General features: G+C 36.5%; 2 protein-coding genes across 3 annotated transcripts; one reads left to right on the top strand and one right to left on the bottom strand.

The window, feature by feature from the left end:
* Positions 1-11,887: 11,887 nt before the first annotated feature.
* LOC135154559 (uncharacterized) lies at positions 11,888-15,606 on the bottom strand. Of its 2 annotated transcripts, none has more exons than XR_010293940.1 (4): positions 15,415-15,603; positions 14,668-14,850; positions 13,907-14,021; positions 11,888-12,224 (listed from the first exon to the last, which is right to left on the bottom strand). XR_010293940.1 is itself a non-coding variant. In XM_064101185.1 (4 exons), the coding sequence occupies exons 2-4, from the start codon at positions 14,796-14,798 to the stop codon at positions 12,147-12,149; spliced, it is 315 nt and encodes a 104-aa protein (XP_063957255.1). In that variant the 5' UTR covers positions 14,799-14,850; positions 15,415-15,606; the 3' UTR covers positions 11,888-12,146. The 2 variants fall into 2 exon arrangements, 1 of the variants encoding a protein (XP_063957255.1); XM_064101185.1 differs by having other exon boundaries at positions 14,677-14,850; positions 15,415-15,606.
* A 4,641-nt stretch (positions 15,607-20,247) lies between these two features.
* LOC129263144 (UDP-N-acetylhexosamine pyrophosphorylase-like) lies at positions 20,248-54,025 on the top strand. The gene is made up of 12 exons (XM_064101186.1): positions 20,248-21,823; positions 22,304-23,583; positions 24,611-24,815; positions 26,404-26,579; positions 27,582-27,754; positions 28,927-29,120; positions 30,760-30,900; positions 32,256-32,441; positions 35,057-35,092; positions 40,634-40,723; positions 47,163-47,235; positions 49,642-54,025. Exons 2-12 carry the CDS (start codon positions 23,307-23,309, stop codon positions 49,741-49,743), a joined length of 1,653 nt encoding a protein of 550 aa, XP_063957256.1. The 5' UTR covers positions 20,248-21,823; positions 22,304-23,306; the 3' UTR covers positions 49,744-54,025.
* The last annotated feature ends 13,044 nt before the right edge of the window (positions 54,026-67,069 follow it).

The following is a 67,069-nucleotide window of genomic DNA, read 5'->3' on the forward strand; positions in this document are numbered from 1 at the left end:
TTGTTGTGATATATCTATAGTTTGTGAACATGAACATCGGAACAAATAGAGGAATGAAGTAGTGTAGGAAAGGGATGTCTAATCATTTCTATTGCAGCAAACCAGCGCAATCTTCCAAAGAATTGAGAAAGACTGAGAATTTCAAGTAGGTCATCTGGCATTCACTCTAAACACAGGATGGTGCGTTTCAAAATTTTGTTAGACTGATACAATCGCTGTATGAAGTGTAACTTCTACACCGTAGAGGACATCAATATATCAATACACATCAAAGTGTTCAATAAAAATAGTTTAATTGAAAATTTCTCATTGAGCATAAAGATAAAGTAATTTTTCGAAAAAAAATAAATAGAATTAAAAATCTATAAAATTAAGTAAAGAAATATTAAATGATGCAATGGGTATTATGTGATCCCTTGTTAAATTTGGAACAACTAAATTGCTTTCAAGGATTTTTTTTCGTATTAAGAAGTTTTTATTTGTCAACAACTTCAATTCATACATGTGATATACAAAATAAAATACATACGTCAATACAATATATCTTTACAAATTAATATATGAATACATTGTAAACTCATATAGTTAACACTTTACATTTTCTCTTTTTTCCTTTAGTGTTACTATAAAACCTAATAAAACTCAACGTACTCAATTTTTTTTCTAGTGTCAAAATATTCACAACATAACAAATTTTCCAAATACACAAAGCCAATCATTAATACAACCTAGTCGAATTGAAGCCATTAACAAGGATTTTCCATACCCCCCCCCCCCCCTCCCCACCTTGGCCTCATTTCATATCCTCTAACAACATCAGCATCTGGCCCTGAAACCTACCTACCTACCACCCCCCCCCCCCCCCCCGACCCTACGTTGTTTACATAAAGGAGTTTGAAAATAGCCAAGAGGCAAAACAAAAAGAAAAAAGAAAAAAAGGAAATAAAAAACACGGAAGCAAAACATTACCAACCCCCTTCCAACCCAAGGATAATGCGTATGATCGATTCTCAAGTTTTATTTTATTCGTCTACTGTTCTATTGGGTATCAACAGTGAAGCGTTTTGAGCAGTCGTCTATTGATAAAGCGTAATTTGAAAGCAAATTATTATTTTTTAATATTGAGTTAGTTTAACATAAATGAAATTAATATGATCAAGTATTTCTTAATCATTCGAAAAAAAATCATAATATTTCTATTACATTATGCTAGGTCAAGTATTGTATTGTACTCTTCATAATATGTATGAGTGAAAATAGAAGTATTATAGAATACAGTCTTAGGATTGAATTTTTGAGAGTTTTAAGATTATTATAACCACTAAATCCTTTTCGTCATCACCATGTTGCAATTCCTACCTTTTAAGAAAAACCTAATAAGAGAATATATTATACGGAAAGAGCGCAAAGAGTAGCAAGTTATAACAAGGTGTGTCATAAAAAAGTTACTTTCTGTAAAAAAAGTTACTTTCTGATTTGTGTTATAACGTGTAATATAGTTTTAATGCCATTTTTACCTTACAAATTTTTCTTCTCAAGGGGGGAGGGCACGGGCCGACAGTGCCCCCCCCCCCCCCCCGTATCCACCAGTGAGAAAGGGTACTCATACCACATACATAATGGTATCAACTAATTTGGGAAAACACACTCTTTCAGGCCATTATGTATTCATGACGCATAAAGTGGGTGTATCTTTTTTTTTACACACGCGGTAGAGTTATTGGCCCATATTCTGAAGTCAGTTTTAACTAAGACCATGGTCCAGCTCTGTGTTAAAATTATGGGAAGCCAAAAGTGTCAAAATTTCTATTAAGTTGTACGTTTCTTATATGTACTGTGCTCTTTCCTGATTCATCGATGGTGAAGACAATCATCTTTTTTATACTTCCTAGACAATTATGAATGGTTTGAGAGTCAAATGAGCTGAAATATGATATCTCTACCGTTAGTGATTTATGTAACAATTGGCTATCCATACCTAAACCACAACTTTAAACCTGAGTTTAAGTTAAACCCAACTTGTGAATACGGGCCATTGGGTTGGTTGTCTGCGTCAGGGGAGAACTTTAAGATCAGATGAAAAAATATCTGAGCAGGTGCTGCAACTTCTTATAGACATGTTGTTGATTCTTTTTAATCTTTTTAACATGATTGCAGTGTCGTACCTAGGATTTTCCAAAGGGGGGGGGGGGCAAATTCCTCCGCCAAAAAATTTGACAAGCAAAAAAAAGAAAGAAAAAAAGGTCTCCAAACACAAGGATTTCGTACCAGAAAAAAATTTGACAAGCAAAAAAAAAAGGTCTTCAAATTCAAGGGAGCCACTTGTGGCTCGTCAGGGATCAGTTGTAACTCGTCAGGGGGGGCAGGGATACGTCCCTTGCATGGTTTGTGACTCGTCAGGGGGGCAGTCTGCCCCTCTGCCCCCCCCCCCCCCCCCCCCCCCCCGTCCGTAGGTACGCTAGTGCATGACTGTGATCAACACTGGATATTCTTTGTAAATTAGTGTGATTGGAAAGTAAAATTGAAACTTCTTGAATAAGTTTGTCAGCAACACAGGGGCTTGTCCAATGAATGAATTAAAAACAATCTTATAATATTAGTATGAATTTTAGTCATCATTGATATTGCACCACCGATCATAGCGGGGGAAACGCACATTTCTTTTATCATGATTTTCTTTGTATTTCATAAGAACTGAATATAAAGGTTTTTTTTTTTCTTTTTTGGTATGCATCACCAGCGACCTATTCCACCACGATCATCATCATCATCGTCACCACCATCTTCACCATCACCATCATCATCACCATCATCATCATCAGCAGCATCATCATCACCATCATCATCATCACCATCATCATCACCATCATCACCATCATCATCATCATCTTCACCATCATCATCTTCACCATCATCATCATCAGCATCATCATCACCATCATCATCATCACCATCATCATCATCAGCAGCATCATCATCACCACCATCTTCACCATCATCATCATTATTATCACCATCATCATCATTATTATCACAATCACCATCATCACTCACTATAATTAGATTCAGATATTCTAATTATTCATAATGCAATCAGGTACAAATGGATATTCAATTCAATTAAATTTACTTTACATTCTTCAACATAATACAATAAATACAAGACAAATCAATACAATTTAAAATAAAAGTATGAACAAAATTAAACATTGAATAAAATGATATGATATACATATTTAATAAGTAATTTATCATGAACACAAAATATTACATGATACACGTGACGGATCCGGGGGGGGGGGCACATCCTGCCCATAAACAAAATTGTAATGTAAATATGCCGTTCTTACACAAGTGTGCCCCCCCCCCCCTTGGAAGTCACAGCATGTTGACTGAATGACCGTCACGTTTGGTTGAAAACTTTTGTTTGTATTGGTTGTTTGTCTTTTTTTTTGGGGGGGGGAATGTGCTCCCCCTTTAAAAAATCCGCCTTGATTATACATTTTCGTAAACATTATACAAATTATCAAATATAATCATTATCATCATCATCATTATCGCCATCATTATTGGGGGCGTTTTATAATTTATCAAAACTATATGTTTGTCTCATTAAAAAGAAATCTCTTCTCATTGATATTATTTATCTTTATTTATATCATCATTATTATCATTTTGGTTTTTATGCCAGAGCTCCTCTTCATAATGAGGTACTGTATGTCTTTGAACACACACAAAAAATGTTGTTAGAGAAATAGCGCCCTCTCGTGATCGTAATGGTACATGTGTACGTGTCACGCCTTCTTTCTGGGTTGTGAACTTGTGTTGTTGAGGAAGCCGGGTTCATTAGAAACACCAACACTGCTCAGATTTAAGGAGTTCTTTGGCAACATTTGTTTGATTGATCTACAGGGTACGTATGATATGATATGCCGTAATCTGTGATGTATTGTGATTTATCAAAAGATTTGCATTTGAGAATTTAGAGGATCGGTAGCAGCCATAGCGCGCAGCGGTGATACTTTAGCGTAATTTGTAAGCCGAAACTGCTGGGGTGGGTGGGCTACCACAGGCACAGCCAGCGTGATGCGTTTTGACGGTGTGTTTCTGATGATCGTCTATTGTACATATGCACTGTACATGCGAATAATGACCGAGTCAGTGCACTCGTCATCCCCGACCATTTGCCATACAGCAAAAGGTAGGGGATGGGACTAGAGGTATGTGAGGCGTACTCAGTCATAGACAAAATTTGTTATAAAAATGTAAAAGTAAGAGAGTTTGACTTAATACCAGTCTCCCCCGAACCAAACGTTGATCTTCCTTCCGTTGCTGTAATTTATCTTGGAATCAACGATATATTGTCATTTGAAGATTCTTCGAGAAATCGTCGGAATGTGTGATGAAATTTGTCATGATCCTCAGCAGCGCATAGACTTCTACGTAGAGGATGTAACGCGCCCTCTTGTGCTCAATTAAAGAAAGCTAACGGAAGCGACCACACCACTGACCTCTACAGAGCTGTATAAAAATGCTTCTCACCACAGTGCACAGATACCTGTTTCCGGTGATGCTTCTATTTCGGATCTCCGAGATCCAGCGATAGTAGTCTCTTTCTCCCCTGACACAATATTTTTTTAAATTATTTTATACACAAAAATAATTGTTGTAGCACCATCAGCTTAGTCTATTCTATAATGAACTGTATCTTGTCGTATGGTGAAAGGAAATATGATGCCTTTTTTGGGGGGAGGGGGGGTTATTGCTTCTTCTCTCGATCCCCCGATCCCTCTCTTGATGAGTACTATCATTGTAAGGGTTAATCATTAATATTATTTTGGTTTTCTATTATTTTTCATATTGTTGTTGAATATTCATTTTCATCATCATATCACTTTTGTAAGCCCACATTTTGTACCATCCTGGAATTAATATGGGTAAAGGGTGAAATGTGAAAAGAATGAAAGGGGCAAGGAACTCAAAACAAAGTGATAAAACAGAACATAATTACGTTCCATTTTTTTAAATGAGTTTCTTTTATTTATCCAGGATGGGGAGCACATCAGGCTCGTGCCCACCCTCTCGAAAGCCATAGAACAGATTTATTTTGCATCCATTTTGTTTGATAAATTTGATAAATTGTTAATTTCATTTGATTGTAATCCTTTATGTTGTTTGGATTTGAAATCAATTAAATTAACTTGAAACTTAATTTCCTGCCCTCCCCCTTGAAAATTTTGATCTGCCCCTAAATAGGCCTTTGTGGTAAGAGATTTTTTATTTCATTTATTTTTTAATGAAAATCCTTTAGGTTTGGATTTTAAATCAATGAAAACAAGCTCGGGAAATTAAATGATTTTGACTTTGTATCAATACGAAACAAAATTGAAAATTTGTCTTGATTGAGGCTAACAAGACTTCCTTACCAGAATGCATTACGAGCAAAGTTTCATCGAAACCTCAACGGTCAGTGGTGCAAACGGGTTGATGAGCCTCTATGGTTTCGTGAGATCTTTTTTCTTTTTCGATTTGTCACTGTTGAACACCATAGACGTAATGGAGGCAGTTGGATGAGGTTCACATAGAGAAATCGGTGATTTTTTATATTATATTTATTAATTTAAAGTCATTTCCGTCAAAATAACAGTTTTTAACAATGGAGCAGTTCAAGTATGAACTGATTCGCGGGGGGAAAATGAGCAATGTATATTTTGACAATTGAGAGGTATACAGCCAAAAAAGAGGTTATATTATATAACCTCGTTCGTAGGATGAGTGAGTCAGTGAGTGATGAAAGCGCCTAACCGAGTGCAGTGCGAGCGTTTAGATCAATAAATTGTACATCGAGGCCGATTTTAGTTAAATTTGCCAGTATTGACATTTATGTGAGGGTGTGTTTGTGTTCTATTTTCAGCATTGAAAATGAGAGAATGTTAAACTAAAAGTAAAGCGGCCAAATCGTGGTTTCGGGAACCAGCTCGTCAAATTGCATGTACGCGCACTTGTGTACAAAGTGAATGGAGGTGGAAATAGGGAACCGTGCGTGTGAATGAATAAAGCGCTGCTGTATGAAGTGAACGGTGGTTTCTAATATCACGATATATAATGCCAGTAATAAAGCAGAAGATTGTGAAAATAAATTATAGCATTAAAATATATTGATGAAGCCAGGTTTGAAAAAGTTCGAGAAAAATCCAGATGAAGATTAAGATAGTCAGAAAATCTATTGGAATTTTAAAGGTCAAGTCCACCCCAGGAAAATGCTGACTTGAATAAATAAAGAAAAATCAAACTAGCATAGTGCTGAAAATTTCATCAAAATAGGATGTAAAATAAGAAAGTTATGACATTTTAAAGTTTCGCTTATTTTTCACAAAACAGTGATATGCACATCTAGGTGAGTCAGTCGATGATGTCCATCACTATTTCTTTTGTTTTTTATTGTTTGAATTATACAATATTTCATTTTTTTGAGATTTGACAATAAGGACCAACTTGACTGAAACATATAGTATTAAACAATGCTAATGCCACATGTTCAAGGAGGAATTAATCGTTGTATCACTTGCCAATGAGGAGAAAATTAGAATATTTCATATTTGACATAATGAAATACAAAAGAAAGAGTGAGTGGATGACGTCATAGTCTCCTCATTTGCATACCAGCCAGGATGTGCATATAACTGTTTTGTGAAATTCAGCGAAACTTTAAAATGTCATAACTTCCTTATTTCACATCCGATTTTGCTGAAATTTTCAGTGTTATGTTTGTTGGATTTTTCTCTTTTTATTCAAATCAACTTTTTATTGGGGTGGACTTGTCCTTTAAGTTTTTGAATTGTCACATATCTTTTATTAGTCTACGAGCAACTGGCCCATTAATTCTTTATTTTTTAATTGTTCATGTCATCACAACTAAAAAATTTCTCCTTTTTGGAGCGGGTGTGAAATGAATTGTCTGTTGATAAAGCCAAGGTAGAACTCTAGATCTAGATTGGATTTGCCGAACTCATTTTTTTTTTGTCTCACCTGCATAGCAGAGTGAGACTATAGGCGCCGCTTTTCCGACGGCGGCGGCGGCGTCAACACCAAATCTTAACCTGAGGTTAAGTTTTTGAAATGACAGCATAACTTAGAAAGTATATGGACCTAGTTCATGAAACTTGGCCATAAGGTTAATCAAGTATTACTGAAGATACTGCCTGAGTTTCATGTCACATGACCAAGGTCAAAGGTCATTTAGGGTCAATGAACTTAGACCATGTTGTGGGAATCAACATCAAAATCTTAACCTAAGGTTAAGTTTTTGAAATGTCATCATAACTTAGAAAATATATGGACCTAGTTCATGAAACTTATACATAAGGTTAATCAAGTATCACTGAACATCCTGCATGAGTTTCACGTCACATGACCAAGGTCAAAGGTCATTTAGGGTCAATTAACTTTGGACGAATTGGGGGGTATCTGTTGAATTACCATCATAACTTTGAAAGTTTATGGATCTGATTCATGAAACTTGGACATAATAGTAATCAAGTATTACTGAACATCCTGTGCAAGTTTCAGGTCACATGATCAAGGTCAAAGGTCATTTAGGGTCAATGAACTTTGGCCAAATTGGGGTATTGTTGAATTACAGCCATAAATTTGAAAGTGTGTTGGTCTAGTTCATAAAACGTGGAAATAAGAGTAACCAAGTATCACTGAACATCTTGTGCGAGTTATAGTAGTTTTCAAAATCAGCACTGCTGCTATATTGAATCGCGTGATGCAGGTGAGACGGCCAGAGGCATTCCACTTGTTTGTTTTTTTGAAAATGATATTTCAAAGGTAATCCTGCTTACCTTGGTTGTTGAGAGACATCACCGATGTCCGACGACTGAGTTCATGTTGCTCACAATCTCTGGTATAAAACTATAATCTCACTCTGGTTTCTGGTATGGTCTCTGGTATAAAATGGTCTCTACCGTGGCCCGGCGTGGCAGCTCTTTAATACGTGGCTGCCGGGCCTACGGTTGACTGCGCAGCAAGGGCTGTTGATCGGGGGAAACCAGGGGAATCAGGGGCAGGGTCTCCTGCCTTACATTGTAATCTCACCGATTACTATATTTCATTATTTTTAAAAATTGAATTCATGATATAGATCTACATGTGAAGCTGCTTGCATGTGATGTGACAAATGAAAAATTTGAATTCTAATAACGTATTAAAACTTTGAATGGGTTTTCCTCAAACCTTCACCAATATTTCAAATTATTTGTTTACAATAAAGGTTTGTCAGGGTTAAATTTCCCTTTTTATTGAGTTTTGTTGAATCATGATCACCCCACCCCCAAGCCTAATGTTAGTCTTGAGATGCATGGATGGATAGAGTAAAAAAATCAGTTTGATCTTTAGTGTAACTAATTCTAACTAAATAATGGCAAGTAAAGTAGAACCTATTTAAAAAAGAAAAATGAAATAAAAACAGGGTCACCAAAATTTTGCAAGAAATTCAGAAAATTGTGGTTTTAAATGTTGATTTTTCATAGCTCTCTTCATGTTCTTGCAAGAGACAAGGATTTTATCATGAAAATAACAAATAAAAAAAGCAGGCGAGGGAAATAATCAACCTCATTGAATTCCTGTGTAAATCCACTCAGGAAACATGTCAACATAACCAGATTTAAAAACTTTGATTGAATTGAAATATTGTTTTGTGAAAAGAAACACTTGTTTAGAATAAAAAAATTGCAGAAAAGTTCAGATTATACCTTGGGCATTTTACTAAAGGGGCATGTTGCATAAAAGAAACACTCTGAAAATATTTTGTAATTAATGTCATTGGCATAATTTTGTTTGCCAGAATACATGGCAAAGCTTTAATTGTTTAGGCATAACGTCTAGTCAAAGACAAGAAAGGTCCTACAATGTACAATGTGCATGTATCATGAAAATGGAATCCTGAGTATTCAAATTTGATATTTTGGCTACCTCTTCATCTCTTTACATTTCGTTATTCTTCCCTCTTTCTCTCTCCTCTCTTCCCTCCGCTCCTATTTTCTTTACTTCATCTATGTTTAATTCTTGGTTTCTAGTTGATTTTATTAAAGAATATATTTTCTGTTCGATGTTATGCTCTACCATTCCAGTTAGCGTTCTTTAGACAGTAGATTGCACTTGACCACTCGGAGCCGGAACAATGAAATGGTCAAGTTACTTCATTGTTCTGGCCCTGAGTGTTTGGTCGGGTGGGTTGCTGTCATAGATCGCTGACTTTCAATGTAACTTCCAATTATACTTTGTTTAAAATCTTGACAATTTTCTCATCATGAACAAATCTATTTCTGCTGTTTTACAGTAGGTTATTTTCTCAATTTTTAAATGAAATCAATCATACAGTGTATCCCAATATTTTTCTTCGGTCATTCTACATACATGTATTTTGCCTTTATTTACCCCCCTTATATTTCTGTAATGTGTATGAAGCTCAAGTGCATAATTTAACTCTTATGTTCTTTATATTTGATTATCTTTGTTAATCCGTAGGTATATAATTTCATGTATTTTCCCTTTTTTTCTGTTAATTTTGTATGTAGTTAATAGTCTTTGGACTGTTTTTACATTGTATTCATATATTAAACCGAATTGAATCGAAAAAACAATTGAAATTGACAAGAAAAATTAAATGTACAGTACATGTAGATCAGAGGGTGTTTTACGATTGAGTTTGTGTGGCTTCAAATGCTTATTATGCTGATGGGCACATGATGTAGCGTGCAAATTATAGTTTTTAAATACCAGTTTGATAACATCCTCAAAATGAGTTCGAAAAGAATCCGATGAAGTTACCACCCAAGTATTATGTATTTAAATAAAAAATATGTGCCAAATGACTCTTGAAAAAAATGTGTAATTGTTGAGAAATGAGTAAAATAAGCACGGAATTCCGTCAAATGTTGGGTATATTTCCCAAGCAATATTAATACACTGTCCCACGACCCACATGTACACGATGTACTTATGCTTATTACGTGTAAGTCAAAATGGTCATCAGAATGATCAGTTTCGGGGCAAAAATTATTTTCATGATTACACAAAGATAAGTTTACACTGTATCAGATCTAAATCTATGGTGACAATGATTAAAGATGTCCATTTTATACCGCAAAAAACTGGGAATTTAATGTCAATAAGTGTGACTTTAACCGCCGTTTCACATGGTAAAAAAATGTAGTTTGAATGATGATTCCAGTGAAAAATAACGCTAATGAAAATATTAAGCACGTGTGAAACCAAACTAGAACGTGATTAGTATCACGAACGCTAATCACAATTAGATTACAATCAAAATCATTATATTACAATGATGATTCTAGATTCATGTGTGAAAAGGCCCTTAGTCACACTTAAATCTTTGTGAAACACCCCCAGGATATTAAACAAAATTGAGTGCAGAGGAGCATTTCATTCACATTTTCCATCTGACGAGCTCTCTTGGTTTTGATTGGCTGTGAAGCATGGTTTCTATGGCAACTGTCGGATAAATTGAACTCGTTGGAAAAAAAATGTCCAACAAGTCCTTTTATGATAAGGCAGTGGTAATAACAAGTCCACCCCAACAAAAAGTTGATTTGAATAAAAGAGAAAAATCCAACAATTATAACACTCAACATTTCTTCAAAATTGAATGTAAAATTTAAGAAAGTTATGACATTTTAAAGTTTTGTGTACATTTAATTTTACATATATATGCACATCCTGGATAGTATGCAAATGAGAAGACTGATCTGATGTCATCCACTCACTATTTCTTTTGTTCATGTACATGTATTTTCTCCTCATTGTCAAAGTGAAACAACGTTTAATTCCTCCCTGAACATGTACAGTATTGGTTTCCCAGGTCAAAAAACCAGTTAAGGACCAGTTCATCCAACTGGTACTGGTACCAGTTGATTCCAGTTAGCGAACTGGATTCAATATGGAAATTGGAATACTGGAATCAACTGGATTCCAGTTGATTCCAATACTGGAATCAACTGGAATCCAGTTGACAAATTGTAACTGGTACCAGTTGGAAATACCAGTTGGCAACTGGTCCTAACTGGTACCAGTTAGCAACTGGTACCAGTTGACAACTGGTCCTAACTGGTACCAGTTAGGACCAGTTGGAAACATGAGTTGTCAACTGGTGCCAGTTAAAACCAGTTGGAAACAAAAATTGTCAACTGGTGCCAGTTAGGACCAGTTGGAAACATGAGGTGTCAACTGGTGCCAGTTAAAACCAGTTGGAAACACCAATTGTCAACTGGTGCCAGTTAGGACCAGTTGGAAACATGAGTTGTCAACTGGTGCCAGTTAAAACCAGTTGGAAACACCAGTTGTCAACTGGTGCCAGTTAGAACAAGTTGGAAGCACCAGTTAGGACCAGTTGGAAACATAAATTGTCAAGTGGTACCAGTTAGAAACACCCTGCAATGTATAGCATAAACAAAAATGAATCATGTGGATATGTACATTCCCGATCTTTTACTCTTCTCATATAATTACTCCTTCGTTTTCCTTGCGCACACACACATTAGAATATTGGTACCAACACCCCCCCCCCCCCTCTCAGGCGGTTATTTCAATTATAAATTATCTTCAATTATCTTTACATTGAATGTCCACTCCTGTTATAACAATGTGCATGGACAAGTGAAATAATTATCCTTGCACATAGGACTGATGAAATGAATCAAGGTAAATTTGTAGCATTGTATTGAAACCTTGTTAATTTCCACATGCACAATATAACAGGATTGGACTGTAAACTTGCTCTGGTAAATCAATCCCTCAGTCTCTTGAAATCTGTACCAAAAAACATCAGAGAATGACAAAAGTCACAAAAAACATCTATATGGTATTTAAACTAGGAATTTAATGAAAGAAAATTATGTTACAAACTGTAACATGCTGTGTATAATTCTTGTATTATGTGTCAACAAAGATCATTAACTTACACAGTAAATATGTAGTCAATCCAATTTTTACATGCTAGCTTGGAGACAAAATTTGAATATAATGCATCTAAGCATTTACCTTCAATAAATAATATGTACTATTTTTAAAGGAATGATAAAGGAGTCTTTTTTTAATGATTATTTATTGAGATCTTGGGGCCCTCACTGGCTCTGAAGAGGAAACGTGAAACAGGTACCTTCCTTTCCTGTAGTGGCACTTTGCTGGTAGATGCGATGTATCTGAAGATTAGAAAAAAAAAACCAATGGAATGAAAAATAATAAGTACAGTGAATACCGTAATACAAAATTTCAGTGGTGTAAAATTATATCTGCACATAAAGAAAATACATGGGATAGTGAAACTTCTCTAAGTTCCATATTTCAATGATTCAATTATAAATGATAGACAGCACATCATCATTTTTATTACAACATGTATAGTAAGTTCACATGGTCTTGGGAATACTTCTGAAATTGACATCGCAGAGATGAAATTGCCTCAACCTTATACCTATACATTTATTTTAATAATAAAGACTTAGACTATGTATGTTTGCATATATGTATCTAGGAGTCTATGTTGCACATTATCTGCTAACATCTGATGGGTATTTCATGATTGTCAGTGCCGACTATTTCAGTGAAATCATTGCTTTTGATTGGCTGAGAAGCACTGGCCTCTGACTGTTACTATGGTAACTGTCGGAAAAAGACAACTTGTTGATGCTGACAACTTTCAAAAAGCAGTTCCCAGAACATGTTTAAAAACGCAAGACAAAGCAAAAAAAAAAATGAAATACAAAATTTTATCCGAGGATGGTCATGGCCGAAAATATTTACATCTAAATAATACTTGAGTAAAATTCACAGAGCAAAATGATGAAAATTTCATCAAAATAGGATAACAAGAAGTTATTGAATTTTAAAGTTTATCAATATTTTGTGAAAACAGTTGTATGCACTTCGTCATGAATATTCATTAGGTGGGCTGATGTCACATCTCCACTTTCCTTTTTTTTATGTTACTAGATGAAATCATAAATGTTTGATTTTTTCATACATGTGTAAATGATGCGTCTCCATTGTAATGAAATAAGTTGCGTCAATAACTAATGCACCTAATCAGTTGTCAATCCAATTGTCAATAGTTCTTGGTTAAAAATATCTTCATAAACCTAATCTCATATAATAAAATACAAAAGGGCAATTGGGATATGACATCATCAGCCAACCTAATGAATATTCATAAAGACATGCCTAGAACTATTTCACCGGAATAATGCAAATCTTTAAAATTCAAAACCTTAATTAATTATCAAATTTTGATCAAGTTTTCAGCATTTTGCTTTGTGAATTTTACTCTATTTATTGAGATATGTTTCCAGCCTGGACCATCCCTTTAATTCTACTTCTACGGTACCCCCACACATACTGGTAAGTCAGAGGTAAAAAACAACGAGAACCAATTTAATTTCAAAGATAAAAAAATACTCCAGCCTCCAGATTTAAGAAAAAATTCAGGAAATGTTATTTTAGTTCAGACTAATTGTGCACGTTTCATTTCGGAGGTCAATCTGAAATTATACTTCCAGTTCCAAATTCACGCCATTTGGTTATGCAAAAGCATGAATTAAAATTGATGGGCATGGGCCCATGTCACTGGCTAGCCTAGAGGACTCCATGAAGATAATTTTATCATTTTTACATTGTATTTTCATCACGGAGCCTAGACAAGCCTCCTATAAGGTTGCTCGTACAACTGTGTAAACAAAGATAGATTTCCCTCGGAAATCCACCTTTCCCATAATGATTTTTGGGCAAACATTAAATTTTTACATTTTGTAAGCCTTGATACTCTAAATGTGTACAAAGGCTTAAAAAAAAAATAATTGTAAAATGTACAAATTGGAAATTTTCTTACAAAAAGGATCACTTGCTTGCAGATCTTGTCCTCACTGCCTCTGAAGAGTTCACGTGCGACAGGTACATTCCTTCCCTGTACTGGCACACGTTCTTTGCTGGTAGATGCGATGTATCTGAATAACAATGGAGAGAAAAATAATCAGTACAGTGAACAGTGAATAAAAATACGTCTATATTACAGTGAATAGCAATACATGTCTACACCTAAGGCGGGCAAGGGTTACTACAGAGTGTTGTAAAATTCCATTTGAACATTAAGAAAAATACATGGGATTGTGAATCAATGATTCAACTATAATGATAAACAGCACATCATCATATTTATTTTAAAAAATGAGTAAGTTCACTTGGTCTTGGGAATACTTCTGAAATCGATGTCGCAGAGATCAGTCCTTCATGTTTATAATTCCATGGAGCTCAATAAATGGCTCTCCTTATGCCTCCGAATTTGCTTTCCTAGACACACTCAATTTTATAAAATGCTCAATTGTTGTAGATTGTTATTAAAATTGTAAATGCAACAGCTGTGTAGCTATTAATTAATCTGTGGTGAAACTAGGCTTGGGTCATGTACAAAAATATCGCGCTCCTCAAAAAAAAAATTATAAGTAGGGTGTCCGAACTCATATTAGGCCTAAAAAAAGTGCTAGAATTTCATATTTTACATCTTTAAAACCATTAAATCACCATCTCTTTTCCATAATTCTCATAATAGAAGATACACAAAGACCCCAAAAGAAAACTTGACATCTGAATTACCTAACTTACAGCCTCCTCATATGGAGGGCAGCAACGAAGTATTCGGATCTCCACTCCTGAGTCCTGGCGGTTCTGAGCTGGGCCTTCTTCTGGAAACTACCGGTACCCCAGGTCATGTTCACTGACTTCATCTCCTCCTCGAGGCTCAGTATGACTCCAGGTGGTTTTGGGTCTCCCTCTCTCCTGAAATACACAGTCAAAAAGTGATAAACAGCTATTCATGAAAAAATCAGACTCTTAAAATGGTGGAAAAAATAATGAATTTCGATTTTCGGCATTTCAAAATCTCATCAAAATCCTCAAATCGTGTGTAAAGTGATTGGTGCGCAGACACGAGGCGCTGGCCACTATCATAATGTTAAATCTGAAATTGAAAATCATAACTGGCTGAGTCTCAGATTTTTTCCAAGACCAAGAAAATCAGTTTCACATTCGATCACATATCTCTCTCATTTACTTATAACAATATATGGAACAATATCAACTGAAAGATTTTGTGAAATAAAAAGAAATTCATGTTAAATCTTAACACAAATCGTAAGGTCAATATGATGTATGTGCGCAGACTTGAACCGGCATGGCAGCCACACATCCACGCCCGGCTAGTCCCGGCCGGCAGGCAGCGCTGAGGGGCAGTAACAGGATGTCCTGACGAACAGCTAACGTTACAGCTAGCCCCGCAGCTAGCTGCGAGCCGCGCCATTTAACAAACTACGAAAAGAAAATCATAGAAAATTGTTAACTTACCTGTAGAGCCTACTGCGAATGTCTTAGCTTTCAAGTCATTGTCCAAATCTGGTCCGTGTGATTTCAGTGGTTGAATTATTATTAAAACGGCCTTCTTTACCCTTCTTTATCGCACTAGCACTCGATAAAAGTGCGGTGCAAATTAACGGCGCGGCGAAGATGGCTCTTTCAAATTCAAATTAGATTGGCGGTTTGCGTTTTGGCGGCGCTGGTTAATTTGCATAATTATACGGACGATAGCGATCAGTGGCACTCAGTGCGCATGCGCAGGCCCGCCCGCGCCCGGTGATTGAAGGAAGATCTGCTGAGTCAGGAATAACGAAGGGGGGGGGGGTCTAAAGCAAGAAAGAAGTTTTAAAATAGAAATACGAACTTCTTAACATACAAATTTCTTCTTGTTTGGTTTTGGTTGGCAACCAGTCAAGAAATGACGATTTTTGCCTCTGCTTTTGGAGCTTTTTTTTTTCTTTGAAAGTTTAAGAATGAATTAGCTTAATATTTGTTCTTTATTTCTATTTTATTTATTTTCTTTTTATTTGAAAGATAAAGATAGCCTTGCTTAACATGGCAAGGTTGTAAACTAGCAATAAATATGCGCGATATAAATAGAAAAAAAATAGCTATTCTATTCACCTTCAAAAATATTTTTAAAATATCAGTGAGTTAAAAAAAGAAAAATACATTAATTTTTATGTGATTTGTAAAAATAGTGTAAAATAGTCCTCTTTAACTTAAATTAAAAAAAAGGGATTAAATAGGAAGAATTTTTTTTTCTCGCAACAAATATCTAGGATAACAATTTTTTTAATGTAAACTAGAAAATTTCACTGAGAATAACATGTTTCGATTTAAGTTATATGGTAATATCGAACCACATACTTTAATGAAATTTTTCAAGGTGGAAATATTAAAATTAACATAAAGAATAATTAAGTTAGTTATTATGTAGATATTTTTTTCCTCTTATCCTCAATCGAGCTGTGTATAGGATGGATAAATGCATGGCATTTATTGTGGTAAAAGGCTGAATTACATGAATTTGTACAGAGCAAAATTTCAGTAAACAAATAAGCAAAAAAAAAATAACAAAGTAAACTAATGTATAATATTGGAAAGGGGATACAAAAAGAAAAGTATACAGGGAGGGGGGGGGGAGTAATGTCAAAAGCAGGAACGGGCAAAGGTTGGGAGTAGGCTAAATGTATATACCTTTAACATAATGAACATTTTCACATAAATATATATTTAACCAATGTTGAATGAATAACAATACATGTAGATTAAAGAAAAGATTGTATGAAATAATACTTGCTTTTTTTTAAGAAAAGTAACGCTTTGTTGATGGTAACAATAATAATAGTTATAGGAAACACATTCATGAATGATAATCATAAAGAATTATCTCAAAAGGAATTAAAAACAAAGATAAGAGGACTTTGAAGTAATATGATCTGTACAAAAAATATAAATATTAATGTAAAGTGGGTTACAGCTATATTGAGCCAGTGACTTGTCGGATAAGAAATTTGAATGATTACTGCAGATATCAACAATTACAAAAATATTTCAAAAGTCAGTTTAAGAGAAGCGACAAATAAAACAACAAAGGTATGAAAACATAGTTCTTATATAATATATATATATATATATATATATAAACTCTGTTGGAAATAAGTACAATGCATTACCACTATGCCTCTAATATACATATATATATATGTATATATTATATATGTATACACGGGTTCTTACTAGAATCAGCTGGTAAGTCCTATTGGTTCTAACTGGTATCATTTGGTTTGATATTCCAGTATGGTTAATGGGTTTCAAGTGGGTTATGGGTGGCCTATGGGTTCCAACTGGTATAATCTGTTCCAGTTTGGTTTATGGGTTTTAACTGAAATCAGCTGGTAGATATATACTGGTAATGCCTATTGGTTCTAACTGGTATCAATTGGTTTGATATTCCAGTATGGTAAATGGGTTTCAAGTGGGTTATGGGAGGTCTATGGGTTCCAACTGGTAAAATATGTCCCAGTTTAATTGATTTATGGGTTTTAACTGGAATCAACTGGTAGTATACCAGTAATGTATGTTGATTTTAACTGGTATCAATTGGTTTGATATTCCAGTATGGTTAATGGGTTTCAAGTGGGTTATGGGAGGTCTATGGGTTCCAACTGGTAAAATATGTTCCAGTTTGGTTTATGGGTTTTAACTGGAATCAACTGGTAGTATACCAGTAATGTATGCTGGTTTAACTGGTATCAATGGGTTTGAAATTCCAGTATGGTTAATGGGTTTCAAGTGGGTTATGGGAGGTCTATGGGTTCCAACTGGTATAATCTGCTCCAGTATGGTTTATGGCTTTTAACTGGAATCAGCTGGTAGATATGCCAGTAATGCCTATATTGGTTCTAACTGGTATCCATTGGTTTGATATTCCAGTATGGTTAATGGGTTTCAAGTGGGGTTATGGGAGGTCTATGGGTTCCAACTGGAACACTCTGATCCAGTTTGGTTTATGGGTTTTAACTGGAATCAACTGGTAGGTATACCAGTAATGCATGTTGGTTCTAACTGGTATCAATTGGTTTAATGATATACCAGTATGGTTTATGGGTTTAAGGTGGCATTAACTGGTATATACACCCATTGGGTTTCTATGGGTTCCAACTGGCATCAAATGGTCCAGTTTGGCTAATGGGTTTTAAACTGGAATCTATTGGTAGATAAACCAGAAAGGCCTATTGGTTTTAACTGGTATTAACTGGTGTACTAATTTATACCAGTATAGTTAATTGGTTTCAACTGGAATAAACTTGTATGTTTTCAGCATGTCCAGTTGAGACAATGGGTTTCAACTGGAATATACTGGCATGGTGGGAGTTTACCAGTTGTGCCAATTGGTTTCAACTGGTACCAGTTGACTCCAGTTGAAACCAGTTAAAATTTCAACTGGTTTCAACTGGTTTTTTTACCTGGGTTAATGCTGTATGGTTCAGTCAAGTTGGCCTAATCATCAAATCTGTAAAAAGAGGAATAGTGTATAATTCAAACAATAAAAAACAAAAGAATTGGTGATTGAGGGATGTCATCGACAGTCTCATTTGCTTATTTTGTATATTTGCTGAGTTGTGCATATCACTTTTTTTTGTGAAAAATAAGCGAAGCTTTAGAATATTACAACTTCGATGAAATTTTCAGCATTATACTACATGTAGTTTGGTTTTTCTCTAGATAAAGTTTTTGAAATCAACATTTTTCTTGGGTGGACTTGACCTTTGAATACAGAACACTCGCTCTACACTCAGTAGGCCTACAGTATGTTGCATTGACAAATTTTATAATGACTGTGAAATACTGTACAGTGTACACAGGTTCGTCAAACATACATGTGAAGCTAATATTGGATAATTGATCAGCCACCAATGTAAACAGGATGCTTGGCACAGGTGTCTAAAAATTACACTAGGGCCGTCTGCACCAGCCTGAGTTTTCAAATTAGTGTGGTATTTCTGATCTGGCAGATCATCCCGATCCAAACAATATCAAGATTATTTGCAATGGAGACGCAATTATCGCGCTAGTTCACTGGATTAATCTCGAGATTGCAATCCCAAGTCAACTTAGGATTGCAAAATAGCACGCTATTTTACAAAAAAATCATGCTAATTCGCACTTCACAGGTGCAGACGCACTCAGGATTATTTGTGCGATGCGTCTGCCGTCACACCTTAATGCATCGATTCCTCGCTGGAGCAGGAATCACTCTTCTTGCGATGGTGGAGACAGGGTTTCTTGAATCTCGAGATTAATCACGAAGAGGCCCAATCAGGCTAAAATCTCGAGATTGAGCAAACTCGGGCTGGTGCCGCACCGCCTACTGACTCAATGTAGGGTTGGTGGGGGTTGGATATCCACTCACTTTCTTTTATCTGATTTCAAAAATGAAACAAAATAAATGAAATAAAAATAGCACATATTTTTATTGTTTGATGTTTCCATTTGTATCTCATTATCAAATTATAAAAGTTGAAATACGTGTCCCGCCTGCAAAATTCTGTATATATCGCCGTCCTGGAATCATGTGTCTCAGAGACAGGCAATGTATTGGTCAACGAATAAATCACGCATACATTGTCGAGGACATGGGGCAAATTTCCCTTCAGAAAAGCCAAAGAGAGCCTTGGAAATTCATATAATCCAATGTAAATTGCCTACATTATATGGCTGGTTAGCTAAAAAGGTATCAAAGTCTCTGAAAATTTTGTGTTAATTTTTCGTGTAATTGGCATGTTACTGCTTTTAATTAATGCCTGTTTTTCAAGCCACTTGCTTGCTGATCTAATGATTATTTCATGTATTCATAACATTTTTTTGTGAGGGAGTTATTCAATCAGAAAGTGGGAGGCATGGTCCCGAATCTATATCATTAGGGAGCAATATATATACAATACATGTTTTTGTAAAATTATTTTCCTGACCAACACACCCCCTTGGCTTTCATTTTTTTTCTTGCCAAAAGCCCATTTCATCTTGGAGTAATATTGCCATTTTTTTTTTACTAAAACCCTGAAAATACTCAGCACCCCCTCTTTAAAAGACGTTCCCAGGGCCCCGGTGGGAGGTGGCACATTTGCAATGATACATTTCCCATGCCTCCAAGTAGGAATACACAATAAAGTTACATAGCTACTTACCTTGACCTTAATTTGACTTTGGAAAGGGTCAGGTGATCGATGTCAATTTGTCATGTGACAGGGGAGTGTCTGATGATTTATCTTGTCAGCGATAATTGCCACTGACTAATTTGTTCTTCAGGAGGAAATAGGATGTCGGGATTTTAGTAGCTTATATCAGTCAGTAAAAATCATTGACTATAGATCTGTAAAGTGCTCCCCAGATGTCAAATAATTCACAACATGCTAAATTATTTACAGTAGCCAATCAGATGCCCGAGTTTCAGTAGCTTTTAACAAGATTTTAGTAGCTTAAAACAGTGAGTGAAAATCATTGATTATAGATCTGTAACGTGCTCCCCAGATATATCAAATAATTCACAACATGATAAATAATTCACAGTAGCCAATCAAATTTAAGAGTTTCAGTAGCTTTTAATAGCCTTGAGTGTAAATCCTGACCACAGGTATTAATGCTGTTTGTCATGAAATGCTCCTCAAATGTCAAATATATATATGTCACACCATACCAAATTAATTGAGCCAATCAGATGCCAGAGCTTCAGTAGCTTTAAACAGTTGTCAGTGAAAATCACTCACTATTTGATTCGTGAAATCCCCTGGGTGGTATCCAGATGTCAATTATTCACAGTAGCCAATCAGATTTTAGAGTTTCAGTAGCTTTTAACCGTTGTAGTATTTGTTGCATGAATCCAGATGTCAATTATTCACAGTAGCCAATCAGATTTTAGAGTTTCAGTAGCTTTTAACAGTTGTAGTATTTGTTGCATGAATCCAGATGTCAATTATTCACAGTAGCCAATCAGATTTTAGAGTTTCAGTAGCTTTTAACAGTTGTAGTATTTGTTTCATGAATCCAGGGGGGCGTTTCATCAATATTTTTGTCCGACAAGTTGTCAGATCTGACAACTTTCCTGGATTCTGATTGGTTGAGAAGCACTGTTACTATAGTAACTGTCGGATTAAACAGGACTTGTCGGATAAAACGTCCGACAGGTCCTTTCATGAAACGCTCCCCAGATGTCAATTATTCACAGTAGCCAATCAGATTTAAGAGCTTCAGTAGCTTTTAACTGTTGTGAGTGACAATCACTGAATTTGTTTCATGAATCCAGATGTCAAATTATTCACACTACATTGGATTCTCATGCCATGTCTTTTGGGGTACCGTATCACATGATATTACATGTAGGGATATGATTTATTATACAGATCAATAGGCAGAGGAAAGTTTCTCTTACTATATATACATTTCATTCCTTTGTAAAGCCATTTGATTTTCTCATTCAACATTAAGTTGAGATTATTAAAGGAACTTAATTTTACTCAAAGTTGCACTGTAGGACTGGTGTACATGTACATGTACTTCTAGCACCTGAAACTACATCATTTAAACACTTTGAGGCAAGGTCTGTTCAGAATGCAAAATAATTAATACCAGTTAACATGGTCATAGCGCATCACTGCCAAATGCTTCCCTATGCGCTCAATGGGATATTACATGTAGTACTATCACCCTGGCTTTAGCCTCGCTGCCCTTTACAGCACGGTGGCATTTCAATCTCACCTGAGTTGAGTGCAGCACAATGTGGATAAATTTCTAGCTGGAGGAAATTACACCATGGCCTGAATTCAAACCCACAACCCTCTGTTTCAAAATCAGAAGACTAATCCACTGGGCCACAATGCTCCAAATATATGGTAAGGTGGTTTCAGACCGCCTCAAAGTTCGCCAGTTCCAGGTATTCTCTGATCGGGAAATTTACCCCGATCAGAAAATACCAGGTATTTTGGCGGTGTGAAAGCAAACTATGTGTAATATCCCCGAAAGAAAATACCCGATAAATAGTAGGTACTTGGCGAAATTACGAGAACTTTCGCGGGGATTTTTCCAAGGTCGTGGGTATTTTGGCGGTCTGAAAGCAAATTACGGGAACTTTTAGCTCAGCGTGTCGTTGGGTGCGGCGCCGTGCATGGGTTGCTGCTGGGCTAGTGATTTTGAATTTCGCACCTTGCTGTTTATCAGACCATACTGCGCATGCTCGTAACTTCAGGAACTTATCCCGAAGGGTATGTTTCAGGGCGGTGTGAATGCAGGAATAATTAATGGGTATTTTTCAGCCTAAAAAAGTTCTCGTAATTTAACGGGGATTCTTGTGATCGAGGCGGTTTGAAACCACCTGTAGAGTCCTCAGAAATACCCCCCCCCCCCAAAAGGTAACTTTTTAAAATAATGACCTTAACTTTCACTTCCCATCAACAAACATGTCATTCACATGCCAAGGATAATGAGGGGCAAACCTGCCACGTTGCAAATAAAAATTCAGTTTGTTCTTGTACCAGTACATAGCATTTAATATACCACTTTCTTGTACCAGTACATAGCATTTAATATTCCACTTTCTTGTACCATTCAATATACCTCTCTCTTGTACCAGTACATAATTTGCAGTAATTAATACCATGAGGGTACCAGTTATTATTTGATAGTTGTTTATGAAGACCATGTCTTAAAATATGCAAGATGTGATTGACCCTATCACTTTCAACTATGGAAAGCCAGTGTAATTCTTTGCGTAATGTTATCCCCTTGTGTTACAAGAAGGATGGAGCTGTATCAAACCAAACAATGATTTTGCTTAAGTTTTATTTTATCATTTTATGAGCTACATGTATATCAAGACAGTGATGGCTTAACTTTATCGTGCCCTTTGTAAGACAGGTCCCAGTTATTTCATTCCAACAGGGAGCTTTCTAACTTGGCTGATTAGAATGAAGCCTTGGACTGCACAATTATGATAATAATAATAATGTCATATTTTACCCATGGTAGGCACTTCAGTTCTGAAAACTGTTCTCCCAGCAGACACTGCTGTTTACCCCGGCTTTAGCATGGCTACCTTGATCGGGTAATGGAGTATTTGATCAATTTCTTCCTACCCATTCACCTTACCTGGGTTGAATCATTCTTGTTGAGATCTTTCATATGACCAAATGCTAATCAAAGTTAGTTCCTGGGAGTGGGAATACATGTCAAAATAAACAACTCATGTGACATTTATCGATTGATCTTTGTATGTTGACTTGTTGTACATGCCAATTTTCACCCTTTCCCCCATGAAGTTTAACAACTTTTGTTTGCTTAATTCATGTTGGTTCTTTCTTCTCATTCTCTGAACAGTCTAAATCATGGACGTGACGGCTCTACGCAACAAGCTCTCTCAACTCGGCCAAGATCATCTCCTAGAATTCTGGGATGACCCCGACCTGACTGATGACCTCCGGAGGTCACTCTATACTGATATCACTGGCACCAACGTCGAGGAGGTTTTGAAGTTCTTTGAGACGTCGACAGCAAACATGAATAACAGTGAGAAGGTGGATGAGAGGATGGAGCCGATCCCGTCAGAACTCTTCGGCTCCGTAACAAGGTCTGGAAAGAACCTGGATAGATGGTACAAGGATGGTAAGAAAAGGTTCTACATTGGAATGTAATAATGCAAATTGTAATGATGATGGTGTGGTGATTATTGTTATGCTATAAATTACTGATGATGATGATGATGACGATGATAATGATTACGGGTTTGATTAGGATCATGATTATGATACTACTACTACTAGTACTGGTGATGTTGATGATGATGAGCATAATTATGATGAGCATGATGATGAGCATGATGATGATGAGCATGATGATGATGAGCATGATCACTAAATCACTAAATCCTTTCTGTAGAGTGCTCAAGGCGCATATAACTGTTCTATTTCAATTTTCATAACTTCTTTATACTACATATATATATGTAGTATTAAGAAGTTATGAAAATTGAAATAGAACAGTTATTACGCACATTCTAATCAATTCGTAATCACAGTTTTTTTGTGTGAAAAATCCTCTGGTGTACTGTTGAAATAGGTTTAAAAAATACATAGGCCCGTATTCTTAACGCTGGTTTGAATTAAACTCTGATTTAAAGTTGTAGTTTAACTATGGAGAGCCATTTTGGGCACAAATCCCTATAAACAATACACATCAAATTTATTAGCTCATTTGACACTCATACTGTCCATAAATGATTGCTGAAGTATTTTTCTTCATTATGAAAGCAAAAGGAAACAAAATAGTTAACATATTAAGAGATATACAATATGAAAATAATTTTTTGGCTCCCCATAATTCTAGTGCAGAATTAAACCTGACTTCAGAATAAGGGCCATAGTCTACAACTCTCACAAACATTGTAAAGGAACCACTCGATTCTTGTAGCCAATAGGTTACAGGGAATAATTGTGCTTCACAAATTTGAATAGCTTTTTTTGGTCAAAAGAGAAAAGCTCTCAACTATAAAAGTAGTGTACAGTCCTATGTGAACATTTGCTATACAAAAGACTGTATGTGTAGCATTCTTTAAAAATTGTGGAGCAAATTGTGATGCGACACCAGGAAATTTATTCCCTGGGTTAATAACTCCCGTTTCTCTATCTCCCAGGTTTAAAACAGATTTCCCAAGGCAAGGTCGGTGTTCTCCTTTTAGCCGGGGGTCAAGGTACGCGCCTAGGGGTCAAGTATCCCAAGGGAATGTTCAATGTGGGCCTGCCTTCAGAGAAGACCCTCTATCAGCTACAGGCTGAACGGATCCTAAAAGCGCAGGAACTTGCCCTGGAGTTAACAGGAGAGAAGGGGGTTATACCATGGTAAGACAGGAGCCCTGGGCCCCATCTTACAAAGAGTTGCAAGATCCGATCGATCGCAACTATGGACGGCCAGCAATATCAACATCTATTTGTTTGTTCAAAATATTTTCTAGCTATGATGTATATTCATGCATTCATCGTTGTCGTGAAAATTCATTGTGCTTCTCTTTGTTTGCAAAGGACATTGTGCACATTTCCTGTAGAGAAAATTATGACACTGATGGATTTCCATAGAGTTACGATTGATTGGATCAATAGTAACTCTTTGTAAGACGGGGCCCTGGAGTAAGGAATTGGTCTATGTAATGATACTAAGGTGTGTTTGCTCATTGAAATAAGGTGGGTGTTTCACAGAGCTGGTCGTAAGTTACGAGCAACTTTACGAACGACTGGTGATCCTTTCTTGTGGAAAATGATACACACCACATTTTCTTTGATGTTTGTTCAGCGCCTTAGAAAGGATCACCAGTACTTTGTAAAGTCTCTCGTAAATTACAGTATAACATTAACAGCTTTATAAAACACAGGTCTTACAAAGTATTCTGATAATTAAACTGAGGTTTAATCCCTGTGTGTGTTAATAAAAGGTATTACTCTATGTATTATCTATACATATATATATTATATGAGTACATGTAAAATTTATAAAACAAAAGATTGTTGCTTTACATGTACCAATATATTAGGCCATTAACAAACGTGCAGTACATGTATGTACTCTTGTGATTTGAGAAAATACATTTATGCATGCAGTAAAACCAAACAAGGTCCATGCTCCTTGCATCTCTCCTTCAGGAATCAGAAAGCATCTTTTCATGATCAATCCACACATTATTCTTTTTGACAGTACAATGGGGAAAGCGGGAAGCCGCTATGGAAAAGACACACAGTGCCTTTATACTCTATAGCAGGATTCGTGACTGAAATGCATGACACAGAATTTTCAGAAGTTGCATTGAAATGAATCAAGGTGCAATAAACACTGATCTCGTGAGAAAGCCTGCGAACCCAAGGTTAATTGTCATTACAGGGCTATGTCTTTACAAAGAGTTGTGATTGATCTGATCAACCACAACTATGGAAAGCTGGCAATGCCATCATTTAAAATGCATGCTTGTTCAAAATTAAATATCTTCTAGATATGATGTATATTCATACATTCATAGTTTTCTTGAAAATTCGCTGTGCTTCTCGTAGTTTTCAAAGGACATTAATTGATTTCCACATACTTGAGGTTAATCAGATCAATCGTAGATCTTTGCAAGATGGGACCCAGATCTAGATCTGGTACACTCACATGAATTCAACTTTGTGAAATCACACAAAAAATCTAAGCTGAAAAATTATCAAACTGTATATCACCAACACAGGTTAGCACAAATGGGACTTGCTTAGAAAAAGATCCAATATTTTGGCTGGAATACCGTAACTTTATATTGCTAATTCCTTAGCAATTACACAATTTCTTGCAGAATACTTTGGCACATATATCAGACAGACACTTGGCTGGTACTTGTGATTCTGTACAAACTCATTCTGAAATTGTTACCACAACTGGCATTTATCTTTATTTGTTTAATTTGTGTAGGTACATCATGACGAGTGAGCACACGAAGGGGCCAACAAGGGAGTTCTTCAAGCAGCACGACCACTTTGGTATCGGGGAAGACGATCTGGTTCTCTTTGAGCAGGAGATGCTTCCGTGTGTCTCCTTTGAGGGAAAGATCATCCTCGATCAGAAACACAAGATATCCAGAGCACCAGGTAAATCAAGGCAGAGACCAAATGAAATGGCCTATCAAGACCATCGTTGCATGCGCATTTTGCTCATTGGACTGTCTAGGAACCAATCAGAATTGTTCTTTCAAATGATTGATCAGTCACTAACCTTTGTGTTACGGGGCACAAATAAAGTAGCCTTTAATCTAGGTGGGGGCTGCAGCTATATTTTAATTGTTCTGTTAAACGTAAGCGATGTGGCGAGACTAACAGTGCAAAGTAACCACCACCTTTACTCTCTCATTGTGCTGTTAGTTTTTATTTATTGACTATGACACGGTTCAGAGTTTTCATTTTTTTTTAATGCCACCAGAAATTTGGTCTTTTTTTCGAAGCAATTATAATACACTGCTCCACATGTGCTCATCGGTGTTGGTGATCATCAGTGGGGTCATTTTTGTTAGAGCGATCTCATGATTTCAGATAGTTTGATGTAAATGCACCTGGGCCCCGTCTTACAAAGAGTTACGATTGATCCGATCAATCATAACTCTATGGAAGTCCATCAGCGTCATAATTTTTTCTCCAGGATATTTCACAATGTCCTTTGTATAAACAAAGAGAAGAACAGTGAATTTTCAAGAAAACAATGAATGCCTGAAATATGCATCATAATTAGAAAATATTTTGAACAAAAATGCATAATAGATGTTGACGTTGCTGGCCGTCCATAGTTGCGATTGATCAGAACAATCGTAACTCTTTGTAAGACGGGGGCCCAGATCTAGTGCTACCATGTTTTAAAACTTTCTCATGAAATCACTGTTTACTGCAGCTATTTTCCTATCACTTTAACAAGTATGCTCTTTTTAATTATTATTATTATTGCTGTTATTATTACATTGGAAGGGAGGTCTTTACCGTGCTTTTAAAAGGGAACTCTAAGATCCTGGATGATATAGAGAGACGAGGCATCACGTACGCTCATATCTACTGCATTGTTACCATTGTTATTGTTGTTGTTACTCTTATTTTTATTGTTATAAGACGGGAATGGAGGTCTTTACCGTGCCTTGGGTAACTGTAAGATCCTGGATGACATGGAGAGACGAGGTGTCACCTACGTTCATGTCTACTGCGTTGATAACATCCTTGTCAAAATGGCCGATCCTACCTTCATCGGATTCTGTATTGACAAAGGGGCCAACTGTGGAGCCAAGGTAAGAAATTATAATTTGTTTCATTTATGTTTTGTTTCCGTTTTGCAGGAAGCAGGCATGGTGGTTCAGTGGTAGAGCTTCCTCCTCATGAACGTGGGTTCGTTCCCCGGCTGACTTGTTCTATAGATTTTTGAAAATGGGATCTTCTGCCTTCCTGCTAGGGGCTCAGCATTTAAATTGGAGAAGGGTAATAATAACATATTATGCAGGGTCCGCTGGTAGAGCAGTTTCCTAAATGAAGTGGCTATCCTCAGCCAATAAAAATTTATTATTATTCAGGGTTCCTGAAGTCATGGAAAATCCTTGAATCATATGGAAAGTCAGGGAATTCGGAAAATTTGTGAAAAGTCATGGAATTGCATTTACCTCTTGGCTCTGGCAGCTTTCCAGATTGTCGTGTCTCGCAACTCTCGTATTCTGTGATCATACTCTGCTATTATAATTGGTGTTCATGATTGCCATTTTCCCAGTTTTGTGACATCCCAAACTCTACATAACTCCCGGGACGTCATTGGAAGTCATGGAAAGCAGCAATTTAGTCATGGAAAAGTCATGGAATTCTGTTTTCAAATTTCTGTGGGAACCCTGATTATTATTTGTTGTATTTTCATCATCATGCCATGGATTTGTCAATAATTTTGTTTTTTGCATCGTTTGATGCTACAGGCTGGGATGTTTCATCATCATCTGCTGTAATCTTCAAAGGGCTCTGCAGCCTATCTCGAAGATGTTTAAAAATATTATTTACAGCCATCTTACAATTTCTAGTGTTGGACATCAACATGTCAGAAGAGAAGCGAAGATGGGTCTTTAAAATTGTATGGGCAGCTGCTGTAGATCTGAAACTTTAATCTCTTTCTTTGTTAGGTCATCAAGAAGGCCTACCCAACTGAGCCTGTGGGGACTGATTTTAGGGTTGACGGACCGAATGGGGGGAGATTGAGTTTAGTGAGATCACGCTACCATCGGCAGAGAAGAGAAGTGAGAAAAGTTGATAATAGGGTAATACTATCCAAGTCGTTTGGAAGCGCATAGGGACGTTATTAAATAATGTGATATGCGGTATACAAGAACTGCGTTTTTATTATTGGCTGACATTCTAGGTGTGACAGCCACTTCATATCTAAAACTTCCTCTTTTTCTAATTCATTCTTTATCTGTGTGTTTGTTAGGTCGTTGAGAAGGCCTACCCAACCGAACCTGTCGGGGTTGTTTGTAGGGTCGATGGGCAGTACCAGGTCGTCGAGTACAGTGAGATCACGCTACCAACGGCTGAGAAGAGAAGTGAAGATGGTCGACTGACGTTCAGCGCCGGTAACATCTGCAATCATTTCTTCACCATCGAATTCCTCAAGTCTGTAGTCAAGTAAGTGTGTTGATCATTCTCAAAGTGATATAAATATTCCTCTTTAACCGTGTAGGCCGGGGTATTTTGGGAGTTCATATGGCTGCGGGGGGCTCCCAGGACCTCCTTGAGATCTCGGCTGGTGACAGCGCGATCGCGCCAAAAATCGGCACGCAGGTTGTCTGGGACATAATCTACAAAACTGTATAGTAATTTATTCATGTGAATTGCTATTAAGTGATTATGCTAATTTATGCATAATTAGTATGCGAAATCATTCTTTTCCCTCTATCTCCCTAAATAAAGTTCCAAATGTTCTAATTTTTGGTACAAAAACTCTTTCTGGTGTTCTTAGCAAGTATACCGGTACATGAAAAAAAATTGCGATATTGGATCAATTTCTTATGTATTATATTGTTTTTTGCAATTTCTTTAAATGTGTTTCTTCGTTTTTTTTTCACCTTTTGTTTTTCATTTTATTTTCAATGGAATTTGTTTGGGACTCTTCTTAGATCATAAACAGCATAAAATAAATACATTTAGACCAGTAAAACTAAAAATAATCATACATTTATGATATTTAATTGAAAAAACAATTTGCATTGACTTTGTACATGAAATCACGTTTTTGAGCAATTTTTGGTCCAACATGCACTTTTATAATATTGCGTAATTTAGGAACCGTGTACCCGGGTGACGCAAAATTGGTCTCAATAGTTGCGCAAGACTTGAAAGTAAAAAGTCAGCGAGTTGTGCGGTAAACAAATTAAGCGTGGCGAAAATATTGCGTGAAGCGATGAGGGGGGCCTCCAAGGCCCCCCGTCCTGGATAGGGTTAATGTATAGCCCTTAATATATTGGAACAACCCGTCTAAGCTCTTACCAGATAATGCTATTTGCCCCATTGGATCCTGACTTGCACTATCTCCACTCTTGAAGGAGCAGTTCAGCAAGAGTTTCAAGACTCCGTTTCTAGGCAAACTGCATTGACGTTCCCATGTATTAACTCCTGGGTGGAGAGAGGCAAAGTGCACATTTATGCCTTGCCAAAGAACACATAGGCCCGTATTCTGAAGTTAGGTTTAACTTAGACCACGGTCTAACTCTGCTAAAATTATGGGAAGCCAAAAGTGTCAAAATTTTTATCAAGTTCTATGTTTCTTATGTTTACTGTGCTCTTTCCTGATCCATCCATGGTGAAGGCAATAATCTTTTTATACTTCCTAGACAATTATGAATGATTTGAGAGCCAGATGAGCTGAAATATGATATATCTACTGTTAGTGATTTATGTTACAATCGGCTATTCGTACCACAACTTTAAACCTGAGTTTAAGTTAAACCCGACTTCAGAATACGGGCCAAAATTTGTTGTGGAAGGGATAAAAACAAAAAAAAAGATTTTGACCATTAAATTTTGTTATGATAGTTAGGATTATTTACTTGAGAAAAATATTAAATTTTTATTTTAGTTATTATTTTATCATAAGTCATAAATTCCCATGTTTAGGGTGTTATATAATGGAAAAAAATATGATGATAAATGTGCTTTTTACCTTCAAGAGAGTTCATATTTCTGTGTTTGTATGCTATCCCTGTGTATTTCCCCCTTCCCCCTTTTCATTCTGCTATTAATTGGTTTTTAATCTTGTTTTTAATAGTGAGAATGAATCAAGACTACGACATCATGTGGCCAAGAAGAAGATTCCATTCATCGATGGGGAAGGCAAGCGCATCACACCGGAGAAGCCAAACGGGATTAAGATGGAGAAGTTTGTTTTTGATGTCTTCAGATTTTCAAAGTAATACTTGATAATATTCATGATGTCTTTCCATGTACTTTGTTTCATATTATATGCACCACTAATATTCGTTATAATTGTGGGCTATGTTATGTGAGTCAACCAACTCTTACATGCTAGTTGTGGTAACGATCTCAAAATGACTTTTTACAGAATCCAATATAATGACCACCCAAGTGTCTGTTTGTATGAATAAAAAATGTGCTAAAGGATTCTGGAAGAAATTATGTAATTGCTGAGAAATAAGCAAAATAAACGCGGATTCGGGCACTTCCGTCTGGTCTGTTTTCCAATGGCAAAAAGAAGCTGCTGAAAACTGCTTATCTAATAAAAGAGAGCCAATGGAGTAAATTAGAAAGTCAAATAATAGTATACACTGTCCCACATGTGCCTATCTGTGTTAGCGATCTTCAGTGTGATCGTTTTTTGGCTTAGATTTTATGATTTCACAAAGTTCAGTTTATGTAACTGTACCAGATCTAGATCCACGATGATATCGTAATACTTAATCTTGGTTTTACAGACTTTCTCACAAAATCAGTGTTTTAATGCAACTACTTTCATTTAGCTTTAAGTGTAATAGATACCCAACTTGCTATTTCCTGTAACACACACCACGAGTGAGAATTGAAAAATTAAATAAGTATTGAACGGAATAGTGAATCCAAGCGCGGGTAAAAATAAGGTTTAGTCAGTAGACCTTTAAGTCTGATCCCAAGAAAACTTGTGTGTAAATGAGACATTAATAGTAGTTTCTGGGTCCCGTAACGCAAAGCTTAGCAATGATCGTAGAACATTTTTCTATGATTGAATGCTATTACGACAATATATAATCAATCGTAAAATCAAGTGTACGATTAATCGCTAACCTTTGTCTTATGGAGCCCTAGTGTTGAAAGACAAAGTGCCATTTTAATTGGTGCTTATTCCAATAAATTTCCTGTTATTGAAAGTCTGAAAAAATCTGAAACATGTTTAAGTGAAGGAAAGACTGATGACTACAAATATTTTTTTTAAAGTAGATTTTTCACCTCTAGCTAGTTATTCTTTCAGACTAACAAATATTATTGTTGCCTTCCCGCACAAAGGCTGTTAGCGCGTAGTGTTCATTGCACGATAACGGCCCTTTCGCAGGAAGGCGACGTTATATTCCTGCCTTAAGATTATTGCATTGAGAGTATCAACAAGGATACCAAGAAATACTAAGAATTCAAACATTTCCCATGAAATAAATAATTTTCCTTGCTGACATCAATCATAATTATTTTTTCCCTTTAGAAAAAGTGAACTATTCGATTTTCTGACCCCAGTGCTTCATATTAAGTCTTTAAAGTCTTTTTGGTCGTTTTCCTCAGTAATTTTGCAGTTTTTGAGGTCTTGAGGGAGGACGAGTTCTCTCCACTGAAGAACAGCACAAAGTCAGAAAAGGACAACCCAACCACGGCTAGACACGCCCTCCTATCCTTACACCATAGATGGGTGTTAAACGCCGGCGGTAACTTCATCGACTCTGACGGGACACCCATCCCGGCTATTCCAAGGTAATTCTGTGAGCTTAAATATTCCTAAATTAATCCTTGAGCGATTGGATTGCTTAAAGCTGTTGGAAGCTTTTATGAGAGTATGTTTTTCTCCGAACTAATTTTGTCATTACACATCCCTAAGTGTTCCTTGCGCAGCCCACCTGTTAAAAACCATTGTTAGCTCTTGAACCTGTTGGACATTCGAGCCCTCATATTGTGTATACAGGCTCAGTCTCCCAAGGGTCAAGTTATGATGGTATATTTTCCTTCAAACTAATGTCATCATTTTACTTCCTAAAGTGTTCCCTGTGCAACTTGCCTGTTCAAAGCTTGTGGTATCTCTCTGAATGAGTTGAGTATGACTTATACCCTGTTTAGATCTACCACCAAACGCAAAGTAACCTACATGTAGGAGGCTAACGTAGGATGTCCTTTGTCCACAGGAGATCTTAACGTTCTCGGCACAAAGCACGAATCTTAGGTAATTGCATGGTAAATATTACCCCAGAAAGTCTAGCACAATCGCAAGGTCACATGGCGTGATCCACTGTTGGACTGTAGATCTAAACAGTGTCAGTGCAAACTCTACATAGAAAACGGATGTCCTTTAATATCTGAGCGATCGTTGTGCAGCGCGTGCTTTCCCCCTTGATTGACATTTTACCATGACAACGCAATCTGCGAGTCCAAAGGGAGACGATGTACCTCGCGATTACCGCACATGATCTAAACGACCCGAATGTGCACCTCGTGTTTTGATAAGGAATTTTTTTCGTGTTCGCTCCAGACAATTGTCTGGTGAGACACCAGAGAGAGATCTAAATTGGGTATTAGAGTCATGCTAAACCACTGGCGCACATGCCCTGTCTTGTCTATACTGCACCAACCCTGTCGCAACTGGGCTTTAGACGTGCAGTCCTCTTATGGGCAATTCCATAAAATATGTACGTCCGCCCCCTGTATGTGGGACCTTCATGAAATTTTCTGTCTCTGATTTCTGGTTCTTTTGACAGTCCGCAATGTTCTCAAAGGACCATGACTTGGGTCAGTTTATGAAGTGAAGTAAATCAAGTAAGACTTGACAGAAATGGGGGTCGGATGTACAAAAAGGGTGATCGTTTTATGGAATTGCCCTCATGCATGCATTTGCAATTAAAATTTGGTGGCTGATTAGCAGGACTTAAAGGTCTTACTGGCAGATGAAGATTAGAAGGCAGTAAATTCCAGGCGGGTATCATTCTTTGGTGTAGTGAGTTCCTTATTGATCAGTACGCAGTAACATGTGTCCTAGCATAATTACTTGACCAATGTGGTGTTTCATTTTATACCTCATGAAACTTGAAATTAAAGTGCAAATCTAAGCCTAAATAATCTCTTTGTGTAGAACACTCCCTCCCCCTTCCCCTGGTACGGCAGTCCCTTCATGTTAACATATTGTAGATAAATGCAATGATAACACAATATACATGTAGGACTCTGTGATCCGGCTTCATGTCTCACCCTGATCCAGCGGGTAGCATATGTTCATATTTTCTCTTTTTTTTAAAAACCTTATCCTATATGTGATTGCTGGCTGAGACTCAGTCCTTGATGGGCTAATCTTGCCAATCTTTGGGTGACACAACATTTACTCTTGCGACATTTGCTCTGATCTTAATATCTCGGAGGGCAGAGGGCTAGAGCTAGGATTGTAATAGAGTTTTGGGGTTCAGAATAATGTAAAGATAAGGAGTAGGGTTTATATAGTTTTGGAGGTTAGGTTTTATGTTTGGCTTAACGCGCAGATTCTCCATCGGTGCAATTGTCTGCGGAGCAAATTTCATTGGAACCAATGGCCCGAATTCACAAAGGTGGTTTTGAAATCCCAAGGTTGAATCCATGGTTTGTGCAGATATCCTGTATAAATTACGCTTAATTTAGCACGTATTGAGCGCTTGTATAAAAATGTCCAATGTTGATGCACGCTTTTGTCACATTGCGCCAAATTGATGCCTGTTACCATAGTTAGATACGCTATTTTATTCATGAGTCCACTGTTGAAGAGTGGACTCATTAATAAAAACAGTGGATTCATGAATAAAATATCGTGGATAACCACAGCAACAAGCGTCAATTTGGCGCACTGTGACAAAAGCGCGCATCAGCATTGGAAATTTTTATACACGCACCCGATACGCGCTAAATTAAGCGTAATTTATTTAGGAAATCTGCATAAACCATGGACTCAACAGTGGGTTTTCAAAACCACCTTCGTGAATTCGGGCCAATCTTTTCCTATCTTATTTCAAGTCTCCACACTAGCTCTAGCCCTGTGCCCTCTGAGATATTATGATCAAAGCATTTGTCGCAAGAGTATATGTCGTGTCATCCAAAGATTGGATAGATTAACCCATTTCTTGGTGGCCAGATTAGTCCACCAAATTCATCTATTTCATATTCTTGGTGGCCCGCAAAGCAATAGAAAACATTACAATTTATCAAAAGTTTGGTAGCCCGACCGGGCCACCAAGTGTGGGCTTTAACAGAATTTTGGTTGCCAGACTCTCATTTTTGGTTGCCCTGGACCGCTGCTAATGTCAAGCCTTGCATTTTAATGTTAAATCCTTTTGTTAAATTGCTGTATGTATAAACAGGTATTCCCGTGTTATAGAGGACCATATGAATGCTAAGTATGTGTTTTCCCTTTACCATATATCATCCATTGCAATATCTTAATATTCATACCTGGGCCTGTTTTACAAACAGTTACGATTGATTCAATCAACCACAACTAGGAAAGCCAGCAACGTCAACACCTAAAATACAAATTTGTTTAGAATATTTGCTAAATATGATGTATATTCATGCATTCATATTTTTCTTGAAAATTCAGTGTGCTTTTCTTTGTTTACAAAAGACATTGTGCAAATTTCCTGAAGAAAAAATTATGACATTGATGGATTTCCATATACTTGTGGTTGATCGGATCATTCATAACTCTTTGTAAGACAGGGCCCTGCTTATACCTTATATCGTGGCTAGGCTGATAAAACCTTGTATTTCAAAAAAAAAAAATATTGAGGGCAGCTTAAGAAAAGGTTGTATTTTGAAATGATAGCAATGGTGCCAGTCTCATATTGTCAAAAAACAGTCTCCTGATACCTGTGAAGAACTCTTTCAAGGCAAATGAAGGTTGTTGCCCCTGTTATGAATCTGTAATCTGGCTTATTCCGAGCTGTCATCAAAATATTTTCACTTTGAGATACGAGGTTTTATTAGCCCAACTACCTTGGGGTTTCTGTCGGTAGATTATCATATTAGACGGCTGTTTGCTCTGATTACTTAAAATCATTCATTGGGTTAGTACAGCAGGTTATTCTAATTGGTTTTTCGCTTGTTATTCTGAAGGTTTAGTTTTCCGAAGGCTCAATAGTTACTCAAAATGTTGATTGATCCAGAGGTTTGTTGTACTGAAAGTTGAAAGTTGGTTACTCTGACCACAGACAATGTGTGTTATCAGATTTATTAGAGGTTTAATAGTTTAAAAATGAAGTAATGTATACTTCATAAAATTCACCGGTGATATTACAATAAACAATCTTTTTTTTATTGGCTAATAAACATAGTTTTCCCATGTTTTTTTCATGTTCAGACTCACTAATGCTATAGAATGATGAAGCGTATTTTATTGAACCTCTGGAATAACAAACCCCTTTTTCTCGGAATAATAAGCCTTTGGAGTATTGGAATCTTTAGAATAGCAAACATCTGCCATTCATTAAAACAATTAAACAAAAGATAGAAATTGGGGAAAATATAAAAAGAAGACTACGTGGAAATACATGTATTGGCATCTCTTTTGTTATAAAAATTTTAATTCATCACAAAGATTTCAAGATATAAATCCAAGGGTGTAGGGTATTCATTATCTTTGTGAGTTGCCTAACTCTTTTCTAAATTTGAATACGTGCATTAGAGTTAGGCAAATTCACAACTTTTGTCTATGGTGTATAATATCATTTATAGAGTTAGGCAAACTTCTTTAAACGCGGGATGTCCACGGTAAGAATTAGCATTCATTGTTCAATGGGTATAGTACAGTATATCCCAGCAACATTTTTTTATTGTGTTTATTTATGATGTAGCGATATCATGCTACATATGTATTTAATGATGGAGAATTCTGAAGTTTTGCAAAGGAAAATCATTTCGCAAGATGGAAATATAGAATGGGTAGCATATTTTAACATGTTGATCGTATACACACACACACAAAAAAAAGTGTTGTTGAGCTTTGTCGGTTTTGTGTCTTATACCATTTTCTAAATCTATGCAGCTTGAGTGTTTAGCCAGTCTACAATGGTTTATTAAAACAAACTTTCTTGCTCTTTATTTTATTTATTCTGTTTTATTTTCTCTCTCTTCCTTTCTCTCTTGGTGAGGGCTTTAAGACTGACCTTGTTACTATGTACACTGTATATATTCTTTGAACTCAGTAAGCTGGGCCATATGGATTATTAGAACATTAGTATTGGTGTTGGTGATAAAAGCTATTAGACTTGTTGAATAACTATGCTTGGTTAACAAAAAGGCTGTTTAAAAGCTCACTAAATGCTTGCTAGAGAATAGACATAGCAACATGCAAATTATGTCCTGAGCTAACTGGGTTACAGTTTGGTTGCACAAGTTCTCCATGCAGATATGGTTTATTTCCAATTAGTCTAATGCCAATTCATCCAATTGCCCACTAGTCTAATACCATTTGGTCCATCATCAGTTTGTCTACTCACCACATGGTCTACTTTCATTTAGTCTAATGCCATTCCGTCTAATAACCAGTTGGTCCAATAGTAATTTAGTCTGTATACCATTTGTTCTAATTAAACTAAAGTGTGCAAAATGAATAAAAGCAAATGGGTATTAGACTAGGCCTATATTAGACCAACTGGTTATTGGATGAAATGGTAATAGACTAAATGGTGATTAGACGAAGTGATGATTGAACCAAATGGTTATTGGACAAAATGGTTGTTAGATGAAATGTTGATGGATGGAATGGCATTAGAATCAATGAAGGTAGACCATGTGGTGAGTGGACGAGTTGGCAGTCGACGAATTGGCAGTGAATTTTAATGTAGAATGTGCATATTACTTATAGACAGGTGGAGTAATTGTGAAGTTATCAGTACAATCAATATGCCAGGTTCAGTGATGCACAATAGAGGGTCTGATGTTGAAAGACTACAAGCTATTCACAGTGACTGTGGTCGGCAAAAAGTAATTAGGTGGTTTCAGACCGCCGCGAAGTTCGTCAGTTCCAGGTATTTCCTGATCGGGAAATTTACCCGATCAGAAAATACCAGGTAATATTGGCAATGTGAAAGCAAATTACACGTAATATCCCTGAAAGAAAATACCCAATAAATAGTAGGTACTTGGCAAAATTACGAGAACTTTTGTGGGGATTTTTCCAAGGTCACAGGTATTTTGGCAATGTGAAGCAATTTACGGGAACTTTTAGCCCAGCGTGTAGTTGGGCGCGGGCGCCGTGGGTGGCTGCTGAGCTAGTGGTTTTAAATCTCGCGCCTTGCCTGCTTATCAGACCATACTGCGCATGCTCCTAACTTCAGGAATAATATCCCGAAGGGTATGTTTTGGGGCGGTGTGAATGCAGGAATAATTAATGGGTATTTTTTAGCCTAAAAAAGTTCTTGTAATTTAACGGGGATTCTTATGATCGAGGCGGTTTGAAACCACCTATTGATTCCTCATGAATGTTGATGTCCATCAGACTTTAACAATGGACAATGTGGAGGGTGGGAGGCCCCCTCATTTTGTTGAATTTTCGTAAGAAATCTAAAGGACCATTCTCATTAAGACGGTGATGATCTGATTTCCGAGCTCATCGCGATATTTCCTCCTCTTGATTCACGCTGGAGCAAAACATTGCAATCTTTCCAGCCCTGTAAAAATGTTGCGGTCTTTTGGATATGAATGCACTTTCGATATGGATTGATTTCAATACCTACACCCAGCTTGCTTTGCGAATTGGCACCATGTGCAAATTCTAAAATGAAAACATCGCAGAGTTTTAGATCATTGGAATCACGGTAGTATGATCACGAGTAAAATCATGAGTAATTTACTTGTGATTATAGGATATACATGTACACCGCAAGATGACTTGTGATATTCCACAGTTCAGTGGCGTATCTAGGACAAACGACGCCTAGGGCAAGCTCTGAAATCACGCCCCTTTCAAAGTGTATTTATGCAAGAATCTGATCATTATCTAAATGTGTTGGAAAAACTGCATTACCATGGTAATAGCATAGGGCGGGGATATTAATCACCTTCTGTGGTATTCCTTTTCTGCGTGTTATTCCTTATCCTTTCCCTTTTTTTCTTTTCCTTTTATTTATTTGTGCCCCCTCTCCCTTTTTTGCGTCCCGCTTAAAGTGTCGCCTTGGGCATGTGCCAAAAAAACTTGTTTTAGGGGGTTATTTTGCACACACAGAAAAAAAAATCATCTTTTAAGGGGGTGTTTGGAAATAATTTGGTCATGCATGTGTTCAGCAATACATGTGACTGCCCCCCACTCGGGTAATTTTAAAGGTTTGCCATTCTGTATATTACACAATCGTTCCATCACATCAAATTCCGAATTCACTCACCCCACCCATCTCAAAGTGTTTTTCACTCATATCACACAACTCTCGGCTCCATTTTCACTAACCTTTTCACTCACATTAGACAACTTTCCCCTTTTCATCCACTTATTCACTAATATTAATCATCCCTCACTTTCCACCAAGAAATCTGTCAGTCAATCTTGTTATGTTAGGGGTTCCCAGCCCATCAGGGAAATCGGAGAAAATAAATTTACTTTTTTTCCAGTCAGGGGAAAAAATCGGGGAATTTGATAAAATAATTACCTCAAATCAGGGGGAAATGCCTGAAATGAGGGAAAAATCAGGGAATTTTGATCATCCCAAAAGTCGAAAGCACGATAGTCAGTCAGACTGTTATATTTTGTTGCATATCAAAACAACATCCGTTGAACGACTGGTTATGGTGGTACTAATTAGTTTTACATTGTTGCGAAACTGGGAGTGGGATTAAATAATTATCAGGGAATTGTTAAACTTCAGGGATAATCAAGGAATTTTGTTTTCTTGAAAAGCTGGGAACCCTGATGTTACACATCCCTCCATTTTCACTAACCTATTCGCTGTGTAATCTTCTCAGTTCATTTTCAAAGGTGTTGTACATGTATATCACAACCCTCTAATTTCATCTCAACTTTGAAATCCCTTATGTTGCACAACCCCCATCGCCTTTTCATCAACACATTCACTCACATTGCACAACCCTACCCTACACTACAAATGTGTGTAATCTTGTCTGTTCAATATCAAAGCTATTACACAACTTTCATAATTTAATCTCAAGTTTGCAATTATATTGCACAACCCCCATTTCCTTTTCATCAACACATTGCACAACCCCACCCTGCACTACAAATGTGTGTAATCTTGTCTCTTCAATATCAAAGCTATTACACAACTCTCATAATTTCATCTCAAGTTTGCAATTATATTGCACAACCCCCATTTCCTTTTCATCAACACATTGCACAACCCTACCCTGCACTACAAATGTGTGTAATCTTGTCTCTTCAATATCAAAGCTATTACACAACTCTCATAATTTCATCTCAAGTTTGCAATTATATTGCACAACCCTCATTTCCTTTTCATCAACACATTGCACAACCCTACCCTACACTACAAATGTGTGTAATCTTGTCTCTTCAATATCAAAGCTATTACACAACTCTCATAATTTCATCTCAAGTTTGCAATTATATTGCACGACCCCCATTTCCTTTTCATCAACACATTACACAACCCTACCCTACACTACAAATGTGTGTAATCTATCTGTTCCATATCAAAGCTATTACACAACTCTCATAATTTCATCTCAAGTTTGCAATTATATTGCACAACCCCCATTTCCTTTTCATCAACACATTGCACAACCCTACCCTACACTACAAATGTGTGTAATCTTGTCTGTTCAATATCAAAGCTATTACACAACTCTCATAATTTCATCTCAAGTTTGCAATTATATTGCACAACCCCCATTTCCTTTTCATCAACACATTGCACAACCCTACCCTACACTACAAATGTGTGTAAATCTTGTCTGTTCACTTTCCAAAGGTGTTTTAACACTCCAATTCGACGCACCAAGCACACACATAGAATAGTACCTTATGAAACACACCCCATCCCCACTCATAGGGAGAGCAGGTAGGTACAATGAATGTATTCTAAAAATTGATAATGCTAGGAGTCCATTGGACTGGGACCAGTTTGCTCTAGTTGGTACCAGTTCACGCCAATGCAAAGCTGCTGTGGTGCCTTGTGTCGCCAATAAGGTACCTATTGGCCTGCAGTGGCTCAAACTGCCTCCCAACTGGCGCGTAGTGGCGTCAAAAATTGAATTTGGCAAGGGAAAAATTTAATTTGTCTAATTGAATTTAGCGCGATGAGAATTTTGATCATCACGTGCCAGTTGGGGGGTCAGATTGAGCCGCTACATGCGACTAGGCAACCTTATTGGCGATACTAGGCGCCAGAACCGCTTGCTAATTTCGTAAACTGGTGCCGCCCAGTGGACTCTTAGTATAAACTACACTCCAGGCCTACAGTACATCTTTATATACATGTATTATTTGAAACTTTTAGCAATTAATGTAAAACTTTATTATAAACTACCGTACATTTGATTTAGATTTTCACACAACCAACCACAGATTCTCCTGTTGGGAAAAAATTAATAATGCATGATTAATTCATGCTCCACACAAGGATTTGGTGAATCTGCTTAATATGTAAAGTAAAATATTTTGGAGACCACCCCAAAATTTTTTGATTGAAGTGCAATATAACTTTTGAAGATAACAAAGTGCATGTCTTGCATGTTCTGGGTCCCGTAACACAGAGGTTAGCAATTAATCGTACACTCGTAGTCTATGCAATCAATCGTAGAAAAATGTTCTACGATCATTGCTAAGCTTTGTGTTACGGGCCCCTGGACTGAATAATTGCTTCTTTAACTATATACATGTAGTTCTGGGTGTGGATCAGGGATTTTGAAACAGAATGGGGTGCAAATAGCAAAATTTAGAGATAGAGGGGGACACAAATGACAATTTTCTTAGATTTAAATCAATTTATTAATATGTGATTCAAATGGACAATCTTGGAATATGGACAGGGCGTGTACCTCTTGCCGCCCCCCCCCCCTCATGTTGAACTGTAGGGAGATGCATGTAGGTTGCATGAATAGGCCAACTTTATACTCTGTAATGTTTATTCTTGAATTCAAGTACTTTAGCAGATTACATTCAGATATTTAGATACTCAAAATTTGTTGTCATGCTCAAAATAAAAAAGAAATTACATTGGCATAAAAATCATATTCTGGCTGTTGGTATACAAAGAACAATATATAATAAATAATTACAAAAATAATGGCATTGAATATACAATGCAAAATTACAGTGACATAATACTAACCCCAAACAATTTAATAGTATGCTATTAGGAATTCATTACCATTTGCTATATAAAAAAAGGAGAAAAAACATCCCACTGCCCTAGCAATATTTAATTCATATGGATCGATATCAAATTAAACGGTGCAAACTAGTAGTTGCATGATGGCCTGCTTGAATGTGAATAGCAATGTTAGGCATTTTGATATGTGCACTACATACAGGCCCGTATTCTGAAGTTGAGTTAAACTTTAATTTTATAACCTATTATCTATCCGCCCTTTGACACGGTAAAAAAAAAGTACATGTAATTTGCATTCATGATGATTCCAGTGAAAAATAAGGCTGATGACAAATTTTTAGCAGGTGTGAAAAAAACTAGAACATGATTACCGGTAGAATCACGAACACTAATTACAATCACGTATTCAAATTCTACTCCGGAAGTGAATTCCAGTTAAGTTTCACTCAAATTACTGTACAAATTTTGAGTGTGAAAGGCTTGATCTCCAAAACATCTTTGGGGCGGAGCTTACGTGACCTTTTAAGCACTTCCGTAGATAATACAATTGTCATGCACTCATTGTAGTTTGTATTTGCAATGCAGTGCTTTGATTGACAAGTCACCAAGGACACATACCGTCTTCGCTCAGGAATTTGAATTTAAATCACAATTTTCGAGTGAGCGTGTGAAATGTCCGATGATTCTATAGACGAATTGCAATCATCATTACAAAGATGATTCAAGATTCACGTTTGAAAAGGCCCTAAGTCTGTGATGAAAGAAGGGGAAGTCGAAAAGGACAAATTTTGTGGATATTGTGTTTTTATGTGTACTATTTTGTTTACTCATTCTGATTTAGTGATGAAGAAATTTATTTTCGTTCTTACTCCCAGAGAGTTTTGAATGATTTTAGTGTCATATACCTCTGCCGTAATGGATTTGTGGTGAACCTGCCTCTCCATATTAAAGTAAACCACAACCTAATTCAGACCAAAATTTAGATAAAACTCGAGTTCAGAATAGGGGCCATAGGTATTAAAGACATTATGTTGCAGTCCGAGGATACACTCTAGAATAAATATAGTAAACAAAATATACCAAGTCTACCCAAACAAACAGATGATTTGAATAAATGGAGATAAAGCAAACAAGCAAAACACTGATAATTGTATTAAAATTGGATGTAATGTTGTATTAGATAATTATTTTCTCAGGTCATACTGTATAAACACCCTGCTTGTATGCAAATGAGCAAGCTGGTAATATAGAGCAGGGGCCGCGGAACCGGGGGGGGCTGGGGGGGCTTCAGCCCCCCCCCCCCCACTTTTTTCCAAAACCGTGTACAAAAATGTAAAAATGACCATATGATTGTGATTTTTAGCATGGTCAGCCCCCCCCACTTTTGGCTCAGCCCCCCCCCCCCCACTTTGAAAACCGTTCCGCGGCCCCTGTAGAGTACCAAAGAGTGACGTCAGTTGCCATGGTGTCATGGTGGGCTGTTCCTAGACAGAGCCGCAGCTGACGGTCATCTGTACATATTGGCTTGTCTGAAAAATAGGTAGCAAGCGATCAAATTCCGATGGAAGCCATTTTCTCCTATGAGAAACACCCGCTTTCATTTGGCAGGTTCATTTTAGAACCAGGCCGCCATGACACCATGGCAACTCTGACGTCATTGCTTCGGTACTCTATAAACATACACTCTTTGTAGTATGAAGCTGTGTTACTTCCATTGTGTATTGCATGGTTATACTAAAAGCATGAGCATGCTGATAACTAATACAAACTGCTTTAAATTTGTTAGCCTCTAGCACAGGTCCTTTTAATTAATTTTATAGACCACATTTTTCTGGTGTAACATTTACTTATTAACAAATTCACCAAGTACAGTGAATCCCGAGCTTGCAGTACGATCCCCCCCCCCCCCACTCCCCACTAGAACAAATTAAATCTTGAAGTATTTCATAGAAGTGTGGACATTATTCTTACTTGGTGTAGACTTTAACCCTAAGAAGACGGGGGGGCTGATTCAGCCCCCCCTCGAAATGTTTTGCGATAAATCCGCCGCGTCGCGTCGCTTGCTGACTTTTTACTTTCAAGTCTCGCGCAACTTTTGAGACCAAAATTGTGACCCCCGGGTATGCGGTTCCGAAATTTCGCAACATTTTGTAAGTGCATGCAGACCCAAAATTGCTCCAAAACGTGAATTTGTGTACAAATCCAATGCAAATAGTGTTTTTAGCTTAAATTCATAAATATATCATTATTTTCCCTTTCACTGATTAAAATCAATAAATTCCATCTTATTTATGGTCAAAATAAACTCCTTGACGATTTTCATTGAAAAAACAATAAAGAACAAAAAGTCAAAAAACAACGAAATACATAAGAAATTTAGAAAACAATGAAATAAATAAGTAAACAAAGGTGATGTTGAATTTTTTTAAAGTACATTTTAGATCCCAATGAAGAGTTCCTGTACCAAAAATTAGCATTTTAGGGGCATTATTTAGTTAATTAGAGCAAAATTTTGATTTTATGCATAAATTAGCATAATTAATTAGCAATGAGAATTTTCGTCGCGATCACGCAATCGACAGACGAGATCATAAGGGGGGGGCTGAATCAGCCCCCCTCAGTCTTCTTAGTGGTCAAAATAGCCCAGTCTATTTAGGGTTAAAGGGGATACTCTGGGCTGGAGATGTTTATATCTAAATAAATGAATAAAATTCACAGTGCAAAATGCTGAAAATTTCATCAACACCAGATAACAAATAACAAAGTTATTGACTTTTAAATGTTCATATTATTCCTTATTCATGTGAAACATTTCTAGGCAAGTCTTCATGAATATTTATTGTATCTCACTCAACATCTTCAAAACAACCTTGCACTCGCTTGTGTTGTAAATAACGTGATACCTTTCTTTTGTTAAAGATTGGGTCTGACTATTAAAGAATTTCACTTATAATTCACTGTTATACATATTTATAGTTCATCATGGGTTTATCAGATCAGTCATTTCATAAAATCAGGATACGTCCCCCCCCCCCCACCATCTCTCTCCCTCTCTCTATTTCACCTCTTTTTTTTCTCTCTCTGTTGAGATCTATTCAAATTTTTTGTTCTAAAAGCTTTTTCATTGCATTTCATCATATTTGTTATTCTTTATATGCAGACTAGATTTTTCTGTTTTGCTTGAAAACTCTTAAAATGTACCTTCCAGTTTTGCAAGTAGTTATTGTTACGTTGAGACTAATTTTTGAAAATGCTCTTTTTTGTCAAAAATACTATTTTTTTCCTTCTAAGAATACTTTTTGTTGTTGTAGAAGTTTGGCAGGTCTGTATACATATAGTTCTTGATCCTTGACAATGCAGAGCTTCTCAGTATTATGAGTACACTGTAAAAACTCTGGTGTTGATTTAACACCAGCCCGGAATCTATATCTGTCCACACCAGAGAAGTGTTAAACAACACCAATTTGGTTTTGGTCTCACACCAGGTATGTGTTTATACTACTACACCAATTAGTATTAAAACAGCATCGGTTTGATTCCAAACTGGTGTTATTTCAATACTTCTCTGCTGTGGACAGATATAGATTCCGGGCTGGTGTTAAATCAAGACTGGAGTTTTTGCAGTGTGGTTGAGTGTTTAGTCTGCAAGGCATTTTATCTACATATGCCACTCTCCACCCAAGGGGGTGTTTCACAAAGATTTCAGTATGACTTAGAGTTGATATGCAACGCGCAATCTTATTGATCAATACGCAGTTTTGCGCGTCCTCTTCGCATGATCTGACCAATGTGGTGATGCCTTTTATACTTCACGCCACTAGACATTTAAGTGTGTTTAGACCATTGATATATAAGAACTGGATAGAGCTTGTATGCTGCTTCACGCACACGACCTTGAAGCGACAGGAAAAGTACTCCATGACACAGTTATCATGGGACCATGCCTACCTGTATGAAACAGCAAGCACACACAAGAAAAACATGTGTGGAACTTTGTGTGCGCTTGACCATTTGGAGTACATTCTCGGTTCCCACAGTCATTGAAAATCCTGGAAAAAATTTGTGGTCATGGAAAGTCAGGGAATATGGAAAATTTGTGAAAACTCATGGAATTGCATTTACCTCTTGGTTATGGGAGCTTTCCAGTTTGCTGTGTCTCGCAAGACGCAACTCTCATACTCTGCTATTATAATTGGTGTTCATGATATTTATTTTTCCCAGTTTTGTGACTTCCCAAATTCTACATAACTCCCGGGAAGTCATGGAAAGCAGCAATTTAGTCATGGAATTCTGTTTTCGAATTTCTGTGGGACCCCTGACATTTAAGACCATGTAGCTATTGCTATCAAGCTGTTGATGTCGGTGGTACACACCAGGAAAAAAATATTTCTACAGGTGCCATTCGGCTGTATTCTTGTACGGACACATATGTCCAACCATAATAGGAAACAAATAAAAATATTAGAGGAGAATGAAACCCTTGAAACCAGCTGAATCCATATCAAAGAGAAAAATCAAAGAAACATATTGTTGAAAGTTTGAGGAAGATTGAATGAATAATAAGAAAGTTATGAGCATTTGAATATTGAGATCACTAATGCCATGTAGTTCCTCCCATTGGCAATGCGACCAAGATATGTGATGTCACACACGTACAACTCCCTCATTACTTTAGTACTTATTTCACTTATATTCTCACTTTTATAGAGTCTATCACAAGGTGAGGTGTTCTCTTTATGAGAGGACAAGTACAGAGGTTTCACAACATTATATCATTGATGAATCGTTTGTCATATGATTAGAATGATGAGCAAAAAGAGATGTTTTTGGGTATATTTTCAGTGTCCAAAAGGGGAGAGTTTTTCATCTGTGACATCATAGATCTTGGTCGCATTGCCAATGGGAGGATCTCTATAGCATTAGTGATCTCCACATTCAAATGCTCATAACTCTTTTATTGCTAGTCCTATTTTACTCAAACTTTTGTTGATCTTATTCTTTGATTTTTCTGCTTTCACAAAAGCTAACTTGCTCCAAGAGTTTCATTCTCCTTTAAGATGCAATTTACTCATGGCTCACTCCAGTGTCAAAATCTTTACAATTTATTTTCCTGTTTCCAGTAACTTCTCTCAAAATTGTAATTGTGTATTTTTACTTCTATTTTCAGTCGACGAGCCCACGATCCTGACTGCTACCCAGTGACGTGTGAGGTGTCGCCTTTATTATCTTACGCAGGAGAGGTAAAATCACTTGTATGATGGTGTGCTTGTATCAAATATGGCATGGTTAAGGGTTGCTTTCTGTTTGCAAAACAGTTGTATGCTGAACAGGGGGGGGGGGGGGCTTTTCGTCAACATTTTTCGTCCGACAATTTGTTAGATCTGACAATTTTCCTTGATTTTAATTGGCTGAGAAGCAGTCCCTATTGTTAACTCTTGGATAAAATCGTGAGTCATTTCACTGCATGAACTAACCTATCATGATATAAAACAAATATTGACTGCAAATATTATACTCATGCACCAGAAAAATCTGTCAAATTTTGACTAGATAAGGGAAGAGTTTACCTCATGGTTTTATTTTTGTCTCACCTGCATAGCAGAGTGAGACTATAGGCGCCGCTTTTCCGACGGCGGCGGCGACGGCGGCGGCGACGGCGACGGCGGCGGCGGCGTCAACACCAAATCTTAACCTGAGGTTAAGTTTTTGAAATGACAGCATAATTTAGAAAGTATATGGACCTAGTTCATGAAACTTGGCCATAAGGTTAATCAAGTATTACTGAACATCCTGCCTGAGTTTCATGTGACATGACCAAGGTCAAAGGTCATTTAGGGTCAATGAACTTAGACCATGTTGGGGGAATCAACATCAAAATCTTAACCTAAGGTTAAGTTTTTGAAATGTCATCATAACTTAGAAAATATATGGACCTAGTTCATGAAACTTATACATAAGGTTAATCAAGTATCACTGAACATCCTGCATGAGTTTCACATCACATGACCAAGGTCAAAGGTCATTTAGGGTCAATGAACTTTGGCCGAATTGGGGGTATCTGTTGAATTACCATCATAACTTTGAAAGTTTATGGATCTGATTCATGAAACTTGGACATAATAGTAATCAAGTATTACTGAACATCCTGTGCAAGTTTCAGGTCACATGATCAAGGTCAAAGGTCATTTAGGGTCAATGAACTTTGGCCAAATTGGGGTATTTGTTGAATTACAGCCATAAATTTGAAAGTGTGTTGGTCTAGTTCATAAAACTTGGACATAATAGTAATCAAGTATCACTGAACATCCTGTGCGAGTTTCAGGTCACATGATCAAGGTCAAAGGTCATGTAAGGTCAAAGAACTTTGGCCACGTTGGGGGTATTTGTTGAATTGCCATCATATCTCTATAAGTGTATTGGTCTAGTTCATAAAACGTGGAAATAAGAGTAACCAAGTATCACTGAACATCTTGTGCGAGTTATAGTAGTTTTCAAAATCAGCACTGCTGCTATATTGAATCGCGTGATGCAGGTGAGACGGCCAGAGGCATTCCACTTGTTTACTATTGCCCTCTCAGCCTCTCACATTTGTATATACAGTGTTATATCCTACATAGAGTAAATCCTGTATAGTGATTGGTTCAAGTAGCATCATGTGACCTAATATATTTCAACTATGATGTTGCGTGACGTCAGACCTCGATATATTTTTGGATATACCAATATTATGACGTCATTATTTCACAAAACTGGATATCTCGGCGCACCGCTTGCGCGCTCTCTCTCCCGGGTGCGCAAGTCCAGCGCAATGCGTCAGTGCAGACACTAATCTGCGTTCCGCTGAGCGCGGTGGCTCGGAGAAAAGTAGGTAATTCAACGCAAGTAACAAGACTTTGCATGCTCAGCGCATAGATTTTGGTTATAAATTATTAAAAGTAGGATATAAAACAAATATATCAGGCGTTTCATTCGAAAGCATAGTGGGAATTATTAATCCTCGGTTGGACTGGCAAAACTACTATATTTCCCTCGGGGCTTCGCCCCTCGGGGAAAAATAGTAATTGCCAGACCAACCTCGGATAAATAATTCCACTATACTTTCTCAAAGCCTGATATATTTGTTTATTATATGACTGTTTGGTGATTACGCACTATATTTTCTTTTGCTCTAGATTTTTTAACAGGATTACACAAGCAAAAGTCAAAGATCGGCGTTGTTCCAATGATACATGTATGTCATATCCGTTGCGCGCACTTGCGCAATAAGCGCGTAAATGCGCAAATTGTCTAAAACTTTCGATCAAATCGCGCGGATATTTATGGTATCCGCAATCACCGCAGAAAGCAAAGAAATGGGGATATCAGCCAAATTTTGCTATGCCCGTCGTTAAGGGGCGGGTCAGGGAGCAACAGCGAGAAATCTTGTTAACTATGCCTGTTGCCCTCTGGTATCACCTTAGTTTGTTGTTTTGCAGGCATGGTCGTTTACATGACCCCACTTTTGACCAATCAGAGGAACGGATTATTCGACATTCTTAAATAGAGGTTTATAATTTGTACTATTGCCCTCTCACCCACTCACATATACAGTATTACATGACTGGTGATTACATACTATGTTTTCTTTTGTTCTGTTATTGTTGTAGGGACTTGATAAGATTTGCAATGGGAAGAAGTTCTGTCCTCCAATCCTCCTCAACCAGGCAAATGTAATAGCAGAGAAGCAAGATACGATCAACACCCAATAGACTGGTGAACAAACACAATTCAGGTTCAATTTTAAAGTATTGCTATCATCAGCTTTCATGAGAGATTTGGTAACATTCGCAACTCTTGGGTATGCAAATAGAAATCCTCTTCCATGAAATCTGCTGGTAAAATAATGTCTTAACTTCAATCAGGGTACTTATTTAATCCATTCTCTACTCATTTCCTCAATTCCAAGCGCAAGAACCAAGAATTTGTTGAAAATGACATGCTAAATCGTTCAAAATATTGTCAAATAAAATGGACCAATTTTAAAATGCTTTTGTGAGTTATATTTCAACATTCATATCACCATTTCCATTTTGTTTTATTATATCCTGAAATAATGTCAAGAAATTTTAAAATTGGTTAATCTTTCCCATGCTGAATGCTACAATTTGCAATTTAGTAATTGACTAAAAAAAAAAAGGATAAGTCTGTAACTTTTTTTTTTGGGGGGGGGGTGGCTTCTGTTGAACTTATATGTACATGTCAGATATTATATTTATGAAAAAATATGTATTCTTAAAATGCTGGAGTTATGTAATATTGTAAATAATATTATTGAAGAAAATAAATGTATTGTGTAAGTCTTACTAATACTATAACATTGTATCAATAGGAGTTTATAGTTTCAATGAAACTCTCTTCCACCTGTATGTATGAACAGTCATTTTTGTGTGTATTTTTGTTTTAATGATGCTGCTATAAACATGTATGTTTTGGGATAATGTTAACAGTCTTGCTGAAGAAACTTGTAAGCCGAAAGCTAGATTGAGTATATGAATATACAGTTGAGACCAAAAGTTTATATACACCCATGGAATTCGGTGAAATTTGTTTGCTTGCCAAACATTGTAAAATTTACTCTTCAGAAATATGAATACTACCATGACGAATTTGGTATCAATTGAAGGAGCGTATTAAAGTTCTTTCAGATGATTTAAATGCCGTTGGGATTAACATACATGTATATTTCAGGTGGAATTATTTTTGAAAAAAAAGTAATACTTGTGCCAAATGTATTCTATTGTTTATTATATTTTCAAACATCATTTCATATAGATATATAAATATCAAATCTATGATTTATATTACATTTTCTATCATGATATGTCACCACTGAACATTAAAGTGTAATAATGAAATGTTTGTGTTGAGAAGTAACTAGCACAAATATATGTTTTTGTCAAGTTTTTATTTTTGATTTGTCTAAAATATGAAGATTTTTTGGGGAAAAATGACACCTAAATATTCTCAGCTCCTGATGACAAAGCAATGTGATGAAGGGGCATGACATACTCATGTGTTTGATATCAACTCTGTCATGATAGCACAAACATTATATAAGATACAGTAAATTTTATGATGTTTGGCAAGTGTCAACTTTTCTGGCCTCAACTGTACATGTTTAAAGAATGACCCAAGTTCATATCTTGGCTAAAATTAATATTTTTGCTGATGCATGAACCTATTTTGAGTGTAATAATTCAAATACTGGGCCATGTCTTCCAAAGAGTTATGATTGATCCAATCAACTACAACTATGGACGGCCAGCAACATCAACATCTAAAATGCAAATCTGTTCAAAATATTTTCTATTATGTATATTCATACATTCATCGTTCTCTTGAAGATTCAGTGTGATTCTTTCTGTTTACCAAGGAGATTGTGCACATTTCCTGTATAAAAAAAATTATGGCATGGATGGATTTCCATGAAGTTGGATTGATTGGATCAACTGTAACTCTTTGTAAGACGGGGCCCTGATATTCCCGCTTTAAGTTTCCCCAAATCAAATGAAAAACTAACCAAATTCAAATTTTACTAATAAGAGTTGTAAATTTTTCTTTACTATTTTCTTCTCTACTAGAAATGATTTCTCTTGGAGTATAGTAATTCATGCACTCATTTCTCTTGCTTAGAAAAGAAACAGATATGTCATTAAATCTATTTGAGAAGATTTAACGGGACATGGTGGCTCAGTGGTAGAGCGTCCTCATGAACGGGAGGTCGTGGGTTCGATCCTCGGCCGAGTCATACCGAAGACTTATTGGACCTTCTGCCTTCTTGCTAGGCACTCAGCATTTAGATTGGAGAAGGGTAATAATAACATATTATGTTATGCAGGGCCCGCTGGTAAAGCAGTTTCCTAACTGAAGTGGCTACCCTGGGTAAATAAAACATTATTATCATTATTATTATAACTCTCCAAGTATTCCAAATTTAATACTTATTCATTTGTGGGATGGTTTGGTGCTCTTTAGCAAGAGAGAAAACAATTATTTGAGTCTTGTATTCATGTAACCCATTGATACCAGAATCAATGGCTTCTTCTTAAAATGTTAGTATCTTGAAAGACTTTGAAAAATACTATTTATTCATTTTAATTTATTAATTTTAATACACCATTCTTAATGTTGTTTGAATTGTATCCCCAAGATATGCTCACATAGCTGGATTTACAAGACTACATTTTCTGTGATATTTTGTCTTATTTTATTTAGTTTTAATTTTATTTAAAAAAAAAATCTTTGAATGTATACCTTGTAGACAATTCTAAACACTTGGTGCAACTATCATATAATTATATTTGTAATGTTTTTTTTCAATTTTGATTATTCAACTTAAGTTATGATACAGTCTTTTTCTTGAAGAGTATATATTTATCAAAATTGTACCAATTACTTGTAATTTTAATAATTCCTTTTTAATTGTATCTGTGGGCCCCGTCTTACAAAGAGTTATGATTGATCCAATCGATCTCAACTGTATTGAAATTCACCCATACCATAATTTTTTTTTCTACAGGAAATTTACACAATTTCCTTGGTAATTTCCTTGTTGATTTTTGTGATGTTGATATTTTCTATTAGTTTGAGTTACATTGTGCCTTAATTTCCTATTTTTTGTGGGACGTAACTATGAATATTAATGCCTTAATTGTTATAAGTTTGACATTCCTTTTCAATGAAAACTTCATTTCAACAATTCCTACAGGCCAAAGAATAGTCGACGCATTAATTTAATGATTTGTGATAATTTCTTGATAAAGGCCCTTTATTGTAAACAAAATTGTGAATATATTTACAACTCTATGCTTTAACAAGATACATGTATATGCCTCCTGTGGAAGCATATTGATTCATTATGTTTGAGTTATATTTTGTTAGTTTCTTTGATTGGGAGAAATTTTTAGATTATATTACTAGTACCTCTTTTGGATCACTATTTTTTGTCTGAATTTGTTTCTATTGTTCAGCAAATGCAATGTCAGACATAGTGAGCCTAGTATATTGCTGGACATTTCAAATGAAGCACATGATGATAAACCTCATACCATTCCATTTTTTTTTTTTTTGGGGGGGGGTAAAATTTTGTGGTTATATTGTCTAAACAGACACAAATGTGGGGAAATCACAGTTTTACTGGCTGTAGTCATGATAATTGTATCCTGAAGTTTGTTGGTTCTACAATCATTTGTAATTTTATATTATAATTATTTTTTTAATGTGATGATTCTGGGTCTGGGATGTGTGTTAAAATCACTGTGATACTTACTAATAGACCAGTTCGTAGTTACCTCATGGACAATTTTGGTCAAATGACCTTTCATTTCTTTCATTAATACCACGGTCACATTTGATCTACGGCGGCCGTACGGCGAGTCGAAAACAGCAGTTTTATTCATTTTTATTCAAACCACCTATGTATAGCTGGTACGAAAAAATGTTAAAACGGCTGTTTCCGACTCGCCGTACGGCCGCCGTAGAGTGAATGTGACCAAGGTATCAGATAGGCAGATTTCAAAGCAATATATTACGTAAGCTTGCCTTACATAGCAGGATGAAGAAATTGAATAGACCAGGTGACTAGAATAGCACACCAATGAACACTTTATGAAGGTATTTGTTGCATTCCTACTTTGAATGCATACCATAGCATGTTGCACAATGTACTTGGCAAACTGTGAAATACCAGTCGTTCGTGGACGCATTGTTGTTTTTTTTTAATGTAATTGAAAACCTCTATTCAAAAGAATATATGAATAATCAAGACGTCAAAGTTGGTGCTTATCTCATTAGATTTTAAACCACCATGTCACTTTAGTACAAATGACCTTCCTCTGATCATGCGTAGAATCTTTTGATCATGCGCAGAAAGGAACTACGAACTGGCTTATTGGAACTCATTATTATGTGCATGCCTTTAAATTTTTATTTGTGGAGGCTTTTTTTTACAATTGAAATTAAATAAAAGTCTTTCAAATGGTATATTACAAATTGTGTGAGCATATTTTCTTTTTTGTTTGTTTAATATTCAGTTATACTAATGTATGTTACTTAATTATTTTTAAAGCGCTTAGAATCACCTTGTATTAATCACTGATCTCTCCATTAGTGGAGAGATCAGGGGTATTAACCCTATCTTAACTGGGCTATTTCGGACCAGTATATACTGGGGGGGGGGGGGTCAATTTGACCCCCTCAGATCTCGGCCGCTGATTGCGCAATCGCCGCGAAAATTTGCAAGCGCGTAGAGCCGGATTTAAACTACAAGATTGTATAGTAAAATTTTTTCTAATATTTTTTATTAATTATTCAAATAAGCATATTAAATTTGCCGTAATTTTTTTTTTTTTTTTGTATGTATTTGCCTTTAATTTATAAAGCTAGTAGAATGCTAATTTTTGGTGGGAGTATCAATTATTACATTTCTAACAAATATCTACAAAAAATAGCAAAAATATAATTAATTTCTTATGTATTTTATTGTTTTTTAAATTCTTATGTATTTCTTTGTTTTTATGGTTTTTCCCGATGAACTTGAGGACCCTTTTGCGATCATAAATAGCATAAAATAAATCCATTTAAACCAACAAAACTAAAAATAATCATACATTTATGATTTTTGGTTGAAAAACACAATTTGCATTGACTTTTTACACGGAATCACGTTTTTGAGCAATTTCTGGTCTGACATACACTTACAAAACGTTGCGTGATTTTGGAACCGCGTACCCGGGCGTCGCAAATTTGGTCTCAAAAGATGCGCAAGACTTGAAAGTAAAAAGTCAGTGAGCGGCACAGTCAAAAAAATTCGTGCGACGGCGTAGTGACAAAATTTGTTGAGGGGGGGGGGGGTCAAATTGACCCCCCCCCCTAGTTTAATAAGGGTTAAGCGGTATATACATGTAATTTATGATTATAATTATTCTAATACTATTTTCATCTTCGTGTGCATTAATCCGTATTAAATTATTGTGTATATATTGATCTGATTTACTATTATCTACTGTTCAGGTATAAATGATTTTAAACAGTTTTGTTTAGATTGATCAAACAGTTTTTAAAAGACTTTTATTTAAACTCCTGAAGAAGAAGTATAATAGTCCTTTCATTTCCACTGAGAGGCTAACTGTACATTATTGTGCATATATAATCCTTTAAAAAAAAAACATAGCACTCCTCCACCCCCCCCCCTCGTCTCGCCATTTCCTCTCTCTTTTTTATCTCACCTGCACAGCAGAGTGAGACTAGGCACAGCTTTTCCGACAGCGGCATCAACACCAAATCTTTACCGAAGGTTACGTTTTTAAATTGACAGCATAACTTACAAAGTATATGGACCTAGTTCATGAAACTTGGACATAAGGTTAATCAATTAATTCTGAACATCCTGCCTGAGTTTCAGGTCACATGACCAAGGTCAAATGTCAATGAACTTTGGCCATGTTGGGGGTATTTGTTACCCTATGTAAGTGTATTGGTCTAGTTCGTAAAACTTGGACATAATAGTAACCAAGTATCACTGAACATCCTGTGCGAGTTCAGGTCACATGACCGAGGTCAAAGGTCAATGAATTTTCGCCATGTTGGGATAATTTGTTGATTTACCATCATAACTCTGAAAGTGTATTGGTCCAGTTCACAAAACTTGGACATAAGAGTAACCAAGTATCACTTAAAATCTCAGGCGAGTTTCAGGTCACATGACCAAAGTCAAAGGTCATTTAAGGTCAATGAACTTTGGTCATTTTGGAGGTAATTATTAGATTGCTGTCATAACTTTCAAAGTTTATAGATATAGTTTATAAAATGTGGATATAGGGCTATTCAAGTATCACTGACAAGTCTTAGGTCGCATGGTCAAGGTCAAATGTTATAATTGTCAGTAAACATAATATTGTATTGAAACATTTTATGAATTGTGTTTTTGTGACTAATTATTTTATAGTCGTTTTCAAAGTGAGTACTGCTGCTATATTGAATCGCGTGATTCAGGTGAGACTGTCAAAGGCGCTCCAATTGTTTAACCTAAGAAAAAAATGTTTTGGTTTTGTGTGAAAAAACAAAAATTGTTGGAACTCGCAACTTGATTTTTTTTAGGACAAGTCTACCCCAACCAGAAGTTGATTTGAATAAAAAAAGAAAATCCAACAAGAATAACATTGAACAATTTATCAAAATCGGATGTTAAATAGGAAAGGTATGACATTTTTAAGTTTCACTCACTTTCACAAAACAGTTATATTCACATCCTGGTTGGTATGCAAATGAGGGACTGATGACATCACTCACTATTTCTTTTGTATTTTATTATATGAAATGTGAGATATTCCAATTTTCTTCCCGTTGTCCTGTGAAACCAAGTTTTATATTATTCCTCCCTGGACATGTGGTGTTACTATATTGATTTACCATTTTACGGTTCAGTCAAGTTGGTCGTTATTAATTGTCAAATCTTTAAAAATTGAAATATTGCAATGTGTTTGTCACTGCATGATTTGTGCATATTTTATGAAAAATAAGCGAAGCTTTAAATTGTCGTAACTTTATTATTTTACATCCGAATTTTGATGAAATTTTCAGCGTTATGCTTGCCTGTTTTTCTCGATTGATTAAGATCAACATAGTCTGTGGACTTGACCTTTAAGGAAAATCCTGAAACATCTGTAGAGGGCGTGTGTCATCATGTGAGATATTTCACAAGAATGTTCTTCCAATTCTTCGATTTCACAACAACTCGACAATTTGGCTGGCATGGGTTTGAAACAATGCAATGAATCTGCCTAAAACGGAAGTTTGAATTTCCTTTTTGAAAAAATCCCTGAATGTTACACCGCAATCCCAACATAGCTGATCACGTGAACTACAAGTTTTGTAGCGAGTAACAAAGGGGGGGGGGGATACTATAGGCTATAGGCCGGGGCAACCACTGATCCCTTCCCTTTATATTATTTCCTATTGAACGATGTATCTATATAATTCACCTGTCTCTATTGAGAGAGAAAAAAAAACGTGATCTATGCCAGCACTGCCTCCAAGCAACCCCCCCCCCCCCCCCCCGATTGACCACCACTCCCGTGTACATAAACTTTAAATGCTGAAGTATATAGTACCGAAAGTCGTTTGAGACTCCCATTACTATATTTTGCACCGAGTAAGAGATTGTTGCCTAACTTCTCTATAGCTCTCTGACTCGACAGTCAACTATTATACATCGTAGTTTGTGTTCCCAAACAACACTGCCTATTGAATCTTCTGGTGGATAATTCAAGCATTTTGTCATATCAATCGTCTGAAAATAATTGGTGTTCCGCTTTCTCTTTGATTTTCTGGGTCAATGCGTGCTATGTTGGCAGATTGAACTAAAGGCCTGGTAAGTGTTTAAGGTCAAGTCTACCCAGATAAAATGTTGATTTGAATAAATAGAGAAAAATCAAACAAGCAGAACATTGAAAGTTCCATTAAAATCGGATTTCAAATAAGGAAGTTATGATATTTTAAAGTTTGGCTTATTTTTCACATAACAGTCATATGCACAACTCAGTAATAATTATGCAAATGAGAGAGTCAATGATGTCCCTCAGTCACTTTTATTATTATTATTATTTGTTTGGCGTCACCTGTGCCTGGGAGGCGAAAAGCGAACTGAATCACTATGACCCGCAGGTCTCTCCTCCCGATATAACTGATTGGGGGGAATGCAGGTGGACCACTACACCGGGGTTTCCCCCTACTCTTATACGAATAGTACAGTGGGTTCTTAACGTGCAAAGGTGGTGACTCTCCTCTACACGGGGCCTCCATTTAACGTCCTATCCGAGGGACGGAGTGTTTTCCATTGTAACCTAGCCTGCATCTATGACACATGGGAGAGACGTTTACACACAACGCACTGGCTTCAGTCAGCTTCTTTTTTTTTTTTTTTTTAATTGTTTACCGATATGACAATAAGGACCAACTTGACTGAACCATAATTAAAAATGGTAATTATATCAAAGAGAACAAAATTTTATTCTACAGGACAATGAGGAGAAAATAAAATTATATTTCATATAATGAAATACAAAAGAAAAAGTGAGTGGGTAACGTAATCAGACACCTCATTTACGTACCAACCAGGATGTGTATAAATAATTGTTATGTGAAATTAAGCGAGAATTCAAAATATCATAATTTTCTTATTTTGCAATCCGATTTTGATGAAATGTTCAGTGTTATGCTTGTTGGATTTTTTTTTTTTTTTGGGGGGGGTAGATTTGTCCTTTAACAAACTTGATACACAATACTGCGGTGCCCATTGGTGTGTAGAGGATCTAGTGTAAAATTTTTGGCGTTATTTCAATATCATTCTTTAGGAGATTATTACATCATGTACCGTTGGATATCAATTTTACACCCTTTGAAATGTTCCGATCTCGATGGCAAGGCGTCATCCCTATGCAATGATAAGGCATACAAATTTTTACTTTAAGAAATTCCCTCTTTTTCTCTCTTACCTGTAGTTTTTTCATGATTTTGTTCAAACTCTCACCAGTTTAATTGCCTGTGAAGTTATCTTTTCTTCTTAAAAAAACTTTTCTGTTGGATTGCACCCCCTTATCATGCTTACACTTTAGGGTATGTTTTTTACCCCAAAGCTTTTTTTTAAGACTAGCCAAACGTGTTTAGGGTATGGGTTTTTTCCCCGAGGTCACTTTGAGGCTGTTCACACCGCAAGGGGGGACCGTGGGCGGACCGTGGATCGCGCTATCGTAGCGCGATCCACGGTCCGCCCATTGGCATTCGCCGGATTCACACCGCAGTGAGATAGCGCGGTCTATCGTAGCACCCCCTTTTTTGAGAGGTCCTGTTGCCATGACGCGTGACGTAATGGGGTCAGAGCGGTCAAAGTAAAAAGTACGTTTAGTAAAGTCAGGTCCAACATTACTTACTATATTTCTATTTTTACGATGTTCCGACGCGTTTTACTCCATAAAATTAGGAGTGTTGAGTTGTACCGATTCAGATTCAGATCGCACCAAAATAGAATGAGTATAAAATTCCCCGCGTGTAGAACGATGACTTCCGGCGTGCTATCGTAGCTCGGGTTCACACCGGCAGAGATAGCGCGATCTAGCGCGCGCTAGACCGCGCTATCTCTCGTGGACCACCCCCAAGAGGTGCTCCAGTGGCACGCCGTTTTGGCTCGCCGTGGCTCGCTGTTGAGCGGACCGAAACGACGTTGTACCACGCGTTGTACCTTCCACACCGCAGAGATAGCGCGATCTAGCGTGCGCTAGATTGCGCTATCTCTGCCGGTCTGAACAGGCTCTTTGGCGACAACTTGTTTAGGAGCCAAAATGTGTAAATAAAGCCTGCGAAAAACTTGTTTACGGGGTATTTTGCACACAGAGAAAAACTCGTTTAGGCGGTGTTCGGAAATTCCTTGGTCACGCGTGTGTACAGCAATATATTTGACTGCCCCCCCCCCCCCCCGCGGGCAGCGAAATTATTTTTCCCACCGAGTTCTGGACCGACATATGAATAATAATGACTTGCGTCTTCGGATTGAGAGTACGCATGCGCGTGGACTTGGCCTCGACCAGTGCCGATCGTAAGCATTCACGTTGCTCAGAATGAATTAGCATCGTCAAATTACCGGTACCCTTACATAGTTACATAGGCCTTATAGGCTTAGATCTATATATACAGTACATCCAATTCTTAAACACTTATCAAACTAGCTGCCATTAATGGCAAGACATGTGCTAGGGTAGGGCTAGCTTAGGCTAGCGCATTAACTTTACCTCAAATCTGGACCTGTCTAATGCCTAATACTAATAGGAATAGCCGACTAATGCCATGGTTAACTTCGAACTTGTTAATTCCGAACTTTACGTTTGATTAGGTTTGGATCAATATTAGCTTATTTGCCATGGTTTAATATGTCTAGTCCGTATACAGAACCAGTCCTAGATCTAAAATAAATATCTTAGTTCTAGTCTAGTCTCTAGATCTAGACTCTGATCTACGCGCTATCAGCATGGAACCACTAGTGTACCAAAGGGGGGGGGGGGGGGCAGACTGCCCCCCTGACGAGTCACAATTGATCCAGGGGACGTGCCCCCCCCCCCATTGAGAAGCCAAATCAATAATTTCTAATGTCAAAATGCAACGAAAAAAGACGTATGTCCCCTCTTTTGAACGTGAATTTTTTTTTTTTTTCTTGTCAAATTTTTTTCAGCTACGAAATCCTTAATTTTGGGTGAAGACGGGGATCAAGATCACTGACGTTAATTTGTGCCTGACGTTAGAATACGTTCCATGCACGCACTGGTGTACCTAGGATTTTCCAAAAGGGGGGCAATTTTTTTAGAGGATATTTCGTCCGCGAAAAAATGTGACAAGCCCCCCCCCCCCCCAAAAAAAAAAAGGGTATTCACCCCAAATTATGGATTTCTTAGCTGAAAAAAAAATTGACAAGCAAAAAAAAAAAAAAAGATCTTTAGTTTAAAAAAGGGGACATACGTCTTTTTCATTGCATTTTTACATTACAAATTATTAATATGGCTTCTCAAAGGGGGCACGTCCCCTGAATCAGTTGTGACTCGTCAGAGGGACAGTCTTCCCCCCACCCTTGGTACACTACTGGTTCCATGCTGATACAGCGTAGATCAGAGTCTAGATATAGAGACTAGACTAGAACTATATAAGATATTTTTTTTTTAGATCTAGGACTGGTTTTGTATACGGACTAGACATATTAAACCATGGCAAATAAGCTAATATTTGTCTAAACCTAATTAAACGTGAAGTTCGGAATTAACCAGTTCGAAGTTAACCATGGCATTAGTCGGCTATTCAGTGTTGTAGTCAAGGCTCAAACCTCCAAGGCCAAGGCTTTAATACCCAAGGCCAAGGCTTCAATACCAAAGGCCAAGGCATGGAAACCCAAGGCCAAGGCCTGAAAACCTCAAGGCCAAGGCATTTCAAACTTACGATATACAGAACTATGAACTAACAATGTTTAGGCGGCAGACATCACACATGGTAAAATGTATGTGAGCGAGGGGACTGAGCGAGAAAAAAAATTAACCTTTGTACATTTAAAACAAAAATAATTTCATGATAGAGACATATTAAAATAATGATATAGTTACCTGTGTACACATAATCCATAATTTTTCTATAGGCGATTTACATTGCAATAATTATTATTACCACGGTCTTCTGATCCTGGCATTCTCAACGTATGTTTTTCTCCACTCCCTGGGACAGGGGCAGCAGAAAATTATTATGGGGGGGGGGGATGTCAACGCCAAAAAGGCACCCATTTATCAAAATGAGTTTTTTTTTGCAAACAGATACATGTATTTTCAAAATGAGATTATGAACTGCGTGAAGTAATTGTGTGTTTTATAGAAATTAAGTTGAGCAAAGGCCTTCTAAAATGATTTTTAATTATAAGATAGATATTTTGCTTTAGGTTTTACTTCTCAGCGAGAAAGCATTGCGAGCAAGCGGTTTTGAAAAAAAAATCAATTCTGATGTTGTAAAACTTGATTTATGGTCAATTATGGGGCTAATCATTGTTGAAATTTCCTTGCGCGATGTTGCCAGCGCGAATCACCAGCTCAAACTTCTTGACATGTCGTGTAATAAGACATGGAAATTATTTTATTCTGAGCTGGTTTTGTAATCATGAAAAAGATGTGTATCTAACTAAAAAATAACTTTGCGCTCGCTAATTCTTTTTATATACTGACCAGTAAAGGAAGCAGTTAATTAAGCAGTTAATTACTGCATTTTAAATAAGATACATAACTCACCAATAAAAAATAATGCGAGCGCAAAGCGCGAGCTCAAAAATTTGTGATATTCCAACCTGAAAACTGGACATTCTAAGCATTTTTTTGTGAACGAGTACAATAATTGATGCGAGTGCAGGAAGCGAGCCAAATATTTGTGATATTTCAACCATAAAGCAACATTCTATACATTTTTGTAACCATTAGCAGTACTGTACTAAACAATAATTGATGCAAGCACGATTCAAAATCTGTGATTTTCGAACCTAAAATGTATTATGTTTTATTATTAAAGAAGGTATTTCTTTTTTAAAAAGGGCATATTTCATTTGGAAAAAAAATCCTACAGGGATTTTTTTTTTTTGGGGGGGGGGCAAGAGAGCACAAGCGCAAGCTAAAATTTTCAAATGCTTAAACTGAAAATGAGTCATTTTTAGGACTCTTGTCAGTTTTCATATTTTTTTGCTTACAACCACTTTTATTAAACAGTTAATTAATCATTAATTATTAATACTTATTGATAATATTAATAATTATTAATTATTAAATTATTTTTGTTAATTATTATTTCTTGAAACCATATTGACACAAAAACAAATACGTTGTTTATTTCCTTAAAACTGTAGAGAAATGAGATTCAATGTTGAACGATATATGATTAAAAAAAGTAAACGTTTTTTCCCCTTTGTTTTGTCAATCTGACCCAAAACAAATATAAAATTTAGAAGAGAGATAGAGAGAAGAAGTCCCACCACCAAGAATAAACTTAGACAAGGGGGGAAGAGAAAGGAAAAGATGGAGTAAATGTGATATTATTTTTTACACAATCTATTGCAAAATTAGCTTTTCTTATAGAAAGAGGGGGACAAATTTTGTTCACTCGCTCGCTTCAATCGCTTTCTTCTTTTTTTTGACAGAAATTTTGCTCTACATATGCCATGCTTGGCCCCTCAAAGTTTCTGGCTCATCATGCCATTGACATAACCCATTTGGATATGACAAAATTGGAGACTGTGTTCAAGTTTACCAAATCTTTTCAGAATATCATTAAGACTTAAAACATTCTTGTTGGCCAAAGAAAATAATACAAGGAAAATCCTAATGGACTAGAAATCAACCTTGTTATCGTTCTTTAGAGTTAGCTATGTTTAAAGTATGAAAATTGTTGTCAAAAATTGCAGTCAGATGTAAAAATTATTCTTGTTATCAAAGCACTATTATCTTGATCATGGCCATTATTATTTATTGTCATTATCATCATATGATTACAACACATTACCAATACATAATGCTATTTTTCATAACTGATGTATTCTTTGTTTGAATTTCTTGATAATGGTGACAATTACAATTGATGACACTGCTAGTACACTTACTACTGCTGCTGCTACTGTTACTGGTGATTGGTAGCATTGACCATTAGTGTTATTAAATATATATATAAAAAAACAATTGAAACATTTATAATTACTTATTTAAAACAAATGAAAGTACAAAATACAAAATGCCTTGAAAATGCCTTAAAATTTCAAGGCTCAAAATCCTCAAGGCCAAGGCCTTCTCGAAGCCAAGGCTTTGAAAAAGTAGCAAGGCATTAAGGCGCCTTAAGGCCAAGGCCGAGCATCAAGGCATTACAACACTGATTAGTGTCGTAGGTTTCACGACACACCATGTATCTTTCTTGGGCAGATGTTGGTCCTGAAAAGGACCACCCAATCTCGACGTTTCGACAAGTGTGTTCTTGTCGTCCTCAGGAGAAAACGACAAGAACGCGTAGTTTATCAAGTGTTTAAGAATTGGATATATATATATATATAGAGATCTAAGCCTATAAGACCTATGTAACTATGTAAGGGTACCGGTAATTTGACGATGCTAATTCATTCTGAGCAACGTGAATGCTTACGATCGGCACTGGTCGAGGCCAAGTCCACGCACATGCATACTCTCAATCCGAAGACGCAAGTCATGAATATTCATATGTCGGTCCAGAACTCGGTGGGAAAAATAATTTCGCCCCCGGCGGGCAGTGGCAGGGGCGGATCCAGCCTTCGCCAATAGGGGGGGGGGGGGGCGGAATTTGTTTTTTCAGCCATATTTTCCCCGATCGGCCGCTCGAAGATGATTTTTGCCGGGATTTTTGGTTTCTTTGAAGGGGTAATCCTAATAGTCATTTCTTAGCTTTATTCTTATGAATAAACATAAATATAATACCATAATCCTTATCTATATAATGCGAGCGCGAAGCGAGAGCTAAATTTTTTTGGAAATCTTATGTATTTTTTCCTAAAATTTTGAACATTCTGGGCAATATGTTTGTTATCCTGAAAAAGATGTGTATGCAAATGAATAATTGCTACGGACGTGAAGCGCGAGCAGAAATGCACTAATGGAAAGGGTACTGCTTGCAGTTAGCCATGAAGACGTTACATATTTTAAAAATCAAATAATGCGAGCGCGAAGCGCGAGCTGAACTTTTTTTTGATATTTTTACCTAAGGAATGGAAATTCTAAGCACTTTTTGTAACTGAAACAGATAATATAACAATATAACTAAACAATTATTGCGAGCGGAAAATTTCGAGATCTAGACCTACTAAACGAGACACTTTATTCAAGTTTTGTAAATCATGAAAAGGATGAGTAAGTGGGCATCTTCCTTACATTAATCATGCGAGCGCAGAGCGCGAGCAGAAAATTTTTACATACGTTTTGAACTCAGTGATCGAAAACGTACCTGTTAAGGACGTTCCACAGTTAAAGTGAAATCCATGTCATTTTCACCAAACTTTGCACATAGATACTTTATAACCTTAATATTCGAAATATGCAAAAATTAACATAGGTCCATGTGCTTGATTTTTTGCTATAGAACTTCAAAGTTCACCCAAATTGATGTTCTTAAGAATTGCGCATTCAAAAGAATTTGGCATTTTTAGACCGCCCAAGATTACTACAATGAGTTTAAACCTCCATTACTCAGTCAAAATATATGAAAAAGTCATCAAATTTCGCAAGAGAGTTAATAATTGTATCGTTAGAATGGAGAATCTATGAATAGTGCTATTTGTTTGCAATTTTAAGTTTAACAGCACTGCCAGTTCTTAAAAATGGCGTAAAAGATAACAAAATCCCAATCTAAAAAATGTAAAATTTCAGTAACAAACTACAAACGTACAATAAATGCTGCACTTTATTCAAAATCCATGTCATTTTCACCAAAATTTGCAGAGTTGTAGAGGAAGGTATACCTAAGAGGTACAAACATTAAAAAATAGGGGTTCATGTGCTTGTTTTTAAACTATCAGCATTTTCATTAGAGCAAATGTGCTTTTTAAAACACCAAAAATGGGCCGAATGCTTATTATCTATGTGAAGAAAAAAATCAAAACCACTCTACCATTTATTCAAACTCGGGGTAATATTCGTAATTCTTGGCAGCACTGCAGAGTAAAGTATTTTGAAATTGTAGAGAATATTTTTTTGAATGGTCCATGGAATAATTCAATTTTTTAGCTTCATGAAATAACGCATCGGATCTGCAGTTAAAGTGCAAAAGATGAGAAAAATCAGCTCATACCCGCAGCTAATTAATCACCTGTTCATCCATTGTGACGTCAGCGCGTAGAGTGTAAACTATGCGCAGATCATAATGCGCACAAATATAACTGTGGAACGTCCTTAAGGACTGCTTAATGCACTTAGCCATGAAGACGTTACATATTTCAACAATCAAATAATGCGAGCTGAAAAAGTTTCAAATTTCTACATAAAGAATGTAAAATTTTAATCAATTTTTGTAATTGTGAACAGGATAGGTATAATTATAACTAAACAATTGATGCGAGCGCAGAGCGCGAGCAGAAAATTTTTACATACGTTTTGAACTCAGTGATCGAAAACGTACCTGTTAAGGACTGCTTAATGCACTTAGCCATGAAGACGTTACATATTTCAACAATCAAATAATGCGAGCTGAAAAAGTTTCAAATTTCTACATAAAGAATGTAAAATTTTAATCAATTTTTGTAATTGTGAACAGGATAGGTATATAACTAAACAATTGATGCGAGCGCAGAGCGCGAGCAGAAAATTTTTATATAGGTTTTGAACTCAGTGATCGAAAACGTACCTGTTAAGGACTGCTTGCACTTAGCCATGAAGACGATACATATTTCAACAATCAAATAATGCGAGCTGAAAAAGTTTCACATTTCTACATAAAGAATGTAAAATTTTAATCAATTTTTGTAATTGTGAACAGGATAGGTATATAACTAAGCAATTGATGCGAGCGCAGAGCGCGAGCAGAAAATTTTTATATAGGTTTTGAACTCAGTGATCGAAAACGTACCTGTTAAGGACTGCTTAATGCACTTAGCCATGAAGACGATACATATTTCAACAATCAAATAATGCGAGCTGAAAAAGTTTCACATTTCTACATAAAGAATGTAAAATTTTAATCAATATTTGTAATCGTGAACAGGATAGGTATATAACTAAACAATTGATGCGAGCGCGAAGCGCGAGCGGAAAAAAAATCGAGATTTAGACCTAAAAACGAGACACTCTATTCATGTTTTGTAAATCATGAAAAGAATGAGTAATAGGGGATCTTCCTACATTAATAATGCGAGCACAAAGCGCGAGCAAAATTTTTTTGATATTGTGATCTGAACTGGATAATGATTTAAATATAGAACAAGTTGACTATCTGAATAAACATGCATGTGCGTGTTTCATATTTAGACCTAGAATCTAGGCATTCTAAATACATCTTATATCATGAAAATTAAAGCGAGCGCGAAACGCGAGCTTAACTATTTGACATTCCGAACTGAAAAAGAGTCAATTTGAGCTCTATATTTCAAGCACTTTGTAAGAAGAAGGTGGATATGGATCGCAATTTATAAAGAACTGATATTTTTAATTATTATTACTTTGAGTTTTAATATGGGACTGGGACATCTTTAGGACATGCGTATGAAAATGATGACTATCTTCCTATTCCTCTTGCTAAGTGCGAGATGAAACAAAAGGAACAATTCAATTATTAAATTAATATCTTATTCATTAATGCCTAATGAGGGCGCGAAATCTAATGATATTATGGCCTGAAATCTGGACATTTCAAGCACTTTTGTATTATAAATAGGATGCATCAAGTTAATATATTTTAACCATTAATGCGAACGCAAATCGCGACCCAAATTTTTTGATAAACTGTCATGAAAAGGGGATTTTAAGT

The sequence above is a fragment of the Lytechinus pictus genome, chromosome 6 (genome assembly GCF_037042905.1).
Source record: "Lytechinus pictus isolate F3 Inbred chromosome 6, Lp3.0, whole genome shotgun sequence".
Classification (NCBI taxonomy): Eukaryota; Metazoa; Echinodermata; class Echinoidea; order Temnopleuroida; family Toxopneustidae; genus Lytechinus; species Lytechinus pictus.

Bases quoted from the DNA above. Each gene is read 5' to 3' on its own strand.
- LOC135154559 (XM_064101185.1), bottom strand. From the start codon at position 14,798: ATGAAGTCAGTGAACATGACCTGGGGTACCGGTAGTTTCCAGAAGAAG. The intron at 14,022-14,676 runs GTAAGTTAGGTA...ATTGTTATTCAG, and splicing joins GCCCTCCATATGAGGAGGCT to ATACATCGCATCTACCAGCA. The intron at 12,225-13,906 runs GTAAGAAAATTT...TCTAATCTTCAG, and splicing joins GCAAGCAAGTGATCCTTTTT to ATACATCGCATCTACCAGCA.
- LOC129263144 (XM_064101186.1), top strand. From the start codon at position 23,307: ATGGACGTGACGGCTCTACGCAACAAGCTCTCTCAACTCGGCCAAGAT. The intron at 23,584-24,610 runs GTAAGAAAAGGT...TCTATCTCCCAG, and splicing joins GGATAGATGGTACAAGGATG to GTTTAAAACAGATTTCCCAA. The intron at 26,580-27,581 runs GTAAATCAAGGC...TATTGTTATAAG, and splicing joins CAAGATATCCAGAGCACCAG to ACGGGAATGGAGGTCTTTAC.